This window comes from Schistocerca americana, chromosome 8 (genome assembly GCF_021461395.2).
Source record: "Schistocerca americana isolate TAMUIC-IGC-003095 chromosome 8, iqSchAmer2.1, whole genome shotgun sequence".
NCBI lineage: Eukaryota > Metazoa > Arthropoda > Insecta > Orthoptera > Acrididae > Schistocerca > Schistocerca americana.
In genome coordinates, this window is record NC_060126.1 from 289,936,940 (window position 1) to 290,009,028 (window position 72,089).

The following is a 72,089-nucleotide window of genomic DNA, read 5'->3' on the forward strand; positions in this document are numbered from 1 at the left end:
TACCCAGCTGGGATAATAGCAGTCGGGACATGTCTTAGATACAAACATAATGAGAACAGCCTTTCTCCTTATTTTTCTCATCGGAGAATAAGATCATGTTTACACGCATTTTACGCTCATCGACGACTATATGCTTGTTCTGCTCATCTGATTGAGTTCCTACAGGCCATAATCATGAACCGATATTCTGATATTCTGCACCTCAAATTTATGTATGTCCTGGAGTTCAATGGGAACTCAATACCATCAAAGTTATAACACTTACGAGTTTCAAGGTATCTAGCAGATATATATATACATATTCGGTGGATATACGCTGAAACAACAAGACTACATGTATCCAATACTATGAAATTCCTAGTGAAAAATAGTTGCAGTTTCCTATTTGATTCTATATTTGTCAGGTAATTCTCTATCCTTCTCTAATGGTCTCAGTCACTTGCCGCCACTGGCACCGCTGCTGTTTGATGCTGCTGAACGCTTCATGTTAGATCGGTGACGAACCAAACTAACGATTAATGCACCTGAGCGAGAACAAGACAATCGACCTCACACAATGCGGCAGTGGATGAAGGCAGAATGAGATTTGGAATGGAGGGGTTAGGGTTTATGTACCTTCACTGAGTCAACCTCAGCCAATTGGAACACGGCATTCTGGAACACAGCCAATAGGAGTGCAGTATTCGAGGATACCTTCGTCGACAGGTTTGGACAGTTTGGTTCACGCACACAAGAACAGGAAATAGTCAGGAATAATTTCCTAGAACTGAGGAGAATGGGGACATCCAGCTAGTGTGGAGATACCATAAGTTTTTCAGGTGCTACACACATATAAATGAAAATTGGAATGCTTGTCTGAACCGTGTATATGAGCAGTGTAAAGTTACTGTGGTCGATATTCTGATACGTGCAAACAAAATGACTATGTCCAGTCGTATGGGAAGTACGGATTTGACATGGAAAATTGCGATTTCAGTGCATCTATAGCCCTAAGGAGGATGAATCATTTTACGTGAGAAATTATGTCCAGTCATAAGAATGGTATAGATATTGATATTTTCAGAGTCACAGTCGTCAGAAGGAGGTATTGTCGATACATTGTTCACCGTCAAATGTCACCAGATTGGTGCTGTGATCGTAACATGTCGCCCTCTGGTCAGGTAATTAGCGAATTAGTACTTAGTATGTGGTGGGCAGCTTTCTGATCGCGTGTGTTGCGAGTATTCTCTGATTTTTATCTGGGGTTTTAAGAAGATTCAATATGGTGATAGCTGGCGCTGAATGTATTTATAATATCTGAATTTCAACCACTCTGATCATCGTGGACACTCTCTATGGCAGGGCAGTTAATTTGCAGCAGGCCAAGTCCAGCTGCAGATGGGCTGCAATTACTGAGACATGAGTCCCACTGTGGCGGCTGGCAGTGCACAACATGTGGCCTGGAGTGCTGTGTGTGGACATTTGGACATGAGTGTGCGGGATGTGTGAGTGTTTCAGTGATGTCCGACATCTATACATGACAACAACTACTACCACGGGATGGATCGTAGTTTAATTGTGCTGTGTTCAGTTCTTCTCAATACATCGAAGTAGACTCTGTCTTGCAGTGGCATTTACTGTAGTTTTCTCCATCCCACTCCTTCGAAATGTAGTGTAGAGAACAAGCTTAGGAATTCTATAGTACTTTGAAAACCCAACTGCAAAGTCAAATACCCAATTGTACAATGTATTGTCTCCAATGGTGGTATAGCAAGCAAGTACACCAACCCAATCCCTGCACGGATTGTTTAAGGACATAGCATGCGATTGAGCTGAAAGTTTCCAGCTTAACGTACTTCCTACCACCGATCTAACTGTGCCAATGTACACCAATAGGAACCAAGGGGAAAAACTCTAGAACAGTATGGAAACTAGGCGGTTCTTGGATCGAATCCCACCAAATATACCAATCTCAGCATCCACCAGGAAGAAGTAAAAGTTATCGATTTAATTAATTAATCAATCAATTGGATAGAGTGAGGGAGTATTTCCAAGACATCCACAGCTGGGGGCTATCCTGGTCTCCACTACTTTGTTCAGAACAAATGTGGGGATTAGACACTACCTTGAATGCCTTTGTTCCAACAGTTACAGGTTTCCATAACAAAGAAAGTGTGAGAACAAAGGGATGCACTGACTAGCAACGCCAAGTGTGCATGAGTGGCGAGAGGGATGGAGCAGGGGAGGAGGATTGAAGGGAAGGGGGTGGGGGACATCTTGGTCAATGTGTGTTTGCACACATTTATTCACACAAACAGGAAGCAACCACTGAGAGAGAAATAGAGGGAGAGAGAGAGAGGGAGAGCATCAGTTGCGATAGAAATTTCTCAAGTCCCTGATGTGTCAAGTACGCAATACGGTGCGATTGAGCTGGAAGCCAGCAACATGACAGGTGTTTTTTTCCACATATGTTTAACGCGATCTCTGACAGTATAATTACATATAGTGAGTGTTTCATGACAGTATCTCTTGCGCAGTCGGAATAAAAAGCGCCACAATTCTTTAAATATTCCATACTGCCTTGCCTCCCATTAATTGCTTAAATAAACAATTTCCATTCACTGCAGTCAATTTCCCGAAAAATACTTTAAATAAATATATAAACTATATTCCAAACACTGCCTAGTATCCCATAAGTTGCTTAAATAAACGATAGTCTATAAATTGCATTGACTGCCAGAAATTGTTTAAACAATATTCCACACACTTCAATCGATTTCCCACGAAATTCTTTAAATAAATAAATAAGCCACATTCCATATATCGCCTTACATCCCCCAAATCGTTTAAATAAATAATATTCCACACATTGCCTTGTCTAGCAGAAATTGATTCCCGACATGCTTCTTTCTTCTTTGAGTGAGGAATCCATTTGGGAATATGCCAAAGTGTCTATACACACACCAAGATGAGTGACAGGTTCAACACATCCCTTGATTCGAGTTCGATCATGATCCTTGAAGTGAATAACTCAGCTAGACACACCATGCAACAATCACTGCTGACTGGCGAGTTTTCATGGGTGCCTGAAAATGAAAGTGGGGGATTAGGTGGAATAATCAAGGGTATAGCGGATAATTCTGATGTGAGGTATGTGGTGGAGGCAGAACGCACATACTCTATTAGTTTGCATGATGCATATGAGAATTTGCTGCTGTGCCCAGAGCAGCAAATTCCGTGAGGAGGCTCCAACCCAAACGTGATGACAATAGTGTGGAATAAGTGGAGATACATTATTCATTATCATAATCTTCACTAGTGACTCAGCTTGGGAATGGACCTGGTTAGTATCAACTGGGCTATATCCTTCAATCAGTCCTTCTGGTTGAAGGAGTGTACTGATTTGAATATAATGTTGAGGGCTTCCGCAACATGTGACTTCGAAAAAGATTATTTTAAATTAATGAATAATTCATTTTTCAGTGAAATATTGGAGAATTTGGGGGAATGTCATGAAATTTTGATTAGAACGGAATGGGATGGGCAATGGGGCTTAAGGAAATGCATCACCAGACCAAATTTTAAGCAGATCACCATACTCAGTAAGAACTTCGTTGCCATGAAGATGGCAAAGACTACAGTAGATTTCAAGAAACCTATTTATGTGGGGATGTGCATACTAGATCTATCTGATCTCCAAATATACCTTTTCCACCATGAGTTTGTGAAAACTCATTTTGCAGGTCCTAAATTGCTTTGTATGGATAGAAATACCTTCATCTATTGGGTGAGGAACTGTGATCCATATGAAGCAATGAGGTACCACAGTTATGAATTCGACATATCCTCATGAATGGCCAATAATCCTTACGGTATTGTTCCACAGAACAAGAAAGCTAGCAGCCTTATGAAAAATGAGGTGAATGGATTGCCAATTGTGGAGTTTTTAGGTCTGTGTTCAAAAATTTATGTGGATCACACATTTGAAGATGTCACCCAGAGGTGCTCTAAGGGTAGGTGTCATACGTCATCGAGAGCCCTCTCTATCCAAGACTGTATGCAGTGCCTGTACAATGGTGTTCATCGTGCTGCACCGTAGCCACCACATGTGGTATAGCAGACTAGTATTCAATCGAGAGGACACGATGTGTACACTACGCTGCAGGGTAAAATCGTTCTGTTACATTATGACAATAAAAGGGACATTTATGATGACCAGATTAAAACTCTCCCATACGCACACTACTCGCTTGTAGCAGGAGAAGGGGTGCAGGACTCTGACTGAGAGGAGGAGAATGAGTGCGATTGTGTGTGTCTATATATATATAATGATAAATATATCTGCACACCACGAGTGCAAAAAAAAAAAAAAAAAAAAAACAATTTTATAAATACACTTACACCGAGCAACGAAAAAGAAAGTATAAAATTGCACATTATATGACAAAAAAGTGTAAATATCATATCTAGAATGCCGTGTGCCATGTACATTTGTAAATAGAATAATTAGCCACCCAAGTCAGATTAGTTTTTAAGTGTATGTAGTTCACTGCCCATCAACATCATTGTTGTTCATCCATGTAAATGCTACTATTGTGATTGGTATAGTGTTACAATAAAAGTATATCTACATTGGTTTATATATTTATATATACATCTGCAAATTGTCAATATTTCAACCAGTAAATTTTTGTTTGTTATTGTTAAAAACAGTATTTAGTGAAAAACACGCAAATTGTGGTGTCAGGAATCGAATTGGAATCTCGAGAACTGAATTGTATGTCAACAACTGAATCGTAATCTCTAGAATGAAATTGTACCTGTGTGAACTGAATAAATGAAAAATCTCTTTGTCATTGTTATTTACAAAAAAAAACCTATCCCAGTTCGCACTGAACATGAAAGTAAAGTTTAACATGTAAAATAACAAAATATATAGAATGGTTGCATGTGATTTTGCATATTGTGCAGCACAAATTGGCTTAAGGGGGCACGAGGAATATGACCATGTCCACTTCCAAAGACATATGGCAAACATGTCGAAAATTATTTCTCCTGTGCTTGAAAAAAAAGCAGGGATAATATCTGCACAAAGTTGCATACTATATAGATATGAAAGTGTGAGAAGGTTTAAATAAGTTTAAAAAACTGTACACATGTTGTGAGATAAAAAGTCAGTTATTGCTCATCCAACTTAAAAGTAATTTTACGTTTTCATAATCCAACACAGCACTATTTTGACACTTTTTTTTCTATGTCTTGAGCCGATGGAGAGCAGGCTACCCATAGAATACCAGCAGTTGAATAGCAGCAAACTTGAAAATTCGTTGCATGCTTGCGATATTCTTCTTCCATTTCAAGTAGATGATGGTATCTTTGTGGTCGAATAATCGAAGCAAGGTCACATTATCTTTATAGGATAAGCTAGGATCATCCCAGAGAATTCCCGGGTAGTTACATGTTAACTAGTTTCCACTCCTGCGTGTTTTAGCACACTTCGAATCCTTGAAAGACCTCGTTGATGCAATGTTTGCTGATAATGTCTCTATTATTCCGGCATCTTCTGTTTATGCTATGATGCAACATCTTAAACTATGAACTGCCCATGCTCGTCACCATAGAATGTCTGCAATGATGTACACATCTTGAGATACATTTGGACTGATGACCTCAGAAGTTGAGTCCCATAGTGCTCAGACCTCAAATGCATTGTGGAATGCTCTGGATACGACACAGCACCTCTTCGTTTATGCCAGTCATTGCACAACACCAGTGAGAGGGCATTAGTTGATCACACAGTCATGTAGAACTAGAGCATGCGCTGCAGTGTGTTCTGGGAAATCTGCCGAAGATTCAAATTCAATTCGCACATCTGGGCCCAGATTTTACTGTCTCGTTCTGTTTTGGGCAATCTTTTATGATGTCTGGCGCTAGCTCCTTGACTTTCCGTGGACTGAGTAGGCATCCTTTCTCTTCATAGTATGAAGTATGGAACCTTGCATGGCTGTCGTATGATGGACTGTATACATTTTCATCCACTCCAGATCTAAATAACCACATGGGTAGAATTCAGAATTAGGGTAGACTCTGGCATTAGTCAACCTACAATTATCAAATTTGGTGGAATCATTTGCTATATTCCCTCGTCTATTTGTCTGAAATGCAAGTATAGTGAAATGAGTGACTCCAGTTGAGTAGCGGTTTTAACAGACCACGTTTGTCTGCTTACTGTCAGTAGTACTGGGTATTCGAAAGCCTTTCATGAACAGAATGATAATGGCAGAAATACCCCAGCATTCAGAACTATAAGAGCTTCAAACGCTGCTCATCAGATACAGCGGTGTGTGGCATTTTTCACATTATTTTATTCATGGTGATCTCGTTCTCCTCTTGAACTGCTTGAAGGTATGAGTTGTCATCCATTGCACTCCATACCAGAATATGTTCCTGTTTAGCATTCAGACCAATTCCCCGCATGTCCTCGAAGTATCTCATAAGCTATTTTAAAGGTACAAATGCACTAAATCTCTTGTACTCTTCCACTGTTCCATACACTGGCTTGTCTATAAACCATCCAGCGTTTTCTAAATCGTGCAGATCCGAGGGAGAAACAGAGATGAACGTTTTAATAGTTGACGTTATGCCTAAATTGCATGTACTATCAATCTTGACCCAGTTAAGTTCATATCATATGTTATGATAAAGTAACGCTAAAGCGTTACGTGTATGGTTCGATGCCACTGTAGCCGTACCATACCCACAGGTCCCACATGGTTGAAGGCCAACGCAGCTTCTGGGTCTCTTCACGTTCTATATCTCTACTGGTTCTGCTTTAGATATAGCTGTACAATGATTTCCCCGTCACGAATTTTGACAAGTTGATTGTGCTGGTCGACAATACGCAGCTCCAGGTAGTCCTAAGCCTGAGCTCTTACTGGGAGGTAAATAGCTTTGGTAAGGATCTCAATGATCTTATGCCCTCTTCCACTGATGAGAAGAATTCATAAACTGTATGGATCAGTCTGTTGTTGAAGCAAGAGTCTGTTACAGTGTTGCACTCGACGCGGATAGTACCGACAGTAAGACTATCCTAAGTCTGGTCAGATCTGTGGAATTTATTAGGATACTTCAACAAAACCTGTCCTTTTGTGAAACTCAGTAGCTATCCTACTGAACCTTTAAGGTTAACGCCAGTCATTGCACCCGTTGTCTTTATTTCAGATATAAGTGTACTGATTTTTGCACGTAGTGCAATCCCTTTTCCAGACCGTTTTAAAACATCGTTTCAATCATCACTGTCTTATTCACCAGATTCTATTTCCATAGTTTCTTTCTCACCACTATTTTCCAGATGAAGTTTGTTGTTATCCTCTGTGATATTCAGAATGCTATTGTAAGTCTCCAGTCTCATCAGTGCAATTCTCTGCTCCCCACTTGTTAAATCAATCATTGGGAAGTAATTCAGGTGTAATATTAGCGATCGATCTTTTAAAGTTAGAGTACACGATATTACATCTGAACTTCATCTGAAGGTTGCATACTTAATGTATCTCCTTAAATATATGCTTCTTCGTAAATGTTAGGAGAAATATGATGCACAGATGCCCACGTAAGTGGGTATTAAAGTCTTGATAGCGTTGAAAACTATAGAACACACGACTTCTGTGGGTGAATTATCGTTGTAACTCTTCTGGCGGCTGCAAGTCTCCAAATGAGTAGAAATAGTAGACGTTACTTGTATTTTTCTTAACATACGCCACCAAATGGGCTTCTGGTCTCCCAGTAACATTTAAATTCACAATTCCACCAGATTTCCACATAGTCTTCGGTAATGTATCCCACATAAACACACTACAGAATCCTGGAATGTTGAATTTTTTTCCTAACAACCTTCCAACCTTAGCAGATCAGTGTTTGTAAGCGGTCTGTCTGGTAAAATAGCTAATAGGCATTTTTTTTTATTTATGAAGAGACCTAGTCCTTCCTTGTATGGTCTCCTTTTCCAATGGCTGCTGCTTCCATCATGTGGTTATGTCTTCTTGCTTCCTCTAGCTGCTCCTGGGAGTTCTGTGTATTCTTCACTATTCTTGAGACAGCCATAGCACCACCAGCCATTGAACCCATCACTGAGTGACCTGAGAGGGCAGGAATAACGAAGGAGATAATACCACCCGATGTCTTGGGTATTGACAGAACCCTGGGTGCTTTAACGGGTCCTTTATGGTTCAGAACGCTTGTAGCTGCATCCATCGCTGTCAGGATACAGTTTTTTAAACACGCCTTCTTCTTCTTCATCGTTGCCTTCTTCTTCTTCTTCTTCTTCTTCTGTGCACGACATGCAGCGTTCATAACTTGCTTGAAATTCACACCCAAACCATGCATGGTTTTATCAACTATAAATACTGCAATGCGCTGTCCTATACCAATATCCTTTCTCGCATATATTGGCTTTGCTTCATCAGCTAAAGTTCGATCTACAGTGCGACATCCTTGGAGATCCCTTCATTTTGTGTATGCAATGTCATGTTCCCAACACGCCTCGTCAAGCAGGTTAGTCGTCTTGTCGCCACAAGCCAAACGTTGTTGAAGTTTTATACCAGTTCCACAGTAATTATACCCCAGAACGTGCAGTTCGAGGGGAAGTTTGCCAAGAAAGCACAGCCTCCTATGATGCATCTACTATAACGCATGTTATGCTATGTGCTGGTTGCGCTTTGTGCATCCCATTACACAGAAAATCGTCAGCGTCAGTCCAGCTTTTCTGTGTTGCAGACAAGCCAAGCCATTTAACTAGTGCTCCGTCCTCGACTGTTTATGTTCTATGAGAAACAAGTGGGATTCTGAGCTCTTCTGCATTTCCTCGGTGTAAAATTATCCTGATAATTCAGTGCCATTGCTATTCGTTAAGATTTCGGTTCTGGGATTTGTTCTCTGCACTTTGGAAACTGTGAATATCTCACCCGACCAGTTTGGGATGTATAAGTTTTCAAATGTTGTCCTGTGTTTTGAGATACGTACCAAATCATCCATATTAAATTTATGTTTACCTTGATCGAGCGTTTTAATAAGGTAGTACACCATATCCATGAGTCCATTGTCATGAACATCGAATGGTGTCAATTTTGATTCGGTTACACTGTGCAATTATTTCTGTGAGAGTATCTGCCCATTTGTATGATCCGCAAAAATTAAAATGTATCCACATTTTGTTCTGTTCAGACGTTTCATGATACACACCTTCCAGAGGGCGAATGTGCAGGAGTGATATACTCCATATCACTAATTGTGTCTTGAAATACCTGTTGTAACAGTCTCCACCCCTTGGTTTGGAGGTTGTCAGGGCATTAATTCATCCCTGTCTGCAACAACCACTCAAACATGTCTGTGGCCTTTCTCCCCATTCTTGTTTTAACAGGTAATGCCGAAATTTGGAATATCTATCAATAACCATTAAAGTATATTTGAACCCGTTATTCTCATCTGAATATTCCCTCATATCTACAAGATCAGCCTGCCGTAAGTCACCCAAAAATTTAATCATAACATGCCTATGGGGATATGTTTAGCATGCTGGTTTGTGCAGTTCTCAAGCTACTGTTTCCCTACTCATTCGATTATACCTCTCTCACTAAGCTCTTGAATTATTGAGACAACCTCATTCGAATGAGCAGTGAGTAGCCATAGTCGATCTGTAATCTCATTGGGGTCATCCTAGTATGTATACTGAGAGGGCTGATTACTGCCCCTTTTATGATGAATGTCAATACCATCACCAATGCTATACTGACAATCTAATAATAACGGTTTTATAATGTCTCTTTACTTCGCACTGTATTGTTTTCCTGCTTTCATGTGTACACAGTCGATTGTAGTATCCAGATCTTTGGGTGAAAATTTTACTGTTTTTGAGGGTTTTGGGAAAATGAGGTTCAGTAGACCTGGGGTGTTCTTTGAAATTACGTATCCTCTATCTGTTCTGATATTCTTTTAAAATAATAGGCTGTGTGCCCAACATGTATGGTTTTTCACCACTGACACTAAATGTATTGTCTACCCAAGCATCTCTGTAACGATTAGTGAAACAGGCAATAGCTCCATCGTTGTTGTTGTGTAATTTCGCTGAGAGTTCATCGAGAGATTCACTAACTGGTATAAAAATTTCTCTGTGTCTGCTCTCAATCCAAATGTCATAAACTTAACAGCTGTAACTGCTCTCAAAGAGCTTTCCATGCAGCAATGACTTAGTCGACATCTTTCAATGTATTAAGTAGGCTACTTCACAGGCTGCATCTTATGTACATTTTGCTCAATCTTTACAGTTAAGTCAAGAACTTCCATGCCTTCTCTGTTCATGTACACATCTATTCACTCGGGCTGAGCACCTGATGTGTGAAATTGTCCATGGTGTGATGTACACTAACATACTCACCACTTCCAATAGCTATGTAGATAGAAACTCCTGGAAGTTCCCTCCATACCTACCATTATTCAGTTTTCTTGATTTATCAATAACAAGAAACCTGTAGTGTGTGTGACACTAGCAATCCGTGCATGTCTTTACCAAATCACGTCAGTACCTGCATGCACCTGCTGATGTGTCTTAGATTCCAACTATCTTGTCTGAAAGGCATAATGAGATTTGCATAATACCTCACCAACTGTTTTGGGATTCTGGAATATGACTGACTCAAATAAAATACATATCACGACCAAAATGAAAATATTATAGAATTTGATCTTGGTCTTCCACAGCAACAGCATTGACTGCTTTCACTGAATGTTGTGTATGTTACACATCTACACTATGCAGTATCTTTTACAGTAGCTGATATTTGGGTTGATATAGCGTTTTGGAAGTACATATACATGCCCAAAGTAGTCTCCATCCAGGTGTGTTAGTAGTGACATGAGAACATCTGTATTGTCGCTGTTGGATGGACCTACAATAATCACTTTTGTACTATCAGGTAGAGTTTCCAATTCTTCTTCTTCATCCCATCTTCTTCTGCACCATCACAGAACCTGTCACTTATGACATAACCCTGATGCTTCACCCACCTTGCGATGATTCCGATTACATCAAGTTTTCATGTGCAATGGGCTCTCACAGAAAAATGAACACATGTAACAATAATATGTGTAGCCACTTTAGCACAATCATCTTACCAAAAGAGCTACTGTTGCTACATTATAATAAGAGGGTTATGAAGGAAAAAATCACACACACCTCAACAATGATACATGGGCTGCCTTACATCAACAAGAAAAAACACTGATTCATTTTTTACTGTATCTCCTGAATACTGTTTCTTGTATACACTAAATTCAGTGTATATTTCTCTCAATTGATGAGTGTTCCTTCAGTTTCTTCTTTTGACAAGATGATTGTGCTAAAGTGGCTACACATATTATTGTTACATGTGTTCATTTTTCTGTAAGAGCCCATTGCACATGAAAACTTGATGTAATCGGAATCATCGCAAGGTGGGTGAAGCATCAGGGGTATGTCATAAGTGACAGGTTCTGTGATGGTGCAGAAGAAGACGGGATGAAGAAGAAGAATTGGAAACTTTCTAAATCATCTGCATACACACTGTACATACGGAGATAGTTGGAAAATGTGGAAATTTGTGGTAAGGTCTTATGGGACCAAACTGCTGAGGTCATCGGTCCCTAAGCCTATACACTACTTAATCTAACTTAAACTAACCTTCGCTATGGACAACACACACACCCATGCCCAAGGGAGGGATCGGACCTCCGATAGGGGAGTTACATGGACCATGACAAGGCACCTCAGACGACATGGCGGAGATAGTTCATGATGTCTTTATACACAGCTTGAACACACAGCAACCCATGGTTCAGTCTTCCCAGCACAAGAGATAGCACCGTACATAAGCTGGACACGTTTGTGATGAAGTGTTGCAGAGAAACGGATCAACGTCCTGATCTCACCTTGAGTGTCACACTATTGTGCAATAATGCTATATATAGCGTCATGCCCAAACAGTAAATGTCCAGAAATGGAGAATACTCGGCTGGTTGATGTGGTGATCTGCTTGACACATTTCATCCCATTCCAAATCCGTAAACAGTACTTTAACACTTCCCGATGCATTTTCAATCTCCAACACAACATGCCAGCCACTGTCCACTGATGCTTCTAAGGGAATATTTAAGCGCTTTGAACCACTAGCTGTTAAATTATAGGCTGAAATGAAAAGCAGAAGTGCACTAGGAGGATTCAGCAGCTTCTCAGCCACCACATCAATACTCTGCCATTGCAGTAACACCAGTGTTATGAGATGGTGCATGTGTTGGGGTCCAGCACAGTCCTCCAGAGGCGACATCCGTATTTGTCGGTTTTAACGTGCTGACCATTTCCACTAGAGGATCACATGCCCCTGCATGTCCTTGAGAGCTGGACGTCATCTCCAGAGACCAAAAGAGGAAGAAAAGTTACATGTGTAATAAAGCAACTACAGGCAGAGAGAGGGATGAAAATGTATTATTAAGCAAGAAGTATTTATCCTTCTGCTTCTCCCTAATCTGCTGGGAATCACTGCATCCTCTCCGATGTTGAAACTTCATGCTTCTTCTTCTTCCAAAAACTGACTGCAACTGAGACCGGTGAGCTACCGTGTCTGCCTTATATCCCCTATATCACGATCATGAGTACCACAATTAATTTGTCAACCAATTTATTGACTTCAATAGTATACCTGGATCCACTTCCAGTCAGTCATTTGCATTGGAAGATGTTCTCAAATGCACCAGGATCCTGCAAGGGAAAAGATGGAGCGGTTTCCTAGATAAACACTGCTTTTTTCACAGTCTGAACCAGACACGGCCAGTGGCACATGCATATGTAGCAGTGCCATGCGTCAGGAAGTAGCCACATGAGGAGGGCTAATACTGCGGGACAGCTGATCGTCCTTCATGTGGCAGCACAGAAGCCGAGAGAGATCGTGAACCACTTCTCCCAGCAGTGCGTGGTGCAGCCCAGTGATGGCCAGATATATTTAGCACAATCCATGTGAGTGTAACTATGTGTGGTGAGTGTTTCATGACGATATTCTTTACACTATTGGAGTAAGAAAAAGCGTCACAATTGTTTAAATATTTCACAGACTATCCAATAAAATGTTTAAATAAACAATATTCCACACACTGCAATCGATTTACCAGCAATCAATCAATATTTTCTAAAGGAGCAATATTAACCACAGAAAACTGTCCCACACAAAAGGATATCGATTTTATTAACCACTCAATCAGTTTGATTGAGGGGAATGGCGTTATTGAAATAACTCAGACCTCATCTGAAGCCACATGTTTTCAACGACAGAATATGCAAGTGGCACAACAGGTTAAGAGGAGGTACCTCAATTGAGCTATTTCATTTTTTCATATGTTTAATTAATTAGTCAGTTAATTTGATATGAAAAGTGGGGCAGAGTTCCGGGAGGAAGGGAGGCTGTGGATTTCCCAGAGAGGAGGGTGATAAGGAAAAGCACACCAGAAACTGCATTCAAAACCGCGTGAAATTCAAGTAGTGCGTTCGTATCGGCAGGGAGGGAGGGGAGGGGGCAGGGGTGGGGATTTCCCAGAATCGGTGGCCTCATGCCAACTAGTGAAAACCCATGACGTTTTCAGTGGGAGGGAGGAGGGGATTAGTTGATCATTTAATTAATTTGATATCAATTTGTCCTCATACGAGCTTTATCCCACTACTCACAGGGAGGTCACGTTACAATAAGTTTTGTGCAAGGTGCATACTAAAATGTCTAAATGATTTTCACAAAACTGAAATGGTGACTGCAGTCTTGACATTCCTCCAGCGCAACTATGTAGAGAGGAAGGAATTTCTGAAGACAATCTTGAATGGGGACATGGGTGGGGTAGGTGTACTCTGAAACTAAGGAACAGCCCCATTCTTCCTATAAACCCAAAGAATTCAAGCAGACGCTGTCGGAGTTCAAAATAATGGTTACAATTTCTTGCAATACCAAAGGAATTTTGACAATATATTTCGTGAGAGTAACACATAAAAATATTGTGATATCACATGATTATTATGAGACTCTTACGATAGTCCAAAACAAGTAGTGAGGAATGATTACCAAAGACATCAATCTCCTTCAACGACAGTGCACGACGTCGTACTGTGAACTCGACGCCGCGTGGGATTAGCCGAGCTGTCTTAGGCGCTGCAGTCATGGATTGTGTGGCTGGTCCCGGTGGAGGTTCGAGTCCACCCTCGGGCATGGGCGTGTGTGTTTGTCCTTAGGATAATTTAGGTTAAGTAGGGACTGATAACCTTAGCAGTTAAGTCCCATAAGATTTCACACACATTTGAACGTTTTTTTGTGAACTCGACGAATAAAATATCAGACTTATTGGCTGGAAGATTTTTGAAGATAATCTCTATAGTCTGCACTCGACACCAGTCGAGCTTTATCCCGTTTCCAAGATGAAAATGTGACTGGCTACTCAGCACTTCACATACAGCGATGAGCTGAAGGACGCTGTCAATGACTGGCTAAAGCATCAGGTGGCAGCATTCTTTGGTGAAGAAATGGTGTTATAATATGACAAATGTCTGCATTTGTATGTTTATTGTGCGGAGAAGTTATGTCACTGTATGCGTACAGACTGTGAATAAACCTTTTTATCTATTTTGAATAAGTAATAAGATCTTAATCTAAGAACATCCTTCATACACAAGAAATAATAGGTTTTCACTTTAGCTGTTCCACTGAAATTAAGAGAAATTAGAAGTAGGGAGGAAATTGTGGTGCACCACACGAAACCAATCATAATACTGACGAATTAGAAAGAATTCTAGGGTGTTCACAGTTGCTTGCTTTTCTCTGTTTGAAAGATCAACCAATACTTTGATGGAAAATGCTGTTAGAGACACGTCCAAGTATGGACACTTTCATTATCCAAAGGCACTTATTCAGAACCATCAGTATGGAGGGTCTCTCATCAATCTTTGTATCACTCAGTATCAAGTTCCATGTAGTGGAATATGTTACAACACCAACTCTTATATCTTGGTGCGAGGTACACGATTGTGAGTAGAATAAAGCAGTAAATGTGCTAAAAACATTTATTTATACAAAAACATTAACAAACATACAAGAGGAATCTGTTTACAGAATGGTGTGGTCCAGGTACAGTGTCGATCAGTAGTGACCCCCATGGCCGCCGCCGCCGCCGCCTCCGTGACCTCCGTGACCACCACCACCGCCGCCGCCCCCGTGTCCGCCGCCTCCGTAACCTCCGTGGCCACCGCCGCCGCCGCCGCCGCCTCCGTGATGGGATCCGCAGCCGTGGCAGCCGCTGTGGTAGCCGGAGTGGTCGTTGTGTCCTCCGCCGGCGGCGCCGCCGCTCACGTGAGCCTGGAAGCCGTGCTTGTTGTCCGCCTTGTACTTGACGACGCGCACGTCGCCGCCCGGCTCCTTGATGTGGTACTCTCCTGCAGGAGTCACACAGAATGTACAGATTAGTGTGTGAACAATGTGGCTGACGATATACAGGATTATTCGTAAGAACCTCTGAGGCTTTAGAAGACAGTGCGAAAACTACAGAACCTACACAAAAATTGCACCATTCAGTGGACAGATCATCTCTTCAATTTTGGATTATTAATGCGCGCCATGGTGTAATCGTACTGGGTGGTAGGCGTGTTAGACCATGCAGAAAGTCATCCGCTCCATATTGTCGGATTGCCTTTTAGGCAGTTCGCTTAAGCAGATTCAGTGAACTACATACGCATATCGACATTTACCACGTCACAAACAGTGCCCATACTGAGCAACTGTATTGTGAGGTAAGAGTTTGGAAAGGTGATCCATCCACTAATAAGTGTCTATTTTCTGTATGTCTTGTAGTTTTGACACAGTGACCTCCTGAAACCCTTGAGGTACTTAAGACTGACCCTGTACATAATTTACTCTGCAAGCGATAGCTGGTCTCTGACATGAAGAGGATGGATACAGTTCGTCCCACAAGTCTTCAGCACTGTTCTCAACAGTTTGACTGTTTCACACGTATGCTTCAAGAAGAGACATAGCCCATTTGAATATACGGAGCCTTCGGCATCGTCGCAATATAAAAACATTAAATTTAGCTCCACTTTCTAATTATTCACTGTCCAATATAATCACTGACGTAATAATTCTATAATGAAACTGAGTATCTCGAAACCGATTATGCGAATAAATAAAGAAAAAAGGTCCTACCATGGGCTGCGAAAGCGTTATAAATTTTCTTTGTAAATTATTTAAGCTGTGGACCCTTGCAGTCGTCGCTAACATGAACAAAACTTTATAGCGGTATCTGTAGCTTACCGATCACACTGTGTCCCTTTCTGTCCTCCTTATGTCCGTGGTGGTCTCCAGTGTGCTTGTCAGACACGTCATAACCGTAGGTGTACAGTGGGTAGGCCTGTAAGGCAAACAACAGATCATGGTAAGCAAAAGATGTGGCAAGAAGCAATAACAACTTAGGCAGCAGAAGAATGTACAAGGTTATCTAAATGACCAATCAACTGAGAAAATTTTCAGCTCATACAAAATTTTGCTTTATTACAATGTAACTCGTTCCAATCATGCTAGAAGAAAGACGAAATAAACTGCAGGTAGTCTGACAAAAGCTTACAAACAACACAGTACAGAAAAGATCACAAGTAGGCAAATCACCCCAAAATCTACTAGCTATTGAACAGAAATAAGCTAAATTGTCTCACACAATGGAGATTTGTTCTAGAAGATTGTTATATACTCATTTCCATAACAGAAAATGATTCAAGTGATGGAGACCAACGCTTCACAGCTAGGTTTAAGTGACACATGTTAGTTCTATATTTTCAGTATCATTTCTGGATATCTTACATGAATTCTACATCACTAAAAATGTTGATAGATATTCCCATATCAGTTTAGTGCTTTATATTGAAATCTGCTACTCCTGTCTTACATACGAATCCTTATGAAACTGGGCCCACAAATTTTCATAGTAGAAAAATTATTTCACTCATCACTTACTGCTAGTCACGTCATTGTATTGGCATCTATTTACAGTTGCAGTGTCTATGAGAAGCCAATGGCAAACTAAACCAGATTTGTTGAATATAGCAGATTTGGATGGTATTACATCTTTTTTAGATGTACTTACAACAAAGTCGGTGTAGTGTCCACCACCGCCGCCTCCGTGGCCGCCACCTCCGTGACCGCCGCCACCTCCGCCGTGACCGCCACCGTGGCCTCCGTGTCCGCCGCCACCGTAGCCTCCGTGACCACCTCCGTGTCCGCCGCCACCACTACCGTGTCCTCCATGTCCGCCACCGCCGCCGCCGCCCCCGTGACCTCCGTGTCCACCACCGCCTCCGCCGCCCCCGTGGCCACCGCCGCCGTGGACAGCCTCATGGGCTCCAGCTACCGGTCCGTGGAAGTAGGCGTGGGAGTGGGCGTAGCCGCCAGATCCTCCGAGATGTTTTCCGTGACCACCTCCGCCGCCTCCGCCTCCGCCGTGGCCGCCACCTCCGCCGCCTCCGCCGTGGCCGCCGCCTCCGCCGCCTCCGTGGCCCCAAGGCCGTGCCATACCATCCTGGCTCAGCACTGCCAATAGCAGGCCTGCTGCCACCAGTACCTGCACACCAAACAACAAGCTAGAGAGTCCGCAGCTCGTGGTCGTGTGGTAGCGTTCTCACTTCCCACGCCCGGGTTCCTGGGTTCGATTCCCGGCGGGGTCAGGGATTTTCTCTGCCTCGTGATGAGTGGGTGTTGTGTGATGTCCTTAAGTTAGTTAGGTTTAAGTAGGTCTAAGTAGTTCTAGGGGACTGATGACCATAGATGTTAAGTCCCATAGTGCTCAGAGCCATTTGAACCATTTTTTGAACAAGCTAGAGTTCAGCTCTACTCCTCTGTGGTTCTCAGCTGAAAATCATTGCTGGCTGATTAAGTGGTCAGAAGCCTCGACTTTTATCTTTACCAGTAAATGCTCTATCCAGCGAAGAAATAATAAGAACATTCACGGTTTAACTCATTTCTTTAATCTGCAGTGTGAAACACTTCCAAAGTCCGCAGTTGGCAACCACATCCGCAAGAAAAGATTTGGTAGATGACGGCTTAAGGATAGAATATAGTTTATTACGACCTTCAGAGGACGTTATTTTCGTATGAATTGTCTAGTGTTGTCCATCACATAATTACGTTTCGGGAAGTTTCGTAACAGCGTATACTACTCTGGAGACTGAAAGAGACTTTCTTTTTGTGCAAAGCTATCATTTTCGCTTTTGTAATAACAACGCTAAACATAACTCACTGTTAATAAAGCTTACGTGTTTACCATTGCATTCCTATTAAGATCTAGAAAATCCAGTTAAATGACAGAAAGTTAAGAAAGGCAAGATTTCCTTGCAGAATTATACAACTAAACGCTAAAGCAACAATTCTTTGTTGACACTTCTGAACTACCATCGAATCGTGTAATGATGTTTGCCATCCTTCCCTGCTAAGAAGTTTTCATAGCTTCTGAATGTCTCAAAATGTGTGTCGTTACTGATCATCCGCCGACTAATCTGTGGCTTCTACTCTGTCTGAAACAACTGCCTGACCACTGCTACAGAGATGTTAATGTTTACTCAGCTCTCAATAAAGAGCGGGTAAGGATATACGAAAACAGATAAGTAGGTGACTCTGCGAAAAGATTTCTATTTGATTACAAAAATAGTACCTACGCTGAAATTTAATATTTATTCACTTAATTTCATTTGTGGGTAGTCCATCGGAGTTTCGACTGTTGTAATATCTGCAGCATGTTCATACTTCTATAAAACCAAAAGGTCAGCGAATCCTACAGATCTCTCAACAAGATGTGTAGATTAACCTTTATTGGAATAAAGCTACCTGTAGAGGTCTGATCTGATGAATAATGTCCTCATAGTATGCTCAAATAAAAATATAGAAACTGTACACATACGAATATCTGATCATAGCCTGTCATTACGTTATGCAGTACAAGTTATGAGATGCACCTTGACATGAAACTACTGAAAAGCTGAATCTGAGAAGCTGCCAGACACACTTAGAGACCTTTGGCAAGTGCTGGTATCAAGTGTGACTGTTGCAGTTTTGGTGGGCATGATAAGTGCATGTTGTGTTTGTATTAACGATGTTGACGAAGGACTGCTCTTGAATTGCACCAAAGAGGACACCGAGCATAACGTCCCTATCTGACGGATGCCAAACATCCATATCAGCTGGCAATAAGCTGTCTCTGGTCTCAGAAACACTAATGATTTAGGTGACATGTACAGAGGATGCAGAATGATCTTCTCTCTGAACTGTAGATTAAAACTGATTGCTTCCATCCAGCAATGGACTGCAGTGGTCTGTGAGCCCACAGGCCCTGACAAGAGGTCACTGAACTGAAGCAGATCCCCCATTAAGGGAACTTGTCATGTTTCCAACCTTGTGGAGAAGAAGGTAGAGAGCAGACCGAATGTCTCAAGGGGCAGCAATTAGAGACAGTGATGACCTGATTATTGGGCGCAAGTCTCTGTATTCTGCACTTCACGGTTCGGGAAAAGCTGTACATTGTACCTAAGTTAATGTTGCACCGTGCCTCTGATGAAGAAACTGTCTTGTTACAGTGTGGGTTTATCGTCTTCACGTTATGGAGCAGCTAGGGCATTTCTAGAAAAATATGGTATCCCTAGCATATTTTACAGGCTAGTAGCTGTGCTGCCTGGATCTCCAACCCCACGCTTTTCTTCGATGTTGACCCAACAGAAAGAGATGTCAACTATCAAATTCTCTTTCACTAGTAGTTAGGACCGCGCCGTTCCCAGAGACAGGGGGAGGGGGGGGGGTGTTTGGCATCGTGAGGAAACAACGAAATGATGGGACAGTATCATCTCCAAGGGTTCAAACCCAGAGAAAAATGGCAATCGGAACTCAATTCCCAGCCCAGTGCCAATATCTTCAAAATTTCAAGTTCAGTTAGAATAAGAAATGAAGGTCAAATGACTTTAAACGAAGATTGCTTTGTGAACTAAAATAACATTACTAGAGTAAGAAAGCTTACTAGATACATACTAGATACAGTCTTTCTGCAAGCAGCGACTTCGACATCAGACAGCCAAAAGTAACCCAAATCTGTTCCAGACAGTAGCGAGTAGACATGTTTAATATTGATTTGGAACCGCACCACAGTCTTTCGTTATTTACTCGGCGGTACTGCAGGTGAAGAGGGTATGGCTGTGGCTGTTAAAGAGTTGTTAGCCTCAGTGCGAACTGAACCCACGCCTTAGCCATTCCAAGCAAGCCTCAGTTCAACCAACCACCGAATTTCTCATATGTTATCATCATGTTTTTGTCGTAATGGGGTATGCAGCACACGGTGCGAGAAGTGTTAGCTTCCACCTCAGCTGTTGCTGTGAATAACCTATTCGTGGTCTAGCAGAGCTTGTGCCTGACAGAAGGTCAGACAGTTTCATTCATTTTCTGACCAGTCAGTAATAAGAAAAATCTTGCAACAACATGATTGTGAAAGGACTAGTGAGTGTCTCTCGTGGCAAGACGAATTTCAGTGCGTCAGCCAGCGGCCACTTGATGCAGACCGGCGTACATCCAAGTGATCGCGACGCATTGGGCAGAGAGCCCATGATCTCCAGCGGTCTATTCTGTGCTCGAATTAGCAAGTAGAACATTATGGAACGTTGTGTATGGTATAATATTATGTTTCATTATGCTCTAAGGCGACTTTGTATATGGTCTTGCTAAAAGTGTATTTAACTATGGTCTTATTTTATTCAAGTTCGGAGTGTAGCTCGTGCCATGACGACTTGAATATTTCTCATTTTTGACATTATGAGGAGCGTCGATTATGCATTAGAAAACGGAGTCTAGAACGGAATAAAGTCTAACATTTGTGACATTGTGTTCTGTCTGTGTTCAATAAAAGAGTGAAAGCAGTCAAGGTAATTTCAAACACCTATCACTTGCATGGAGTGAGTATTATCGAGAAAGTCATGTTGTATTGTTTCACGTGCTGTCGTTTTGAAATAAATTAATCACCACGTTCAGGAAGACAAACAAGCCTTGATGAAGGACGTTTCTGCGATTTACTACTATGGTCAATGACAGTGTCCCCAAAAATTGGTACGTGTGACGACCATTTATGCTTCCTGCGACACTTGCCTTCAGTAGTCATAATGAAGTTAAAAGAAAGGAAGGAGGATTACGATACATCTCGTCGAAGGCGTGATAAGACGCGAAGCAGAATCTAGAACTGGGAAGGATGGGGAGGGAATCCGTGTGTGCGCTTTCAAAGGACTGATCCTGGCATTTGCCATAGCAGATTTATGGAAGTCACCGTAAACCGAAATCAGCGCCGCCTGATGGCGATTTAATGTAGCATATGGTAACTTCGTAAGGAGAAAATAGTGGATAAGCCACAACAAACATTATTTCAAACAATAGCCTGTATACGTCCACCAAATGCAATGTGATTGATATACATCTGGTGGGACAAAGAAGGTGTTTTGTGTTACGAGCTGCTTCACAGTAATGTGTCCTTCGCAGCGGACATTAGTTGCCAAAAAATGAGATGCTTTGCAGTTCCAGAGTAGTAAATGCGACCCTGGAAGACAGCACCAAGGAGCTTGGATGGCAACACGTTTTCGATAATGAGATCGAATATATTGTTGACAATTTCTCTAATATTTGTGTCTATTTTGTTCAATAACGTAACGGGTAACTATGTTAATATGGACTACCCTAATAGTACTGGTGTACATACAACGAATGGCTATCTTAATCAAACACGAAATCTTTTTTCATACTCAAGTAGCTTTACCGGACTGCAGCGTGAATACAACAATGTGGCTGTGAGAGTAGTTGCTGAACATATTTGACTGAGCTTTCCGTGATAGAGTTTCATTAACTGATTTGTGTATTTTCAGTAGCAGTTACACAGTATGTTCTGTTTTTTACTCCTAGATCTACTGGTTACTGAAAGCATCGAGGCGTCTTATGACGATAAAATTTCTAAAGATGTCGTTCCCAGTTCGACATAGCTGTTTGTAGTTCTGTCACAGAGGAGATGAACTGTTACGCTCGTGCCAATTTGGAACCGAGTTCTACTGCTTCTTACTCTTGACAATGTTTCGACATTTTCATGGAGCAATACAAATAATTCGCAATGTAACAACGAGATCAGTGGTTGCGTAAAAGTAATCTCACCTATCGGTAAATAGATATTTGATAAGACCATCACACGCCAAAGTGGAATCCATTCAAAATTATTTATTGGTATACAATGATTATATTAAGTGAATCTTCCAAGATAATTCTCCGTCGTTCCAGGAAGTAACAGAACTATCACAGCGTCACCAGTCATGTTCCACTACGTTGTCACGATCCTCTCATAGTCGATTATGTTCCTGCACGCAAAGTCTTTGTTGAGTGGACTAACAGTTTGGGAGTGCGTCTTGTGCATCAGCGATGCATCGGCTTACTTAATTTTTCTACGAAGTCATGGGGAATATTCTAGTATTTATGGTGAGGGAGGAGAATGGAAAGTTGCACAGACCACGGCAATACATACAAAAGAAAATAAGCGTAACTGAGTTACAGATATATTTCATTGACATCAACATGCAGCAGGATGTGTGAACAGATAAATACTTTGTTCTAAGTTATGAAATAGCCAGAAATATTGGAAACCATTACTGTTGTGAGACACAGCTGGCACTTTATTCTCACGACGTACTGCGTACAGGGGCTCTCAAATTGATTCAGTATTTATGGAGTTCCAAAAAGGCTTTTGATATCATTCCTTACGAGCGGCTTCCAACCATACTGCTTTCCTATGGACTGTCGTCTCAGTTGTGCGACTGGATTCGCGATTTTCTGTCTGGGAGGTCACAGTTTGCAGTAACTGCAGGGGCGTCACCTAGTGAAACGGAAGTGATGAATCTGATTCCGCAAGTAAAGTGATGTAGACCTTCTGGAATTTCTAAAGTATATTTAAACTATTTAGCAAACAACCAGAACATTTATCTTAGATTTGTGGCACGTAATGCCACATGAAAACCAAAACAATTCCTTTAAAGTTCGCTTGCACGATGAATCAGTCATAATTAAAGGTTGTCGATTCAACTAAATATCTAGGAGCTACAATCACAAACAACTGGGATTGGAACCATCGTATGGAAAATATTGTGGGGAAGGAAACCCGTTATTGGTAGAATACGTAGAAGTTGCGACAAATAAATTAAAGTGAGTGCCTACAAACACTTGTCCGTCCTCTTCGTGAGTGTTTCTGCGTGTTATGGGATCACTACGAGGTGGAAGTTAAGGAAGACATCGAAAAAGTTCGAAGAAGGGCAGATCGTTTTCTATTATCACGAAATAGGGGAGATTGTGTCACAGATATGGTAAACGAGTTAGGATGGAGATCATTGAAACGTAGGCATTTGACAACGCGGCGAGGTGTTTTCGCTAAATTCCAATCGCCAACCCTCTCCGCTGAATGCTACGATATTTTGTTTGCCCTGGCAGACATAGGAGACATGAACATTGTGATAATACATCACTGCTTGCAAGGTAAGGTTTAGTTATTCAGTATTTCCGCAAGCTTTTTGAGAGTGAAAAAGTAGAGAAATTATGTGACAGTGGTTCAAGAAACCCCGTGCCGAGCACCTAATTGTTCAGAGTATTCATGTAGATGTGGATGCAGATGTCAAAGGCGGTGCAGCAGGAAGCAGGGAGGGATCTACGAATGGACAGCCTGCAAAGTGAAAAGCCTGCAAAGTATTCCTTACTGAGGCGTATGTCACAATTCGTTTTATCTTAGGACAGGGAGTAATGGAAGGAATGTTTTCATAACGAAAGCTGGATTATAGACAAGGAGGTATAAAAGAATATGGACTCAGAGGTTTTCAGAGGAATGATAGAGGACAGTAAATAAAGTATGAATTAAACGAGAACGTATAGTTTCAATGAGAACCGCAAGATTTGTTTATAACTTTTTGGGAGAATGGAGCAAAAGGGCAATTGAGTTGATAATGTAAGACAGGCGAGAGAGAATGGACGAGAAACCAATAATGAATAAATGTAAGAGAAAATCGTTTGCATAACTTTTGTAGTACAGAGGATGTATTACTGGATGGAGGGGAAGAGAGAATACTTTGAAAGCGTCCATCGAAACTGATTACTTTGTATCTAGACATGGTATAAATGAAATAAAAATAGTATATCTAACAAAGAGTACATCTAAAAGAAACTCAATTAAAAAGGTAAATCAAAGGAAAACTAACTCAAATTTTATTTATCTGTTGCCAAGCGATCTTCCACTGAGTAAAAATGAAGAAAAAGAAGACATAACAAAAACTTGTAAGGATTCTGATATTGTATCCAAAATCCGACTATTTAGCACTTCTGGCATGCGCCTTGGCATAGAATCTATAAGCGATTGGACATAACAGCCTGAAGAAGCAACTTCCTTCCTGACTTCAAGAGCGCAGTCCCAATGAGCGTCAGCTGTAGTTGGTCGGTTTCGTGGCCCGTTCTCTGTTAATGTTCTGTCGACCACAGCCCCATGTTTTCCGCAGGGTTCATATTAGCCGCCCGCGGTATCCAGTCCATGACGTTGACGCCAATCGTGGAGAGCTGCTGCTGAACGAATGCAGACATGTGAATGGGAGATGGTCCTCTTGCAATGTGAAGTTCCCTTCTCCGTACAGCATTCGCACTGACAGAAGCATCACATTTTCCAATATGTGGGCATATTGCACGCTCTCGAGAGTTTCTTCTATCCTGTGAAGAGCTCCTGCTCCTCTCGCAGAAATTCATCCCCAGCAGGAAACAGATAAACGCCCACTTCTTCTCGACATGGTTACACATTCGCGTCGATGACGAGTCCCTTGCTGCCCTTGGACCGTCGTTACTGGTGGAAAACATTTCCTCGTCAGTGAAAATGACGTTTTCCCACGACGCACTCGTAAGGACATCCGCAAACGCAAGCTGGTGTAAAACATTGTCTTCGCCGCGTTCTTGTTCCACAGCGGCTCATCGTGCGTGCAGTCCAGTGTCCCTCAGCCTTCGGCGAATTGTGTCACTGGAGCCAGGGAAATTGGACTCCGGCCGCAACTTCTTTGCATACAGAAATGGATTTTCTCTGCTGTTAGTCACTAGTTCCTGGTCTTTCTGCTATGAGCTCACTCTCTTCTTGTCTAAGCCAGGAGGTCTGTTGATAGTGCCTCTTTCAAGGTAGTTCCTCCACCATCTCGTTGCAGTGGTATGAGGCACCCCATACCTTCTGCCAGTTTCTCTGATGGAACATCCGCCTTCTTCAACAAGAGCGACGACTCATCTCGAGTTTGTCTCTCCCAATGAGCAATTGCAGCAAACAGCGTGATGTGTATTTCTGCTTGCCGCTCTTATACTGATGCCAGGAGAGGACATAAACATACTTATGTAAAAGTAGTGGCAGAGGCAGAGCCATGCCCTGCAGCCGCTGCTGACCCGCCACCGCTGGCTCACTCGCTTCGGTCTCGCCTCCGCACCGGCTGTAGGTGGTCGGCCATCCCATCAACCGCCCAACCTGGCTGGCCGGTAGCTCGCAAGCTACGGCCAGTACGGGCCCAGGGCACAAAGTCACGCTCACCCTTTGAAGGATCAAACATTTCATCTACCCTATGCAAGTCTGTAGTATATACTAAAGCAGCTAGAGCTACTTTGCTATAACAGAAGCAGGCACATCTACTTTTGATGTTTTATTCAAATATTCAGTTAAAGAATACACTCATGGCAACCGTAGCTACCACAAAATATTTCAACTATAAGAGCTCTGGATTAGATCTCGGCTTAAGAAAATATGTATTCTAGCAAGATAAGCTAGGGCATTGTAAAACTAAAATGTTTTGGTGGCAACCTTGCCAAATGATTGTGTATACTAGCATATAATTAACATTTTGAGCATTTCTTTACTTCTTTCCACGTTCAGACATTTGGCTTCGTAAACTGGTGCTGGTGCACACTTCGATAATTTACGTCTCTTTACGACTGTTCGAGTCTCGATCACACGCACAAACTTTGTTTGGTTAACATCATTGGGTTCAAATTCGGATAACAAACAACAACTTGTCATGTCATTTAATGAGTGCGATAAGATTTCTCCAGTGTCTCTTATTATAATGTAGTTTAATTTACAAGCGTTAGTGGCAGTCTCATATGTAATAACGTGTTTTCTAATATTTGTTGTATGACGGTATTACTTTATATCTGGACTGACTGCCATACCGGTGTGGCCGTGCGGTCTAGGCGCTTCAGTCTGGAACCGCGTGACCGCTCCGGTCGCAGGTTCGAATCCTGCCTCGGGCATGGATGTGTGTGATGTCCTTAGGTTAGTTAGGTTTAAGTAGTTCTAAGTTCTAGGGGACTGATGACCTCAGAAGTTTAGTCCCATAGTGCTCAGAGCCATTTGAACCAATTTTTGGCTGCCATAATGTGCAGTGTTCTCTTGTGGTAACCAATGTGTATAGTCAGACGACTGCATCGCATAGGGGTTTCAACGATTAGAGAAACATACAGCTACGTTATGTTGCCTGCATTCAGCATAATCCCCCTTTTTTGCTGGGAAGTGTACATATTTACGCAATTCTATGGGGCGTGATATCTACATGTCTCGACTGTAAATCGCTCTTTAGCTCTTAATATTGGAGGAGTGAAAAAGTGAATGTTGGCAAACATGAGAAAGATATATCTGACCATGCATTCAAGTAGGAACGGAAAGAAATTCAGTATTCAAAACTGCAGAAATAATATCTGTGAGAGGTTTACTGATCAAAAACAATTTAGCTGAAAAGAGTCGTATAGAAAAATAAAGATTGCTAAATAATTGTCAGATATGCGACTGTATCTCTGTACATCAATGCACCTGATGATGGCAAAGTAGTCCTTTGCTGAACCACTGCGCCCGTCGGGCATCGAGATCCGAATGTACATCCCTGAATTATTTTGTCATCTAAAGATCGCTGTCAGAGACTGCAGAAAACTGTGTTGCCATGGTTGGCTGTTAATAGAATTCTAAAACCTGGAATCCGTCTTATTCGCCTTTTAGCATCCCATAAAGAGAGAAGGACAGCGACAGAGTTATTCGAAATGACTACCGTTTATACAACGAGAGATTTTTTTTCAGTGGAGGAGAACTAGGGAGGGTTACGAACTGGGGGAGAAAATATTTATCACCATATTAAATGTGTTGAAAACAGGAGGTATGAAGTGTTTTTGTTGTTGCGAAACTTGAGACTTGCTGCGCTGCTTACCCTCGTCGTGCGGCCCATGTCACTCGCTACTCCTGCGGTGCTCGGCTTGCTGCTGGCAGCGGACACTTGGAGACTGGTGGCGACTCGGTGTCCAGCCGAGCGTTTTATACGGGCGGCCACCGTCTGGTCCTCTTCGGGAGACGGGGCGACGAATGCGGAATTCCGGCGATCGTGACGTCAGCTGGCGTCCAGCACGTCGCCACACGGGGCAGCGACAGCTGCGCCGCGCCCAGCTCCGCCTGGGAAACGTCGGTTGGGCCCTTGCGACACGGCTCAGCCCTCTGCACAGCTGCCATACTTTGCTGTCCCATCACCCCACAACGTCAGAAGCACCTTGAAGCACTTTGAACATAATGACTTCGTACGTATTAGCCGGAAGAGATTCCGAACACACAGATCCTGTGAACCCAATTTCTACTTTTCTCATATGACATACTGAAAGCCTTGATCAAGTCAGTCAGGTAGATGCACTCTTTCTCGTTTTCAAAAATCATTTCACTCAGTACCACATCTATGCTTCAAAAGACCGATCATATGAGGTATGGAGCGAAATTTGTGACTGGATTGAGGATCGTTTGGTAGGAAGGACGCAGCAAGTTATCTAGAATGGAGAGTCATGAGCAGATTTACAGAGTGATTGTGTGATGACGTTACAAATTTTCAGGTATTATAGAGAAGGGTACATACATCAATCTGAGGGAACGGACCCTGGTCTCTAAACGACAGAGTCGATAGTTATAAGCGAAAACCGTGTGATACTTCTGGCAGTGGGCCACTTCTACTGTAAGCTCTTTGCTTTCCATACTTTGTCAGGAGGTAAAATGAAATAAAATTAGGAAAAAACTATTCAATATATATGGGCTATAAAAGGCATACCGTTGGAACTATGAGCATTTGTTCAGTAGAAGAGATATTTTTCACAACAGCAAAGATGACAAGTGCTCACAGCTCTTATGGTACACAGTTTGGAGTCCATGTTTACTGGACACTTTTCCTTGTTTTAGTCCATACTACCGCCTCTCAAAATGTGGATGGCAAAGAGCTTGCAATAGAAGAGGTCCACTGTCAGAGGCATCAGAATGATAAGTTTCCTGTCGACTGTTTCCGTACCAGGGTTTCCTACCTCAAATTGATAACTGTACCCTATCCATCATACTTGAAAGTTTGTAACATCATCGTCAAATTACCCCGTAGAAGTAATTTCTTGTCTGACCCAGAGAAATGTCTTAGAACCCTTGCTGTTCATGTTGCATATTAATGGCCTTATGGACAATATTAATAGTGACCTCAGGCTTTTCGCAGACGATGCAGCTGTCTGTAATGAAGCACTGCCTGTAAGAAGCTGTACAAATATTCAGTCTGACTTAGACAAGATTTCAAAGTAGCGCAAAGATTGGCTACTTGTGTTAAACATTCAGAAATGTCGAACTGTGCTCTTCAGAAATCGAAAAAAAGTAGTATCCTATGAATATAATGGCAGTAAGTCACAGCTGGAATCAGACAACTGATACAAATACCTGGCTGTAGCACTTTGTAGGATAGATGGCAGACTTCGGTTTACTGGTAGAATGCTAGGGAAGTGCAATCAATCTACAAATGAAATGGCTTACAAATGACTCGTGTGACCCATCCTAGAATAATACTCAAATGTGTGGGACATTTCAAATAAGACTATAAGGGGATATTAGACAAGTACAGAGAAGGGCAGGACAAATGGTCACAGGTTTACAGATGCTGAAGAAAAATATTTGGCAGGCTCTTGACAACTGACATAAACTCTTGCGAGAAAGCCTGCTTACAAGTTTCAAGAACCAGCTTCATATGATGACTCTACGATTGTACTACATCCCCCTATATATTGCTCCCGTAGGTATTGAGAGAGCGAGCTGAGCCATTTAAACTGTCCATCCCACACCTCATACATCAATGGAATGGGAAAAAGTGTTAATAACTGGTAACGCTCTGCTGGTTATTTCACTGTGGTTGACAGAGTACAGACGTAGATAGAGATGAAGCTGGACTACATAAATTCTCGTAGAATTTTAAAATGGTAAGACCACTTTATTTTTAAAACAACTATATAGGGTGTTTCACAATTCATGTTACACACTTCTAGAAGTTGTAGAGAGGACTTGGTAGGTCAAGTTTTACACAGGAACCCTTGTCGGGAAACGCCATCCAATGACGCTACAGAGCCTCAAAGTTATAGGCGCCGGTGCCTGAAAATGTATGTGTATACAAAGTGATCCAATGATGATTTTACAAACTTACTAGGATGATGGAGAAGGATAAATGCATAAATTTGAGATAAGGATCCCTGTACCGGAAAGGAACGAGTCGAAAGTTATAAGACAAATCCGTTGTGATACCTCTGACGGTGGGATACATGTACTGGTGCTGTTGTTGCTAAGACTATAGGACAGGCAGCTTACAGAGGTGATAGTATCATCCAAAACAAGGAAAAAATGCCCAGTGCACATGGGATCTAAAATGTATACGTAAGGAGCTATGACGACTTATGTAAAACTTGATCTATTAAGTCCGCTCTACAAGTTCTATAAGTGTGTAACATGCCTTGTGAAACACCTTGTATAGTAGCTGTTATTAGAAAAGGATAAGACGCATATTGTAATTAACGAAACTGAAAACGGGAAGATAACGGGGGGGTATCACAGCCGTACATTTGTTAAAAGACATTTTGCAGTTTTGCACCTCTGCTGTTTCTGATAAGCAATCATTTCAGTATACCTTGTACAACTGGCCAGTTTCGGCCTTAGAAGCCATTTTCAAGCTCAGTAGGTGTCGATATGTGTACAGTAAATTATCCTGTTATTCAACGGCGGATATAGCTGATCAGGAAGCGAGCACATAACGTGCAAGTGGCAGAATTAAAACCAGAAAGTTTCCTACGTGCAGCGATAGTCATCTTGATAACTAATGCCATATTATAGGGCGCTATATGTGCTCGCTTTCGTTGTTGGACACCAGCAATCGGTTTTATCCTTCAAGAATTGCGTTGATTTCTCAGTACTATTCTTAATAGACATTAGTTAACTACAAGGGAATTTCCTGTATCAGCTTTATCTATTGCATCATTATCGACGAGTTTTCCTCTTTAACTTATTTTATTTGTAGCACTCGTGTTTTCTTCTTCCCTACTTTACACATATCCGTAAGAACGTTTATTACCTTAGTCAATATTGTAACTTTCTGGGCTTTTGATCCTACTAATTGATCAACAGCGATTTTTGTATGAGCCGTCATCCACTTTATGCATTTTGCATATAATTCACAATACAAATTATATTTTAAACTATTTTCTAATAACGTTATATCTCGTGGAGAAAATACAATGTCGGTGATATTAATTACCTCATCATAGAATGGAAAGAAACTATTACCATCCTGTGGATGATTTTGTTCCTTGTCAAGTCTCTCAATTTTCTTATTATGTCTGTGCACTACTGCCTTCATTTCACAAGTGATGTAGTTATTTCGAGACTAATTACATCATTAAGAGTGTATAATCAATCAAGCCAGTTAACAGGGTATGTGGCAATTATATTTTCCTACTCAAAGATGCTTTACACTGATGTTTCCGTTTTAACTCATCTTTGAACCATTTTCTTTCACTACATTCCTTCCGTTTTTTCGACGCCACACTACTAACTTCTGCAAAAGTTAGAATGATACTAAAATGCCTTTCTCGATGAAGAAAACTGCCTGTATACATATCATTAATTCAGATTCCAGCACTGGTATTGGATGTAAGACATGGGGTATTTACAGTGTTACAGTACATGTAACAAGTCCTGTATATTACCCTTCTTATGACGCACAGTATCAGAAGTGTAAATCATCTGCTGGCTGAGTCCTTGGTTAATCAGACTATGTGATTCACAATGACTATTTCCCAAGAACTATATTTGATAATTATTGGCTACCGCAAATGATTTACATAGTTTTACGACACAAATTTTTAATATGAAAGTTGTCAGTAGTATGGCTCATTACGTGTCAACTGACATACCGAGCGAGGTGGCGCAGTGGCTAGCACAATGGACTCGCATTCGGGAGGACGACGGTTCAATCCCGCGTCCGGCCATCCTGATTTAGGTTTTCCGTGATTTCCCTAAATCGCTCCAGGCAAATGCCGGGATGGTTCCTTTGAAAGGGCACGGCCGACTTCCTTCCCCGTCCTTCCATAATCCGATGAGACCGATGACCCCGCTGTCTGGTCTCCTCCCCCAAAGAACCCATCCCCTCAACTGACATATATTTATGTGTATTCGTACATGATAGCATATACAATGAAAGATTTCATGATTTTGCACTTAAAAATGTATGGAGCCTATTTCCATTATTTCTGACATTTTGTAGTTGATGTATTTTTGGGATGTATAGCTAGGTTACTAAGTTTTAATGTTGACAATTTAGCATTCACGCTACATTTGGTTTCGCTTTCTTTACTTGTATGTATCACCCGTTGAGTAACGATCTCAGCTTATTTCATCTGTAAGGGCATGCTGAAAAGTAATGCCCCGAATTTTTTATTCTGTTCTAGATATTGACTGAGGTGTTACATGCCATGCATAATAGTCGGTCGACTTCCCCACTTCGCTGGCGCAATTTGCAGCCCTCTGCCATTAGAGCTCTTCAAATTGTAGTGTGTAGCATAGCGGTGTGTAAGGTAATTACGTATGTGCGTGGGAAACAGTGTGCTGTAATCGAGTTTCGAATTCGAAGAGTTTGTCCACACTTGGAGCACCCTATCTTTAAGCATGCCAGTGCCAGACCACAAATGAGCACTGCGACATTTGAAACAATCTGATATCTTAGGTTCAGTGTCATCGATCACCCTCCACACAGTCCTGAGTTGGCCCTATCCGATTTTCATCTGTTTCCAAAACTTAAAGAATATCTTCGAGGACTTCACTTTGATAGTGATGATTTGGTGCAAGCAAAAGTAAGGCTGTGCTCCATCAACAATGTGAAACATTCTACAGTGACAGTATTACCAAACTGTTCTCTCATTAGCAGACTGATGTAAGGTGGCTGTCCATTTCTACCATCTTCTAAGGGCAACACATAAAGTGACAAGTCATTATACCACCTTCCATGGGCATCTCCTCGATAAGGCGATTCGAATAAAATGTCACATACCATACATTGGACGTAAAAGACCTAATTTGCTTACCAAATAATAATGAATGTGTACTTGGCTGACCGGAATAATATACTAAGTTATCCCTTTACTCACTTGCATGTTATACATTTCAGTAGCAATTCAGACCTGGAACACAGAGGAGACGATGAGCTACAATGCAACATTTTTTCTTTAAAAGCCATTCTACACGCCCATGTCAAATGATACGATGTGTCATAAATATTACAGCCAGAAGGGACACTGTGCAGGTCTCAACAGAGTCACGTAGCTTGTTTCGCCACAAGAGGCCAAAGGCGCCTTTACTGCCTCAGGTGTCCAGAGGGAGAAGTAGGTGGGGTCTGGGCCATTTCGTTAGTGCAGGTTCCGTACATTCAAGAGCAGACATGATTGTTTTTGATCCCCTACCCTTAACATATTGTTAAGCTAGTTGATTTATGATCTGCTGGAATAATCAGTCCTTCAGAGGAACCCCCATCTCACCACCCCTCTAGAAACCTCCAACCCTTCCCTCCCCTCTCCGATAAAAGCACACTTTTAGGCCTGAGTCATTCGAATAGCCCCCTCCCCATTACATTAATCTGATTGACAAATTAATTAACTTGATCAATTAATTAATCTCTCCCCTCCCCGTCTGGAAATTGATGGGGAAAAGAGTCATTTGAGTGGCTCTTTGGCGGGAATACAACTGCATCCCTCCGCCACACACCGTTAGGTGGCTTGCGGAGTATGGATGTAGATGTAGATTGTATGGAATATTGTTTAAACAATTTCTGATAGACAAGGTATTGTGTGGAATATTGTTTATTTTAATTATCTTTCTGTCTACAAGGCAGTCCATGAAATGTAGGTTTCTTTGTTTATTTAAAGAGTTTGGAGGAAATCGATTTCAGTGTGTGGAATAATGTTTAAACAAGTTCTGGTAGACAAGGCAATGAGTGGAATAATGTTTATTTAATCAATTTAAGGGATACAAAACAGTGTTTCGAATATAGTTAATTTATCTATTTAAGGAATCTGTCAGGAAACTGACTGAAGTGTACAGAATACTGTTTATTTAAACATTTTAGGGTGACAAGGCAGTATGGAATATTTAAACAATAGCGGTGTTTTTTTCATTCCACTCACGCAAGGAATTCAATCACGAAATCGACGTCAACATAATTCACTGAACATAATTATACTGTTAAAAATCGTTCATATCGAACACAGGGCATTGTGCACCCATACCCTGACCACTTCACTGGCCTGCACCATGCGCCAGTGTCCAAGAGACAGTGCAAAGCCCCCTCAGGCCCCACAACAGATGTTGGCTGCAACACCACCAGCCGGTTTGTGTGGCACACAGACTGGAAGTCACTCTAATTCCCAAACAAGGCATCAGGTGGCGGCAACTCTTTGCTATCGATACCTGAATAACTTTTGTTGAAACACATGCTCTCCCTGTCTGTTTCTTTCTCCCTCTCCTCTCTCAAGTGGTTGCTTCCTGTTTTTGTAAACTATTGTATGCAAACACACAGAGACCAAGCTGTGCCCCCCCCCCCTCCCGAACCCTCCTCCCTTGAAAAATGGTTCAAATGGCTCTGAGCACTATGGGACTCAACTGCTGAGGTCATTAGTCCCCTAGAACTTAGAACTAGTTAAACCTAACTAACCTAAGGACATCACAAACATCCATGCCCGAGGCAGGATTCGAACCTGCGACCGTAGCGGTCTTGCGGTTCCAGACTGCAGCGCCTTTAACCGCACGGCCACTTCGGCCGGCCCTCCTCCCTTCCATCCCCCTCCCCTGCCCCCTCACAACTCACGCAGACATGCCATTGGTAGCTGGACATCCCTATTTTCTCACACTTCCACTGCTACAGAAACCTGTGACAGATGGAACAAAGACATTCAAGAAGAAGCAGGTAGCGTCTGTTGTGTACCACACTAACAGCACATTTGTCCTGAACAAAATAGTGGACACGTGGTAAACTCTCAGCTACAGATGTCTTGGAAATATTACCTCATTCTATCAAATTGACTGACTACTTAACTAAATTGATACCCTTTGTGTACAGTTAGTTTTCCCTTGCAGCCTGTTGGTGGATACTAGGACTGGTATGTTTGGCAGGATTCAATCTCGCAGCTGCCCAGTTTCCAAATCCTACTCTTCCCCCTTCCAGACTTTCGCCCCTGCCTCTTATTGGTCGACATTGGCACCATCAGATCATTTCGTGGGAAGTCCATTACATAGGTGGTAGCTGAAAATTTCAAATTTCAGCTCAGTTGCGTGCTATGTCCTTAAACAATCTGTGGGGGAGTTGGATTGGTGTGTGTGATCGCAGTACCAATATGGCAAACAATAAATTGATCAGTCAGTCATCTGGCATTGCAATTGGGTTTTTCAAGCACTACAGAAATCCTAAATTGGTTCTCTGCATCACAGTTGGAAGGAGAGGAGCATAGAGGCAACAACGAACCCCACTGCAAGAGAGAGTCCACTGTAATGCTTTGAGAAGCACTAAACATGATACACTTAAACCATGATCCATTCCATAGTAGTAGTAGTTGTCATGGCTAGATGCCAGAGATCATTGAAACACTCGCACATCCCATGCACTCATGTCCCAATGTCCAAGCGCACGCCCCTGGCCCAAAGTTGTACACTGCTAGTTGCTACCATGAGATGTGCGTCTCAGTGACCACCATCCCCCCCCCCTCCCCTGTTTGCAACCAGACTCGGCCCGATGGGGCGGACCGCCTGGTCATGGAAGATGTCAAGGGTGACCATAGTGGTGGGAATTCAGATGCTGTCAATATGTCCAGCGGCAACACTCGCTATATTGAATCTTCTCAAATTTCCACAGAGAATACTCGCACCACACGTGATCACAAAGGCTGCCTAAAAAATATCGAGTATTAGTTCACTATTCACCCGACCAGACGACAATACAGCTAGGTCAACTGCAGCCCCATTCCCTGCCTGGGGCTCAGCGGTGGCTCCAGAGTTAAGCTGGAAATATCAATTTGTTCCAGTCGCCAGCTATCTCTGCCACACACTCTCACGCCAGTCAGAATCGTCCTAGGAAACCAGCCACATTTTTATCGGTGTAATTACAATTAAATATTACGATCATAGTGCCAATCTGGTGACAATCTGACAATGAGCGAAGTATCAGAAATAATGCCTCCTGATAGCTGTGTCCAGGAAATATCAGTATCTATACCATTTTTACGAATGAACATAATTTTTCACGTAAAATCTTTCATACCCCTTGCAGCTATGTATGTGCTGAAATCACAGTTTTTCACGTCAAATCTATACCTCCCTTACGAGTGGACATAGCCCTTTTCTGTGGACACTCACCACAGTAACTTTATACAACGACACATACACATTTCAGACAAGCAGTGCAGTTATCATTTATATGTGTAGAGCACCCACAAAAATTATTATATGTCCACACTCACACTGGCCAGGTGTCTCGATTACTCTCAGTTCAAGTCTTCCAGTCAATGCTTTCGGAAGGTGCTGCATCTCTCCAAGACCCTCTCAAAGATGGGTTGTAAAGCACAGGTATCGGGCGCTATGTGAAAATCAATAGCCTCCCTGCGGACGAAAGGGAGGGAAACACGACATCGATATGGATTGGTGGACTGTAATAAACATCGCAGTAGATAGTACAACAAAGAATACAAGAGTATCTGCTTAGTGGAGCTGAGGTATATCCATATTGTTACAGCCATATTGCCCATGCTGTTTGTTCACCATCGAAGATCCAGTTGAACCCCGGCACTGCTATATTATGCAAGTGCTTACGATGTGACTGTACCACCCCTTATGGTCAAATACACTCCTCAATCCGTTGAAATCACAATTCACCACCTTAAATCTGTCCTCCCCTTAGGACTACACATACGTAATTTTTTTATATGAACAGTAGTCGCCGGACGCGGTGGCCGTGCGGTTCTAGGCGCTTCAGTCCGGAACCGCGAAACTGCTACGGTCGCAGGTTCGAATCCTGCCTCGGGCATGGATGTGTGTAATGTCCTTAGGTTAGTTAGGTTTAAGTAGTTCTACGTTCTAGGGGACTGATGAAATGGTTCAAATGGCTCTGAGCACTATGGGACTTAACATCTATGGTCATCAGTCCCCTAGAACTTAGAACTACTTAAACCTAACTAACCTAAGGACATCACACAACACCCAGCCATCACGAGGCAGAGAAAATCCCTGACCCCGCCGGGAATCGAACCCGGGAACCCGGGCGTGGGAAGCGAGAACGCTACCGCACGACCACGAGATGCGGGCGGCGACTGATGACCTCAGATGTTAATTCCCATAGTGCTCAGAGCCATTTTTTTTTTAACAGTAGTCTGATCACTTCCCACAAACATCTGGTGATAGTCGGAATATAAGCCACAGTACATTACATTTAAGCAGCGTGAGATTTCTATCATTTATACTTGTATAGTGTCTGAAAAAATTGTAATGTGCCCACACTCGTCGTTTCGCACTGCCCAGTAGCAAAACGCCCCCACCAACTCGTCATTATCACATATTTGTCGAGGAATAAAGGGTGTAATTACAACTGAATGCGCCTTTTTTATTTTTTCTATTTCCCCACTTTCACGAAATCCTGCCATATTTTTAATACTCGTAAATCCAGCCAAGACAGTGGCGTTGTATATATTCAGGCCGACAAGTCGGAGTTTATGTTCGTGCGCTTGAACCTTATGCCGTGTTTAAACGCGTAACTATCACAGACCTAACACCCAGTCATACAATTTTCGCGAGTAAGACATCAGTGCGAGTGCAGTATGTTAGAGCACGTCCACTCGGGTTAATTTTCAAGCAAATGGGTAGACAAACGTTTGCACACTATAACGTTATCGCAAAGTTGTTCTGTATCGAGTCGAAGCACATTTTAAGTTCCTCTTGCTAACCACCATACCTGTTTAACATTTTGGAGAAGGAACGTCTCGAGAAGGATTTTATGCAGCCGGCAGAAGTGAGTTTGTTACGAAAAGTAGAAGGAACGTGTTAGAACATCATGCAAAGATTTTGTTTCTTACGTGTGCGAGAATACGATGACTTCAGTCAATACTGAAATTGGACAATGCATATTGGGCGCCAAGGCTCATAATGGCTGACGCACATTTTGTGTAACCGTCTGGCAGACAGATCACTATGCAGCCACCGAGTGAGATGGCATAGTGGTTAGCACACTGGACCACATTTGGGAGGTCTACGGTTCAAACCCGCATCTGGCAATCCTGATTTAGGTTTTCCGTGATTCCCCTAAATCGCTTCAGGCAATGACAGGATGGTTCCTTTGAAAGGGCACGGCCAATTTCCTTGCCCATCGTTCCCTAGTCCGATGGGACCAGTGACCCCATTGTTTGGTCCCCTCCCCCAAACCAACCAACTACCTATCATCATGCAGCCGCCGTCCCCTTTGTTTATGGCGACGTCCTGTGCCATCTGTAATGGCTGTTTCCTGTTTGTGTTTGCGTGGACCAACCTGCCCAAACCTGCCGACCAATGTATCCCCAAATACTGCACTCATATTGGCTAAGTGTTCCAGAATACTGTGTCGCTATAAGTTGGCGCTAAATCAGTGAAAGTATACAAACCATCCCCCTCCACTTCCAGTCTCGTTTTGTCTTCATCCGTCGCCTTTGTGTGAGGTCAATTGTCATGTTCTCGCTCGTGTGCGTTAATCGTTAGTTTGGTTCGCACCTGATCTAACATGAAATGTTCAGCAACATCAAGCTGCAGCAGTGCCATTAGAGCAGGACAGAGAATTACCTGGTAAGTACAAATTCAAACCGAAAATTGCAACTTCTTTTTCACTAAGAATTTTGTTGTATTGAATGCATGTCGTCTCATTGTTCCAGCGAATATCCACCGAATAGCTTAAGAGCAAAGTTCTGAGATGCATCAGCCGCAGGTAGCAGTTATATCATCGGAGGTATATATTTTTTCTTCATCTTCGTAGTATACGTAATACGTTGCGACCAAAGTGTCTGGGGCTGTTGTAGATGATTTCGAGGGACCAAAATCGATAAATGTAACTTTTTCTTCCTCTAAGAATTTCGTAGTAGTGACATTAAATATATTTCGTCTTATTGTTTCAGTATTTGTCCATAGGATAATTGACCAACTGGATGTTGAGAAGCACCAACAGCAACAGCGTCAGCTCTGCAAGTAGTATATATATATTTCTTCTTCGTAGTTCAGTGTATAAGTAATATGCTGCTGTTTGACAAAAATTGCGTCATACACGTAATATGGTGCATTTCCTTTGTCATTGTTGTATATGATTCCCAGCTAGCAAGAGGTGAACAGTGTGGGGTATGTGTAGAGGGTCGAGGATAAACAGGAGCCACTGCAGATCTCCTGTAAGTGCATATTCTAAAAAAATATTTTTTACTCATAGTTTTTCACATGTGTATATGCTTTTATTATTTAAAAAAATTAATGTGTGTGAGATGTGGGACTTAGTGAAAGGCAGATTTCGGTGGTTGCTCATTTTTTTAATCACCTACACTTCATTTGGAACCAATTTCATATAAGGTTGACAGTAAGCAACAATTATCAAATTTGACTGTTCAGACAATATCTAATTAAAAATTCTTTAGACAAATTGCATTCATGGTTCAAGGCCTTCATAGCAAATTCTTACTAAAATATTATAAAAAAGGGACAATTATATTAAGAGACACTAGCTAATTAAAAATTCTTTAGACAAATTGCATTCATGGCTGAAGGCATTATTGACAAGAAGTTCAAATTATTTGCTGGTTGAAGGCTCCAATAGTAATTACTCAAAAACAATGTGACGGCTGAAGGCCTAGATAGAACATTTTTACTAAAATACACTCCTGGAAATTGAAATAAGAACACCGTGAATTCATTGTCCCAGGAAGGGGAAACTTTATTGACACATTCCTGGGGTCAGATACATCACATGATCACACTGACAGAACCACAGGCACATAGACACAGGCAACAGAGCATGCACAATGTCGGCACTAGTACAGTGTATATCCACCTTTCGCAGCAATGCAGGCTGCTATTCTCCCATGGAGACGATCGTAGAGATGCTGGATGTAGTCCTGTGGAACGGCTTGCCATGCCATTTCCACCTGGCGCCTCAGTTGGACCAGCGTTCGTGCTGGACGTGCAGACCGCGTGAGACGACGCTTCATCCAGTCCCAAACATGCTCAATGGGGGACAGATCCGGAGATCTTGCTGGCCAGGGTAGTTGACTTACACCTTCTAGAGCACGTTGGGTGGCACGGGATACATGCGGACGTGCATTGTCCTGTTGGAACAGCAAGTTCCCTTGCCGGTCTAGGAATGGTAGAACGATGGGTTCGATGACGGTTTGGATGTACCGTGCACTATTCAGTGTCCCCTCGACGATCACCAGTGGTGTACGGCCAGTGTAGGAGATCGCTCCCCACACCATGATGCCGGGTGTTGGCCCTGTGTGCCTCGGTCGTATGCAGTCCTGATTGTGGCGCTCACCTGCACGGCGCCAAACACGCATACGACCATCATTGGCACCAAGGCAGAAGCGACTCTCATCGCTGAAGACGACACGTCGCCATTCGTCCCTCCATTCACGCCTGTCGCGACACCACTGGAGGCGAGCTGCACGATGTTGGGGCGTGAGCGGAAGACGGCCTAACGGTGTGCGGGACCGTAGCCCAGCTTCATGGAGACGGTTGCGAATGGTCCTCGCCGATACCCCAGGAGCAACAGTGTCCCTAATTTTCTGGGAAGTGGCGGTGCGGCCCCCTACGGCACTGCGTAGGATCCTACGGTCTTGGCGTGCATCCGTGCGTCGCTGCGGTCCGGTCCCAGGTCGACGGGCACGTGCACCTTCCGCCGACCACTGGCGACAACATCGATGTACTGTGGAGACCTCACGCCCCACGTGTTGAGCAATTCGGCGGTACGTCCACCCGGCCTCCCGCATGCCCACTATACGCCGTCGCTCAAAGTCCGTCAACTGCACATACGGTTCACGTCCACGCTGTCGCGGCATGCTACCAGTGTTAAAGACTGCGATGGAGCTCCGTATGCCACGGCAAACTGGCTGACAATGACGGCGGCTGTGCACAAATGCTGCGCAGCTAGCGCCATTCGACGGCCAACACCGCGGTTCCTGGTGTGTCCGCTGTGCCGTGCGTGTGATCATTGCTTGTACAGCCCTCTCGCAGTGTCCGGAGCAAGTATGGTGGGTCTGACACACCGGTGTCAATGTGTTCTTTTTTCCATTTCCAGGAGTGTATTATAAGAAAGTACAATCATATTAAGAGACAATACCTAAAAAAAATTCTTAAGATAAACTGTATTCACGGCTGAAGGCCTTATTAACAATCATCACAGTCTGATCACATCAAGAAAGAAGTGGGCCTCACAGAATGCTCCAAGGATCGACCTGAGAAAGTCGCTCAACTTCGTAAACGATGACACTGGCAGCCAAGAGTTGTATTCACTTAACCGGATGGCAACTCAAACTAGTGACAGCTTAAACACCGGCCAACACTCTTGCAACATCTACCTAATGTCTGATAACCAACACAATGATGGAATAACCCCGCAAGGCAAAACCGACGGACAGCACTGTGTCTTCTGAATCCAGTATTTAGAACACCCAGAAGCAGAAGGACCCACTATGACCAAAGTAGTCCAAAAAAAACACGTATCCGAACCACAATCAAAGAGGCTGTCGAACTACATGCGTTACCGGACAGCAGCGGCTAAGTGAGGAAAGATACACTGCCGCGAAAATACGCTAACCTCCAGGGCAGGTAACTGGGGCGTTAGCGGCCACTAGGCAGAAAAATACCGCTGGTTGAACTTCATCAATAAACACAGGGAATACAGTAATTAATAATAAAAGGTGGAGGACAGGTAATTAATTTCGCCAATTCCACTCGTTGCTCTTTGTCTCAGCGACCCTACAAGCAGCAACGCGCGAACCAACGGAATCATCTCAAAGTAGTGGAGGTTTCACTACTGGGTTAATGTTCACTCAACTCAGAGTCCTGGGTCTGGTGAAGAACGAGGTTTTGGCCCTCGCAACTACAGCCCCTTGATCCGGCAGTGCCTGCATGCCGCCACGGGTCCTGGCATGGCCTCGCACTGTCGGACCTCACTCCTACTCCATCATAACTGAACTATCCAACACACTCCGACCCGAAAAACACTTGACGCTCTTCCAAAGATAGTATTAGCGTACTAGATATCGATCACCGCTGCTTCTGCCACTCGCAGACAGACAACGCTAGCAAACGTAGTGGCGCCAGTTAACACGAGAAGAAAACGAGACGCCACTATCTTTATTACATGACGTCAACCTACCAACGGCACCAACGCGAGCCGCAACACGGCTCAACCTCGTCTCCCTCGAACACCAACTCGGGGTAACCCAACAAGTGGCCTAACCAAACTTAATTTGATTAAGATGGATCTGGTATTGCTTACCGGTGTGATTGTCCTTAACCAGAAGATTAACTGGGCCTAAAATACGCATAATAGTACAGGGACCTAGGAAATGGGGAGTGAACTTTCCAAGGTTTCCAACATGCACCTCCCTCGTAGGAAAATGACGGACATACTCCTGGTCTCCTGGTTTATCCCTAAAGACTCGTAGATTACGGTTGTAACGGTCAGCTTGTTTATTATGCGCCCTGAGAATATTGGGCCTGGCACGATTCCAGTTTTCTTTGACGATCTGAGGGGTAAGATCTTGAATTCCCCATAAGTTCGAAAGAGGGGAATTAACAGGATAAGCAAAGATCAAGGAAACTGGAGTAGCCTTCAAATCCTCATGGCTGGCTGTATTGAAGGCAAAACTAAGCCAAGGGAGACTAGTATCCCACTTACTGGGCATCTTCTGATGGATCTTCAGTGCGGATATGAGATTACGATTGAGTCTCTCCACTAAGGAGCCTTGCGGTTAATACGTAGTGGTGGTTCACGTGCTTCACATCACTCTGAAAACAGAAAGCCTTGAAGGGAGCCGAAAGTAAGGCTGGCGCTTTATCACCAACGATTTGCTTAGGGGGTCCAATAACACTAAATACGTTAGTTAAATGTGCAATAGTAGTAGCAGCAGTCACGTTACGACTCAGAAGAAGTTAGGTAAACCTCGAAAATGCGTCAGTAATAACCAATACGTACCGACGGCCTCTTTTGGTGTGAGGTAAGGGCCCACATAATCGATATAGAGTTTGTCCATGAGGCAGGATTCGCACTCGGAACTCAAGAAGCCCTGTTGAAGAGCGTTCTTAGGCTTGGCCACACGACTCAACCAACACTGAGAAACCATCTCTCTAACGTCTTGGTCCATAGATGGCCAAGTCAAATGCTCCTTAATTTTCTGCAAGGTCTTATAGGTTCCTAAATGACCGCCAATCAACGAGTTGTGAAAGTAATGAAAAACGGGGCGTACCAGGGTGGCTGGTAGGCAGAACTTCAACTCTTGGCACGTCCCATCCCTTTACTCCTGATGACGTATCCATCCAAAGGTTCCCCCGCCGACAGCCGTTCCTTAAACGGTCCCCAAGTGGGGTCTTGATCCTGATGGTCGGCAATGTCACTAAACAAATCAGGAATGCCGCCTAACACGACACAACTAAAATTGCCTTTCTCCGTTTCTTGGGCGCGCTCACTAGATGGATGTTCAGTGAACATACGGCTGAGGACGTCCGCGAGCACATTCCCAGTCCCCTGAACTGAAACGCTGAAATGCGTACCGCCCGCCTGGCGATACGGCCAGTTTTACGCGGCCTGGCTAGCACCCAGCTTAATGCTTGATCGTCGGTTTCTAGCTGCAATACTCTATGCTCGAGATAAAAGCGACACTTCTCCAGCGCCGACAAGACCGCCAATGCCTCACATTTGTGTACGGAATATTTAAGTTCGGCACTGGTTAACCGACGAGACGCGTACGCTAATGATTACCTTTGACCTTCTAACTCCTGTAGGAAGATGGCCGAAATCCCCGCTTTAGATGCGTCGGTTTGTACAATAAATTTTTTACTAAAATCAGTCACTCCGAGAACTGGAGGGTTGGCCTTAGCTGCCTTAATGTGCTCAAACGCGGCCTCTTGGGTAGGTCCCCATTCAAAACGCACCCCTTTTCGACGCAATTCATTTAAACGAGATACCAACTGAGCAAAATTAGGAACAAAACGCCTAAAATAATTCGCCATGACTATGAACCTGGCAATCCCGTGTTAATCAGCAGGCAGCGGGAGAGCTCTCAATGCCTTAGTCCTGGTCAATGCAAATGCTCTCGCCTGATACTAAGTGAGCTAATAAGGACACCTGCTGCCTGGCTAATGTCACCTTACTGAGTTTAACAGTCAAACCGGCCCCCTGCAACCCAGCAAAAACTTGCTGGATATGTTCCAAATGCTCCTGAAACGAACGGCTATAAATCACCAAGTCGTCCAAATAATTATAAACACAGACTAATTTCAAGTCTTCAAGAATATTATCCAGCAAACGAGTAAGAATGGCTGCGAAAGGTAACCCTGTTAAACTCAAATAGATTCCAATCAGTAGAGAATGCTGTAACGTGTTTACATTCTTCGGCTAAGGGAACCCGATAATTGGCTCGATTCAGATCGAGCACGGTGAACCAGTTAGCACCGGCAAACCAAGTAAAAGAGTTATGAAGATTAGGTAAAGAAACTGCTTCGAGGACAACCTTGGTGTTCAAGCGCCGGTAGTCAACAACAGGCCGAAAATCACGCCCCTGATCATTAGGAAAAAGGAATATGGGGAAAGCATAAGCAGATGTTGAAGGCCTAATAGCACCTTGCTTGAGCATTTTAGAGATCTTTCCTCTTAGTATCTTCATCTTAGTGAGAGACGATATGGGCATTGCCTGACGGAAATATGGTCAGATAGACGAATATGGTAGTCAAGAACATTAGTAACCCCCAGTCTATCACAGAGAAGCTCTGGGAACCTCTGCAACAAATCCTCTAGTTCAGAGGCCTGCTTTGAAGACAGATGGGCGCGATCAAACTCATTAATCTTAGCATCGACAGCCAGCATTTCGATGCACCTTATGCTTAGCACATTTACAGAATCCAAACTTCTGAGCAGGAGCGAACTTAAAGAAGGTCTGTCCAAAATAATCCAAGACCAGTTTTTCTGATAAAATCACATCCCAAAATCAAATCGACTGGCAGCTTCTTAAGCAAGACCAAAGACAAGGGTCAGGAGAAATCCCCAACCGAGATACTTCCTCGGACCCAACCATGCAGAGGCAACACCTGCCCATTGGCAACGCAACATCTCTGCATCAAAGAAGGAACCGACCTAAGTCTCGTAAGATGACCAAATTCAAGAAACCATCCCAAGCTCAAAACGGAAAGGAGCTACCGGAATCCAAAAGGGCACAAATAGGCTCGCCACCTAATCGATAACAAATATAAGGCAGAGGAGGTGATGATCGAGCAGCGACACGGGCACACCAAGGTTTAATGGCTTGATCCCGAGGTCGCTGTCCAGCCCGGCGTCATTTATTGGCTCTGAGTCAGTCTATAACTAATTCTGTGATGTCCCAGAAAAGATGCACCAGAGGATTAGGCAACCGAGCAAACGCTGCATCTAGCCTCTCGGGAGACATAAGTGCATTATTCCCGGGCTGGCTCGCACGCCCCCTGAAGACAGCAAGTCCTGCTCCCCAGTCCTCTTCCCATCAAGCTCTAAACATGTAATCTTAAACTGCAACTCATTAATTTAGGACCCCAAATCAGCAGCTGAGTCCTTATAACGATCCTCTAACTTTAACTGACTGCCACTAGGTTGAGTGCCCACCAAAAAGCCTATGGTGTACTGAAGACCCCTAACAGCCTTAAACAAAAACCCAGTGGCTGCTCCTGTCTCACCCATAACATCCGGCATGATGTAAACCGGCTGAAGAACGGTAGCACGCAAACGGGCGGCTAAGTCCGGAACACTACCATCAATAGGCTGGCGCCTTATCGCCAGCTCATAAATGAGGTGGTCCTTCCTCAACAGGCCGAGCCCAGGGCACTGCCTGACCACCAGTAGAATTGGTCACCTGAAACAACAAAAGAGTAAAGACAAATATCGTGTAACACTGACAGAGTTACAGTTCGAACCAACGGTAACTGTAATGGCAATACTACAATTGTAACCACACTCTGTTACCACTGAGACGTGGGACTTAGGGAAAGGCAGATTTCGGTGTGGACGGGGCCTTACTCAGTTACCGTTGGTTGCTCAGTTTCTTTTTAAATCACGTACACTTTATTTGGAACCAATTGAATAGAAGGTTGACAGTAAGGAAGGTTAGTAAACACGAGAAAAATCGAGACGCCACTATCCCTTTTACACGATACCAACCTACCAACGGCACCAACGCGAGCCGCAACAAGGCTCAACGTGGTTTTAGGTGACATCAGTGAGATGGACAGATGCCTCTTCCGCAATTCAGGCGAAGACAAAATACCACAGTGGGTAGAGCACATGGAGGAAGACTTTCTTTGGCGTGAGGAGATGCCAGATGACCTAAGGGAGATCCTAAGGAGCCAGAGCGAAATAGGTAATTTATATACAACACTCATTCTTTCTTTGCAGCACTTGGCGATATCTGGAACGTTGTACATAATTGTCTTTGTCACTCTTTCTCTACAGCACCACCGTCCATGTAGTACACTGTGATGCGGGTACCGGGGATGGTGAAATATGCTTCTTCAAACTGGGGCTCGTTGAAACATGCCTCCCCGGCAAGAGCGCCGCTGGTCGTCTCGCGAGAAGCCGCTGCCGCCGCCGACGCTGCTGCCCCGCCTTCGCTCCCACATCAGCTACGCTCTGGCATCCATGGGCCACCCTTCGTCTGGCAATTGGGTCAGCCCTGCAGCCGCAGCAGCAACCAATGGTATAATGGCCAGTTTTCTGAGATTTAGCTGACCCTATAACTTCCATCACGGAAAACTGGCCGTCATAGCACTCAAATAGGTACGAATGGGAGGTTAGTATACTTACAGCTACCTAGTTTCAACTACTTTTCCAGGTCTCCCGACTACCCATTGTTTTGCAGAACACCTTGTCCTGCCAAAAGTCGACAAATAGTGTCCTACGCCTTAGACACACTGTCCAGCGAGTGCAGCAAGTTGGAGGTTCCTTGATGCTTGGGAGGGGGGGGGGGGCCTTATGTGGGGCCGACGTACCCCGCTGGTGGTCATGGAAGGTGCCGTAACGACTTTACGATAGGTGAATGCCATCCTCCGATCGATAGTGCAACCATATCTTCTACCTACGATAATCCATAAGCGTCTTTTGCATGGTTATTGTGCAAAACAGCGAAAATTGGATAGTCGGATGACCTGGAAAAGTAGATGGAAGAAGTACTTGAAACTATAGTAACCCCCCTTTTGTACCTACACACATCAAAAAAAGTTTTGCATCACCCCGGTTCCAAGAACTCCTGAAGGTAGACGTTGACTGTGGATATCGTACCACAGACACACTCCTCTGACTGTTCAGAGATGTCACTAAACCCGCCAAAAGATGTAAACAAACATGCATGAGCAGCGCCTATTAGAAGGAGGGGGTCCGACCGCCGATCAGTTCCAGTCATTCCACCAGGAAAGAGGCACACGGTTCGTGTTGTCTGTAGTTCATCCATGCCTAGACGGTCAACACCGCGGTTGGATCGCGTCCGCATTGTTACTTTGTGCCAGGAAGGGCTCTCAACAAGAGGAGTGTAAAGGCGTCTCGGAGTGAACCAAAAAGATGTTGTTCGGACATGGAGGAGATACAGAGAGACAGGAACTGTCGATGGCATGCCTCGCTCAGGCCGCCCAAGGGCTACTACTGCAGTGGATGACCGCTACCTACAGATTATGGCTCGGAGCAACCCTGACAGCAACGCCACCGTGTTGATAATGCTTTTCGTGTGGTTACAGGACGTCGTTTTAACGACTCAAACTGTGCGCAATAGGCTGCATGATGTACAACTTCACTCCCATCGTCCATGGCGAGGTCCATCTTTCCAACCACGACACCATGCAGCGCGGTACAGATGGGCCCAACAACATGCCGAATGGACCGTTCAGGATTGGCAACACGTTCTCTTCATGAATGAGTGTCGCATATGCTTTCAACTAGACAATTATCGGAGACGTGTTTGGACGCAACCTGGACAGGCTGAACGCCTTAGACACACTGTCCAGCGAGTGCAGCAAGTTGGAGGTTCCCTGCTGTTCTGGGGTGGCATTATATGGGGCCGACTACGCCGCTGGTGGTCACGGAAGGCGCCGTAACGGCTGTACGGTACGTGAATGCCATCCTCCGACCGATACTGCAACCATATCGGCAGCATATTGGCGAGGAATTCGTCTTCATGGACGACTATTGGTGCCCCCATCGTGCACATCTTGTGAATGAATTCCTTCAGGATAACGACATCGCTCGAGTAGAGTGGCCAGCATGTTCTCCAGACATGAACCCTATGCCTCGGATGGACTGAAAAGAGCTGTTCATGTGCGAGTGACCCCATGACCCACTAACCACTCTGGGGGATCTACGCCGAATCGGCTTTGGGGAGTGGGACAATCTGGACCAACAGTGCCTTGATGAACTTGTGGATAGTATGCCACGACGAATACAGGCATGCATCAATACAAGAGGACGTGCTAATGGGTATCAGAAGTACCAGTGTTCACAGCAATCTGGACCACAGCCTCTGGAGGTCTCGTTGTATGGTGACACAACATGTAATATGTGGTTTTCGTGAGCAGTAAAGAGGGTGGAAACGATGTTTATGTTGTTCTCTGCTCCAATTTTCTGTACAGATTCCATAACTCACGGAACCGAGGTGACGCAAAACTTTTTTTGATGTGTGTATATGAGCTTTTATCTGTTGCACTCCACACCAGAATATGTTCCTGTTTAGCATTCAGAACAATTCCCCGCATGTCCTCAAAGTATCTCATAAGCTGTTTTAAAGGTACAGATGCAGTAAATCTATTGTACTCTTCCACTGTTCCATACACTGGCTCGTCTATAAACTATCCAGCGTTTTCTAAATCGTGCAGATCCGAGGGAGAAACAGAGATGAACGATTTAATAGTTGACATTATTCCCACATTGCATGTACTATCAATCTTGACCCAGTTAAGTTCATATCATATGTTATGAAAAAGTAACGCTAAAGCGTTACGTGTATGGTTTGATGCCACTGTAGCAGTACATAAACAGACCATAGAATCTTCTAATGCTCAATTTTTTTTCCTAAAAACTTAGCAGATCTATGTTTGTAAGCTGTCTCCGGCAGAATAGCCTATGGGCGTTTTTATATGTATAAAGAGACCTAGTCTTTTCTTATATGGTCTCCTTTCCGGTGGCTGCTGCTTCCATCATGCGGTTATGTCTTCTTGCTTCCTCTAACTGCTCCTGGGAGTTCTGAGTATTCCTCACTATTCTGGTAATACTCATAGCACCACCAGCCAGTGAACCCATCACTGAGAGACCTGCGAGGCAGGAATGAGGAAGGGAATAAGTCCACCTGATGTCTTGAATACTGGCAGAACCCTAGGTGCTTCAACGGGTCCTTTGTGATTCAGGTCACTTTTAGCTGCATCCATCGCTGTCAGGATACAATTTTTTAAACACCCCTTCTGCATCATTGTTGTCTTCTTCATATTCTGTGCACGACATGCAGCGTTCATAGCTTGGTTGAAATTTATCACACCTATGCCCTATTTAATTTTACCATGCATGGTTTTATGAACTACAAATGCTGCAATGGGCTGTCCTGTACCAATATCCTTTCTCGCACATACTGCATTCGCTTCGTCAACTAAAATTCCTTCTGCAGCACGACGTCCTGGGAAATCTGTATGTTTTGCATTTGCAATGTCGTGTTCCAAACGTGATTTGTCAAGAAGGTTAATCCCCTTATGACTATGAACCAAATGTTTTTGAAGTTTTGTGCCAGGTCCACAGTAATTATATCCCAGAATGTGCGATTCCACAGGAAATTTGTCAAGAATACCTCCGCCTCTTACAATGCATCTCCTATCATGCATGATATGCTACTGTGCTGGTTGCGCTCTGTACATCCCATTACACAGCAAATCGTCAGCGTCAGTCCAGTTGTTTTGCGTTGCAGGAAAACCAAGCCATTTAACTAGCGCTCCAATCTCGAAATCTTATATGTTCTATAAGAAACAAGTGTGTTTCTGAGCTCTTCTGCATTTTCTTGGTGTAAAAGCACCCTGAAATTTTAGTGCCATTGCAATTCTTTAAGATGTCAGTTCTAGGATTTGTTCTCTGCACTTTGGAAACAGTGAACATCTCACTCGACCAGTTTGGGAGATATGACTTCTCAAATTTTGTCTCGTGTATTGAGATACATACCAAATCACCTACAATAAATTTCTATCTGCCTGGATAAAGCATTTTAATACAATAGTACACCATATCAATGAGTCCATTATCACAAACATCATTTGGTCTCATTTTTATTGTGCTTCGTTTGGTTCGATTATACTGTGCAATTATTTCTGGGAGGATATCTGTCCATTTGCATAAGCCACAAAGATTAAAACACATCCACATCTGACCTTCTGTTGTTCTGTTCAGATGATCTACTACACTCGCCTTCAGGTGGGTGAAAGTTGAGTAGTGACGTATTCCATACCACTGCATCACAGTCTTGAAATACATACTGTAAATCTCTCCACTGTGATTGGTTTGGAGGTTGTCCATCCACAATACATCACCATCTGCAACAAAAACACACCTGCAACATTTCTCTCCATTTTTGTTTTAACAGGTAATACCCAAACAAGTTTGGAATATGTATCAACAATCATTGAAATGTGTCTGAATCGAATATTCTCATATCTAAAAGATCAGCCTGCCATACGTCATCCAAACCTTTAATCATTACATGCCTGTGAGGCTCTGTGAGGCTGATTGCTGACTCTTACTCTGAATGTTAATATCATCACCACTGCTATACTGACTGTCTAATAGTAACGGTTTTCTAATGTATCCATATTTTCAACTGCATTGGTTTCCTGCTTTCCTGTGTCCATCAGTCAATTGTAGTATTTTACCGTACATTTGGGTGAAAATTTTACTGTTTTTGAGGTTTTTAGGAAAACTAGGTACAGCAGACTTGGTGTTCTTTGAAATGCCCTATTCCCTATCTGTACTGTTTTTTACATTTAAAGTTACAGGCTGTGGACTAACCTGTATGGTTTTTCAACACAAACATCAAGTTTTTTGTCCATCTTAGCGTCACTGTGACATTTAATGAAACCAGCAATGGCATCATTGTCGGTATTGCAAAATTGCGGTGAGTATTCATCAAGATATTCATTAACTGGTTTAAACATTTCTCACTGTATCCGCTCTCAATCCAAATGTCCTAATCTCAGCAACCATGACGTCTCTCAAATGGCCATTCATGCAGCAATGACCTTATGCTTAATCAACATCTTGCTATATACTATGCAAGGTGCGTCACAGGCTGCATCTTATATACATTTTGCTCAACATTTACAGTCAAGTCATGCACTTTCTTTTCAATTCCGTCAACCTTTACAGCTAAGTCATCTACTTTCTTTCTCAGAATGATGCGCTTGTACGTCTTTAGTTCCTTAACCCTAGCGTCTAATGCATTGATCAGTCTCAGAAGGGTCTGGGCATACATCTCTAGCTCCTTAACTTTACGTTCAAGAGACTGAAATTTTCCGTCTATGTGGAGATGCGTTCTGTGTCTATGCACACCTATCCTCTCGGGCTGAGTCCTTACAAACTTGTCTAGGGTGTGATTTACACTAACATACTCATCATTTTTTCATAGCTATATATGTAGAAACTCCTTGAAGTTCCATCTGTATCTAGCATCATTCAATTTCCTTGATTTAGCAGTAACAATAAACCCATACTGTGTGTGATTCCAGCAATCCGCACCTATCTTTACTAAACGATCGTATGACTTCAGTTCCTACATGTGCATGGTAAATGTGTTTTTGATTCAAACTGTCGTGTCTGAGAGCTATAATGAGATTTTCGTCATCCCTCACAAACTGTTTTGGGATTCTGGAATATGTCTGACTCAAATAAAATACATCAATACCTGTATGGCGCCCAAAACAGAAATATGGAAGATTTGATCTTGGTTTTCCATAGTAACATCGTCAAAGACGAACACTTTTCTGGCAGGGGAATTTGACTGCTTTGAATGAGTGTCGTGTATGTTACACTATCAATTCCCTGCAATATCTTTTGCAGTAATTGGTATGGTATTTTTGAAAATACACATACATGCTCAAATCAGACTCCATCCGGGTGTATTAGCAATGACATGAGAACATTTGTCTTGCAACAGTTGAATGGATCTATAATTATCACTCTTATATTATCGGCTAGGAGTAACCCATTCTCCTTCTTCTTCCAGTCGTCTTCCACACCATCACAGGACCGGTCACTTACAACATTCTCTCAAGCTGATGGGTATTCCATTAACCTCTTCTTTCGACTCCGGATTAACACACTGTTCTAAATCATCTGCATGCACACTATACACGTGGAGATTGTTCTAAATGTCTTTATACACAGATTGAACACATGGGAGCCCACAGTTCAGTCTTTCCAACACAAGGGATAGCACCATTCATAGGCTGAACAAGTTTGCAGTGGTGGCATGTTGCAGACAAATGGATCGACCTCCATATCTCACCATGAGGGTCATGCTATTGTGCAGTGATGTTATAGACAGTGTCAAGCCAGCACAGTAAATGTTTGCAGATGGAGAATACTCGGAGGTCATCTGTTGCTTGATGTACTGTTCTGCACAACACAGTTCATCGCATTCCAAATTCATAAGCTGCTTTTTAACGTTCTTGATACATGTTCAGTCTCTAACATAACATGCCAGTCACTGTTCATTGATGCTTCTACACCAATATTTAAGCACTTTGAACATCTCCCTGTTAAATCATAAGTTGAAGTGAAAAGCACAGTATCACTAAGAGGATTTGGCAGCTTCCCATCCACCACATCAATTGGCAGTCCTTGTAGTCACAGTCAAATGCTCTGGGATGCTCCATATGTCAGAGATGTGGACTTGCTGGGTGTCTTTACCACACAAATCAGTAAGCCAATTGGATAATATCAACTCGCTGTCCTGCTCCAACATGCTGGTCAAGTGCATGAACAGGATCACACACTGCTGCTACTGCTGCTGGTCTTGACAAGCCAGAGTTCGCTACAGGTCCTGATGAACCAATGGTAGCTGCTGCTGGTCCATACAAGCTGGATATCACTCCCAGTCCAGACACACCAGAAGCTGCTGAACAAAGAGGAAGAAGAAACAATAAGCATCCCAGACAACGACACAGAGTGGAACAAGGAAAGGGAACTTGACAAAGAAGAGGAGGATTCACCGCTACATGTGGTAATAGTAGTAATGTCATGTTATGAGTACTTGCTTTTACACTTCGTCTGCTATCAAGAGGCAGATGAGGATCTCAGCTGCTTTTGATGCTTCATGGTTCTTCTTCCACTAGAGACTGATGTGACTGAGGCTGGAGAGATATCGTGTCCACCTTATATCCCTGACATCACAATCACATGACCAGAAATTAATTAGTCAATCAATTTATTGACTTCAGCGGTATTTATGGATCGATTCCCAGTCGGGCATTTGCCTTGGAAGGAGTTCTCACATGCGCCGGTATCCCACAGAGCAAGGCTTAGAAGTTTCCCAGGTAAGTACTGCTTTGTTTGCGGTTCGGTATGACCATGGTAAATGGTGCATGCAAGTCCAGCAGTGGCATGCAATGGGATGTTGTCACTTGAGAGAAAGAGAGAGGGAGAGAGAGGGGGAAGGCATGGAGGGAGAGCATGTGTTTCGAGAGGAATTTCTCAGGTGTCATTATCAAAGGGTTGCCACCACTCAACACTTTGCTGTGGGATTAGCGAGACATCTGGTCTGCATGCTGCATGAGCCAGCTCTGTGTGAAGGCCTGTCTCCTGGCGTGTGCATGTGGGAATACACAAGGCAGCTGGTGCATGGTGTGACCCAGCAAATGGCAGACATGTTTGTTTTGCAATTGGAAGCTTTTTTACAGTGTAAGTATTTCTTTTTGATGTATTTTACAAAATCTGCATCTCTCAAAACAGCAGAGAATGCTGAGATTTTCCCACCAAATAAAAAAGAGATCCAACCTCTATGAACTGAGTTTTATAAATAAACAGTACATTCTTTACTATATAATTGAATTTCCTGTTGTGAGATCTTTCCTCCCCAGCACAGATAGGCCAGTTTCCAGATGGCAGTAATAAGGAGGCTGGAGTATCTACCAAAGGGGGAGGGGTTAGTTAATTTATTGATTTAATTAATTAATCAATCCAACTGACATAGTTCCAGGAGAGCTGTTTGAATAACTCAGGCTGAAAGTACACTTGTATTGGCAAGGGGGATGGGGGAGGGTTGGAAGTTTCCAGTGGATTGAAGGAGGGGGAAGGATCATAAATCAATTAACAGAGCGATGGAGGTGGGTGTCACAAATCAATCAAGTGTGCCTCTGAATGTATGCAACCTGCTCTAACAAAATGTGCTGATACTGCTATTACCCTACCAGTGGGAGAGGCGACTGCCCGTTTCACACTAACTGGATAGGTCGCATTTCCAGAGGTGAAGGAGGTACTACGGAGTCAAAACAGCATGCAGCACTCATGTGAATAGAGAATGAGCTCTATATGAATGCAAGTAAAGACTGGGTATCTCGTAGAATGCTCTCTCATTGGCATAAGAGTCTGAAAACTTTCAGAGAAGGGAGACTGACCTTTTACATTATTTCATGGGATGACTGAATCTAATGTTTTGAGGGTGGGAGAAATAATTCCTGCACATATCAGTTTGTTTGGCCGACTCCAATTTTGGATGGAGCCAGTGTTCTTCACAGAGAGGGAAGAGGTAGCAATATGCAATTTGCAGACAAGAAAGAGGTCTCTCTCACTCTGTCTCTCTCTCTAAAACATTCTTTTGATACACAGAATGCTTAATGCTCCATGTGGTATGGAGAGAGATTTATTCTGTAGTTACTTTGATCACAATGGACTCTAAATAGATCCGCATTAAATAAGCTGAGAGTCTTAAATATTCTCCAAGTGGAGAGATGAAGAGTTGTGTTACTTAATATATTCTTGGAAGAACTGCGAAGGCATCACTGTGCACATTACCCCACCAACCAGGCGAGTGTACACAGCCATTGTATACAATGTTGAGAAATGTATATGTAGACATGAAGAATGTAGATGTAGTGTGTTAATAATGTTGGTTTTACTTAAAATCCTATAAGAGTTTTCGCATATAACATTTGTAAGCATTACTTTTCAGCACGTCCTCGTAGATAACACTTGTTCACAAAGTTTACAATATAGACACACTGTAAAGCATTTTTTTGATTGCTCCTACTCCTCTGAGTGCTGGCAGTCTATTTCTTTGTAGGTAACCTATATTGAATATTTTAGGACATACTTTGCATTGTATTTTTTGGAGTTCTTAGCGAACATATGATCTGCACTATTCTATAGTCACCTGGGATCATTCTTCATGAGTGTTTCTTTACGTTTAGTTGTGTATTGTTGTATGACTAATTTCATTGCTCTTGAATGCTATTGATGATATATGGTAGAGGGTCACATATGCTTGTTGTAACATTGAGGATTTACGAAATATCTAAGCAAAAGATGAACTGCTTTCCTTCTGTTGTTTTTGCCTTTGTAAATACTTTTATACTTCTCTTTAACTTTAGTGTTAATGCTATTTGCTAGGCGTAATGTGAGCATTGCATTTTTCACTTTTCTGTTGATAGTCTTCCTACGTTGGTCTGAGAGACTGCAACCGATAGAGAATAAAGGTTTATTTGCACAGCTGATGGTTAAAAATGTAATTGTTTAAGTATCTGACATCTGTTTCTACAACCGCCTGGAGCTCTGGCCCTTTCCCAACAACGCTAGGACAATTTACAACTGCAGTACTGATTGTTGCTCTGTCTACCCTCGTCATGCGTGTATCCTGCACCCTTTGAGACTGTAATCCTTTCTGTAGCTTCCTGAGAGTCTCTAGTCTGAAAAACCGCGCAGTCCATTCTACTCACCCCTACCCCCTTTACCCATTCAGCCACCTCCTATGTGTAGTGAACCCCTGACCTTCTAAACGGGATCCGAAACCCCACCACTTCATGGTGCAAGTTGATGATTCTGCAGCCTATACTGTCACAGAACTGCCGAACCCTATAATTCAGAGGCTCGACGCGGCTCTATACCAAAGGTCTACAACCGGCCTTATCGACGATGCTACAGATGGTAAACTCTGTCTTCATCTCACAAGCAAATCTTGAAGTCTTTACCGTTTCAGATACTCTCCTGAAACCATAGAGAATCTCTTCTAATCCAAAGTGACACACATCATTAATTTCAACAGAAGCCATCACCTGCAGCTAGCTGCACCCCGTACTCTACAATATCTGGAAGCATTGGTTCCACATCTGGAATGACTGCTCCCAGTAGACACAAGAAGTGCACACTGGATTTCTTCCCTTCCTTGACAGTGATACCAGAAAGGAGCCCCATTAAGCGCCTAACATTGGAGCTCTCAACTGCAAGTAATCTCACCCTCCGTAAATATCCAGATCTTAGGGGCCCAGAGGCTTCCTCTGAAACAGGGCAAGTGACTAGATCGGGCTCAGAATACTTAGCAGTCACAGATAGTGCCTTAAACCTGCTTGTCAGACGAACAGCGGGGGCCTTTCTGTCAGCACCACCAGAAGATCTTTCACTGCCAGACATTGAAGCGACCTCCCACTCACCTACAGTAGAGGGGTCTGCCAAGATGGGAACAGTAACCAGGACAGTCATGATAGTTTGGGGGTATATGTGGGATGTGCTGGACATTCCTCGGATCTTCATTTTCGGCCTCCCGCAGTGATGTCAGTGGCTTCAGTTGTAAGGCGCCAGGACATAGGCACTTACACATTAGCTTACCAACATTAGTATCAATACTAAAGGGTTACAAGTGGCATCAGATCATGACTCTATTGAATTATGATAAATATGAGGCATTTTGACAATGTTGACTGGAATACTCTCTTTCAAATTCTAAAGGTGGCAGGGGTAAAGCACAGGGAGCGAAAGGCAATTTACAATTTGTACAGAAACCGGATGGTAGTTATAAAGGTCGAGGGGCATGAAAGGGAAGCAGTGGTTGGGAAGGGAGTGAGACAGAGTTGTAGCCTGTCCCCGATGGCATTCAATCTGTATATTGAGCAAGCAGTAAAGGAAGCAAAAGAAAAATTCGGAGTAGGTATTCAATTCCATGGAGAAGAAATAAAAACTTTGAGGTTCGCCGATGACATTGTAATTATATCAGAGACAGCAAAGGACTTGGAAGAGCAGTTGAACGGAACAGACAATGTCTTGAAAGGAGGATATAAGATGAACATCAACAAAAGCAAAACGAGGATAATGGAATGTAGTCGAATTAAGTCGGGTGATGCTGAGGGAATCAGATTAGGAAATGAGGCACTTAAAGTAGTAGAGGAGTTTTGCTATTTGGGGAGCAAAATAACTGATGATGGTCGAAGTAGAGAAGATATAAAATGTAGACTGGCAATGGCAAGGAAAGCGTTTCTGAAGAAGAGAAATCTGTTAACGTCGAGTGTAGATTTAAGTGTCAGGAAGTCGTTTCTGAAAGTATTTGTATGGAGTGTAGCCATGTATGGAAGTGAAACATGGACGATAAATAGTTTGGACAAGAAGAGAATAGAAGCTTTCGAATGTGGTGCTACTGAAGAATACTGAAGATTAGATGGGTAGACCACATAACTAATGATGAAGTATTCATAAAATGTTTCAAATGGCTCTGAGCACTATGGGACGTAACACCTGTGGTCATCAGTCCCCTAGAACTTAGAACTACTTAAACCTACCTAACCTAAGGACATCACACACATACATGCCCGAGGCAGGATTCGAACCTGCGACCGTAGCGGTCACACGGTTCCACACTGAAGCGCCTAGAACCGCACGGCCACACTGGCCGGCGATGAAGTATTGAATAGAATTGGGGAGAAGAGGAGTATGTGGCACAACTTGACAAAAAGAAGGGACTGGTTAGTAGGATATGTTCTGAGGCATCAAGGGATCACCAATTTAGTATTGGAGGGCGGCGTGGAGGGTAAAAGTCGTAGAGGGAGACCAAGAGATGAATACACTAAGCAGATTCAGAAGGATGTGGGTTGCAGTAAGTACTGGGAGATGAAGAAGCTTGCACAGGATAGGGTAGCATGGAGAGCTGCATCAAACCAGTCTCAGGACTGAAGACCACAACAACAACATGAGGCATTCTCGGGCAGTATTCCCTGCATGTCTGCATGATTGAGCCACTAACTTAAAGCGTTGGTGAAAAGCGTCGGAAGTTGAGAATTGTGGAATGTAAAGTCTGCAGATGGCCGTATCTCGCCGGGCCGCCGTGGGCGGCAGGTAACGGTCACAGGAAACGCGGAACAATACGGCGCTTTTGGGGGTAGCCCGGCATCCGGAGCCACCTGTGCTGGACAACACGTGGCGAAGACGGGAACTTCGTTTGCCTAGAGGCGTTATGACCTACTCGATGATTGGGTGGATCTCAGAAATGCCGTTGGAGGGATTTCGGCGATGATAGAGCGTTCGACATTGGCCGAAACAGAGTATTCTTCCGCCGCGTTTTCGTACGCGTGGGAGACGGGAGAATCGTGGAGAGAGTGGGACTACGCCCTCGGCCAGCGAGCAGTACGGAACTGGAGACGGCGCCTTGGCCATCGCCTTCGACGGGAGATATACGGTCTGTATCGCAGCACTGCACCAACGCGTGTTCCGTACAGAGTTTTGCGGCTAGAACTCTTTGTGTGCCCAGAAGCGAGATTTTCACCAAAGCTCAACCACTTCCAACAACTATCCTAATATTCTTGATCTGGTAAATATCCTTGCGAGGTACCGAATATTTATCAACGTAGCTGCCGGTAATAGGGGCTCGTAATTGCAAATTGTTAACGTGCCATTCTCAGGAGTGTGTGGGTGGACAAAGAAATTCACATTTTTTTGTAAATTTTGTCAGTTGTGGGGAATATCAAATTAAATATCAAATTAAAATGTCAGTATTACAATCGAATTGGCGACTTCATTTACCCTGTCCCAGTAAGCTTTACATGTACACTAGTCACTGCACAGCTTGCCCAGACGGGAAGGAAGGTTCGCGTTCTTCTGTCAGTGACGGACAAATAAGCTTACACATGGCGACCGCTGCCAGGATTGTTCATAAATAGGCTTTTTTTGTGACGTACTCGGATTTTCTAAACTTTTGTTAAAGGCGACTCTAATTTCAGATATTGGTTGTGGTGTTGGAAACTCTCGCAACTGAATAAGGCAGAAGGTTTGACGCAGCAATTGTGCGATGTAAGATAAATGATTTCTTGTGTTGTTGCTGAATCCATGTGATTTTTTTGTTTATTTTTTTGTTTTTCAGGATATTTGATATATCACGTAGTTTTATTCTTGTATATATATTGACGCAAGAGAGTAACCTAGGACTACGTTGAAATATTGGTGGGACAGTAACAGAAATCGCGCATGTTATGGGCTTCCTATATCGTGCGTAAGTGTAGTTTTCGCTAAATCGTCAAAAAAAAATTTCTAGTCTTATTGTCTTTTGCAGTAAGTTTTATTTGAATTCTTTTTGTGATTTGATTCGTGTTTTATGTGCTGCATTTTGTGCAGTTAATTTTTATTTTGGGGGTAATAATCGATAGTACATGAGGGCGCGTAGCCAGGCCAAGGCGGAAGAGCGAACGCAGGCTCGTGAGATAAGTGTGGAAGGGTATAGTGAGAAAAATAGAATGTTGGTAGCCGCAGAAGTTCACGAGGTTCCGTTTGAGCATGAGCAAATGCAAGCAGTACGATCCAACACTGGCAACTTGGGTAGCAGAGGTTATTGTTATACTAGTAGTGAAGGAGACAACTCCGAATCTGAAGTTGAATTCGAGTACCGTGGTAGTAAAATTAATTTGAACCGACAGGAGAATTATAGTCCGATACCAACCAGACGTTGCGACAGTGGGCCTCCGGCGTTTTGGACAAGTCGGGCTAGCACCGTAAGAAGACCAATCGGACACGAATCTAACCATAACGATCACCGGGTAGAGAACGCTAGGCACTCGCGGAGACCGCGAAGTCCTGGAGGAACTGCGGCGATAAATGAGTGGTCGCTCGCGCAATTGATAAGGAAGATGGATGAAATCAAGAGCCGGCCGTTGTGGCCGTGCGGTTAAAGGCGCTTCAGTCTGGAACCGCGTGACCGCTACGGTCGCAGGTTCGAATCCTGCTTCGGGCATGGATGTGTGTGATGTCCTTAGGTTAGTTAAGTTTAAGTAGTTCTAAGTTCTAGGGGACTGATGACCACAGAAGTTAAGTCCCATAGTGCTCAGAGCCATTTGAACCATTTTTTGAAATCAAGAATGATATCAAGGAAAATTTAGATGCACAAAGTAGAAAGACCGATGAGAAATTAGATAGGATGCGTACAGGTTTGGAAACGAAAATGCTTTCCTTCGCGCAAGAAATTAAGAATGTGTTAGGCGGTGCGAAACGTATTGCCCAAGAGGCTCGCGAGCAAACTAAGACGGCGACCTCCGTCGGAAAAAAGGAACTGACCAAACTGAAACATCGCCTGGACAAACTGGCGAAGGTTGCGGGAAGGTCATTACAGATTAATGTTGAAGAAGTAGTTGAAGAGAGAATGGCGCAGACGGAAAAATCCATCGACGAAAGGGTCGCGCAGATCGTGCAGCAAGAACGCGAAAATCTTCGCACGCAGATAACTGGGGACGCGGTGCAATCACAAGAGAGCGCAGGAAATGTAACACCGCTAACTGGGGACACACAGTTTCTGAACGGTGGCAGTGCAAGTAGCACGGGACAGAAGCAGTCAGCTCCTACAACTCCCACTTACGAACCAAGTCCCATTCAAGCAACTAGACAGGTCGTGTTGGGGAAAGATACGGTGGTCCTCATGGTTGCCGAGCCGAGGTCGGTACGAAGCAGCCATGAAAACTGTTTATCTCTGCAACGGTGCAACTCTCAGAGCGGAGATTCCGGTAGTACGGAAACACAAATCAGTACGAACGGAGGAGACAGTACACCGCCGACACGCTACAATATACAGCAGGGTCATGGAAATGAATGTACTCCAAGATACGAGGAGCAGTTCGACCATGAAAAGTACTGAAGCCTACAAAGATTCTAACACTATCGAGAGGACAATAATGTTATGCACCCACGGACTTTTATCTCCCAATTCACAGAAGCATTGCCACCGCATTGGCCAGCGCGGAAACAGATCGACTTTGTATGTGCACATTTAGAAGGGTTCGTGCTTAAATGTGGGAAGTCTTGCGAGTCGTTCGAAGAATTTCGCTCAATATTTCTCCATCGATGCTGGTCACAAAGTACTCAGACCAGAATAAAACACAAAAAGATGACGGTTAAAGACATCGAAACTGCAAGCTTCAAAAGCGCAGTGAAATTCCTTGACCAGATGGTCAAGAAAAATGAATTCCTAGACAACCCGTATACGAATAACGAGATTATCTGTATTTGCTACATGAAGCTGCCGACACGTTACCAACAAAATCTGATAGGTAAATGCGGAGACGGTGTGGAGGGCTTCAGAAATATACTGAAAGAAGTCGAATTCGTGCTGAACGAGGAGCTGGCGCGTAACCGTAAAAGAGATAGAGAAACGAAAGTCGTGTCACAAAATTTCAACGCACAAGCAGATCAAAAACGGGTGAACCAATGGCATAGTAGTCACAGCTGGCAAACGCATAACAGTCAACAGGAAGCAAAAACGAATGTCGGTAATAAATGGAGGAAAGAAAAGTGGGGCAACAACCAGCCGTGGTCGCAAGGACACCCACAACCGAACTTTGCATCTTACAAAAGACGAGAAAACAATCCGCAGACAACAGATATTATGGGGCCAAATCCTGGGCGTGCACAGATAGAAGACGTGCACGAACAGCCATGACTAGCCAAAGTTGCAGGGACGGTGGCACAAAAACTCGCACCACGTATCGGAAACCGCCACAGCTACATGCTCATTTATGAGGATATTAGGGAATCGCTCTTAGAAGACAGGGAGGAAGGTGACTGACAGAAATCCATGAGGCAATACAAGAAAAAGTGGCGGTACTGGAAGACATAACCGGTGCAGAGAAAATAGAATTAGAGACAGTGCTCAGAAGAAATGCGGAGGTGTTTCTTCCGAGGAGGAGGAGGAGGAGGAGATTGGTGTATTTCTTCCGAAACCGGGAGCCATAAAAGGGTTTCAATATAGGTTTAGAGTAAGGACGCATGTTCCCTTCCGTGTACCTACCTATCCAATTCCGCTGGTATATCGGAAACAGGTGGTGCTCGAACTTCAGGAAATGCTAAGAGACGGAGTAATAGAAGAGACTACGTCCACGTACAACAGCCCTTTGTGTGTAGTAGAGAAAAAGAATGGAAAAATCCGCCTGATCCTAGACTTCCGTCAAATTAATACCATAATCATTCCAGAAACAGATAGACCAGAGACGCTAGAAGAGCTGTTGCAGAAGTTTGACGGCGTATCGATCTTTTCTTCGATCGACTTGCGAAGTAGTTTTTGGCAAATAGTGTTGGCACCAGAGTGTCGCAAATATACAGCCTTTCTAGCATTCGGCCGATGTTACCAGTTCAGACGTTTACCTTTCGGGCTAAATGTATCTTTAGCTGCATTCATTCGCGGTCTGGGAAAGATACTGAATGACACGTTGAAGGAGCGCCTCACGTGCTATGTAGATAACATTTTGATAGGGAAAAGTTCGTGGGAACGGCACAACGAGGTGTTAAGGATGTTGCTGGACAAACTGCGCGAGCACGGCGTCACGGCAAACATCGAGAAATCGTGTGTCGGAACCAAGGAAGTGGACTTCCTAGGGCACGTTATTTCGTCAGAAGGGATCACCCCAAATCCTGAGAAATTGGAAGCAATAGCCCAATTGGCTGCTCCAAACTCTCGGAAGAGTTTACGTAGGTTCCTCGGAGTAATTAGCTTTTTAAAACGATTCGTACACATAGAGAAGTTAGCCACACACCGGCTCTGTGCACTGACAGGGAAGAACACGCCTTTTGTCGGGGACGAGGCAGCCGATGGGGAATTTAGGAGTCTGAAGCAGGCACTCCTTGAGGCTCCTATTCTCGCCAATCCCAATCTTGAACAGGACTTCTGCATGGCCACCGGCCGTTGTGGCCAAGCGGTTCTAGGCGCTTCAGTCTGGAACCGCGTGACCGCTACGGTCGCAGGTTCGAATCCTGCCTCGGGCATGGATGTGTGTGATGTCCTTAGGTTAGGTAGGTTTAAGTAGTTCTAAGTTCTAGGGGACTGATGACCTCAGATGTTAAGTCCCATAGTGCTCAGAGCCATTTGATTTTGCATGGCCACTGACTCCGCGAAGACGGGTCTTGGAGTCACGATCTTTCAAGACTATGAGCAGGATGGTCAAAGGATACACAAAACCATAGCTTTCGGAAGTCGTGTGCTCATCAAGAGCGAGCAGAACTATTCCGTAACGGAACTGGAAGCTTTGGCGATAGTTTGGGGATTCCAAAAATTTCGGTACTTCTTGTTTGGCCGTAGAACCCGCGTGTATACGGACCATCGAGCGCTCGAATTCTTCCAAACAGCAAAGCTCGCGCATGTTCGACTGGCCCGGTGGATTTTGTTGTTACAAGAATTTAACTTTACAACCATTTATGTACCGGAGCCATCAAACGTCATCGCTGACATGTTGTCACGATCGCCAATTGGTGGAAATGACACCCAGCTACGGTAGAGAGATGACGAACCGCTTTCTCTCTACTACATGAAGAAGGCGGCGTTTGAGAACTACGTGGCTGTTTCGATGAAAGATATTCAGAAAGAGCAGGACAAAGATCCGCACCTGTTGACAATCAAATAAAAATACCGAGATAAGACGCAAGTAAAGATTAGGCACCACTACTTGATGCGCAAGAGTGTGCTTTTCTATCGGAGGAACGTCGACAGCTCCCTATGGGTAGTACGTGTGCCGGAAGAGCTGATCAACAAGGTCATCTGGTACACGCATTTTCGCTATGCCCACTTCGGCGCTCGGAAGTGTTTCTTGAAGTTGCGGAGCTTATGCCACTTCCGTAACATGGAGAGGAGAAGACGGGCGGTGTTGCGTTACTGTAAGGTTTGCCAGAAAGGGAAAACTAACACAGTCACCATGCAGGCACCAATGTATCCAATTGCCCTACAAAGCTACGAGAGACTGCGGCGTCGGATTTAATGGGCCCCCTAAACAGGACAAGGAGAGGCTATTGCTACATACTGGTAGTAATTGAGCTGACGTCGAAGTATGTAACGCTGACACCTTTGAAAAGGACTACTGGTCTCAATGTCAGTCAAGGTTTGCGCTGAGATTATTTAAACCAAGTTGAGCACGTCGACCGTATTATATCTGACAACGGTCCTCAGCACAGGTCAGAACAGTGGCAGGCAACCCTTCGGGAATACAATATGAAGCCTATTTACATCTCTACGTACAAACCAAGTTGTAACCCCACCGAACGAACGATGAAGGATTTGGGAGCGATGTGCCGCATGTACTGTTCGAGACGACATGAAACATGGGACGTCTTTCATAAAGACTTTGAGGAGGTTATCAATGAAATGCCCCATAGCACCACACTTCTTCCCCCTGTGACAGAGCTTAAGAACACCTATCCGCCGGACAGATTTCGGGAGCTTGTAGATTTTCCCCCACGCCCAAGATTAAGACACGGGGAGATTGTACGCCAGGCGTTGCAAAACATTCGGGTGGCTGCACATTCGCGTAAGGTGAGATCGGGCAAGTCGGCAGTAGTGAGGACATTTTCAGTCAATGACAAAGTGTTGATGAAATCTCACTGCTTGTCTAATAAACAGAAGGAAGTGTGCAAAAAGTTCTTCGCTCCGTATCATGGCCCTGTCCTTGGGAGTGCACCATATAACACATGTGAAGCCCTATGTGGGATGTATGAGGCCATGTTGTTCTGTTTTTGTAAATAATGTTAATGTTAGTTATATGTTAGAAATATAATTGTTATGGTATGTTTTTGTGTGTATGTTGTTGTTTAGTAACTAAGGGGTACATTTGGGCAAACATGGCCTACAGTTCTGTCCATAAGAAGTCAGTAATTTGTGGTTCAAGCGATGTTATAGTGGTCAGTAAATGTGCTGAATGTTGGGTAAACAATGGAGAAATTTGCGGTTACAGTAAAGCAGAAAAATGACTAGGTAGCTGAGTCCGTGGCGGACATCTTGACCAGCGAGCTCGTTGAAACAGACGAGGAAAACGCAACGAGCGTTGGTTCAAGGAGTTACCGAACAGATTTTTCTTGAAGCTATAGAGAGTTTTTTTTATGCATTTGGTACTTACCAGCAGAGTCGGGGTGACCTGCAAAATTATGTGAAGAAGTTCATCGTCAGGGTGACGTGAACTGGGGAAGTATGTGTTGAGAGGGCTCTGCGCAGTTGCGAGAGTGGTGTTTTATTTGTGGTTGATGGGATAAGACTGTGTGCGGTTGCGAGAGCGGATATCAACCCTAAAGAAGGGTACAGGACGCTAAGGAAGATAGAATAGTCTTATGAAAAAATCGCAAGGGACCCATGACATGACGCGGTGTTGCATAGGAAGAAAGTTCCGAACATTTGGGCTTTCGAAAATAAACTATGTATGCCAGAAGAGAAAAGTAGTTTAAATAAAGTAAATATTGTACGGTTAATCGCTCTTTATGTTCATCGGGTCCAACCAGGCACAATTACACAAACAAAGTTATGTGAAACCACATTGGCTTCCAGTTGAAGAGGAAATTTGGAAGGAGAACTAAATCACAAAAAAAGGGTTTTGAAGTAAGAGCAAGGAAAAATGGGTTACAATCACGACCGGCAAGAAATCAGAATAACTAAAATACTAATCAAGGAATCAGGCACAAGCGAGAGCTGGTGACTGTGCTTGATTTTTTTTTTTTTTTTTTTCACAGGAGGACATTGGCGACATATCTTCATGTGCACTAAGATCCTATATATCCTCATTCCTCTTCGTGCATAATAATAATAACTTTAAATGTTTTTTTAAATATATGTATATATGAAATATATTTTTAACTGTTCAGATGCTGAACAACATACAAACAACATTCTGACAACATACTACAGACATGAGACACCTGACAAAAAAAAGGTTTTTTATTTACAATTTTGTAAAAAAAATGCTTGTTCATTCAATTACATCTGTAAATTGATTAATTATGATGTCTGTTAAGTTAGAAGAATCACTTAAGTATAGCTTTATGCCACTCCATTAGACTTAGTTCACCCACATTGTGAAGTCAAAAGGGTGCCATTTAAGTTAAGACAAGGAAAAATAAATCTATGTTGTATGTACCGATTGCAGATGAGGTGTGACTACCAAAGGGAGCACGGTATGCAGAGAAGCACTAGTGGCGAGACAGCTATGAGTAAGCACGGCCTTTGACCTAATGGAAAGCTGAACGGCAAACAGAGTAAGGGCAGTGTCACACCGCAGTCAGCAGCTGTGTGTCACCGAGACCGGTTCTGCTGAACGACACTGGGCGCTCCATGGAGATGGGGCCGACAGGTTCCTATTGTTCGGCTGAGGCAGCGGCGTCCGATATTGGCTAACAAGCGGTCAACAACTTGTAATCTGGTTAGAAGGACACGCGCGGATCACCCGAGGTGGGGCCAACTTCAGGGAAAGTTACACGGCTACACTTGGTGGGAACAGTTGCATACATCCACCTCTCGTCCCCAACTATTATCGGATCAGGCTGACTCCGTAATTATAGCGGTACCGTGAAGACGGGACTTAAGAAGAGGAGGTCTCTGCAGGAGCGGAGGCTTCCAGAAGAGTTGGAGATAGGGAATAAAGAAGGCGAGGTGCCGCTATAGAGTCAGTCAAGAAGACGACGAGTACTTTATCGTTACCGTAAGACGAGGATGCAAGATGTACGAGTGCGCCAACAGAGAAACGATAACCGTACCTTTCCGCCTATGACCCCTGCCGTGTGTCCCAGCTAAGCCAGAGCGCACAAGTTAGCCGATAAACGCCACTGACGCCACGACCGACAAAAACAGTACGCCGCGCCGACGAGCGCGACACGCCGCCGAACGTCTACAGCGGAGTTGAATGCCACTTACGTGCATTACAGCGGCCGTAGACAACACGAATGACGCTCCAGAACCTCGCCAACGCCTCTAAAGGCAGTATCTCACTGCTAGATAGAGCGACTCCCACATCAGTAAAATGCAGCGTCCCATAAACAAATCATTGCCACTCACTTTCCATAAATGAACTAGTGCCATTGCTTCTCCTGTGCAAAACCCCAAGAACAGTCAGTGTCACTCCCCCGAAGAATTCTCTCAACAGATACAATCTTTTTTTGTGTTGAAAAAACAATTGTAAACCAAAGTTCAGAACAATCATAAAGGGCTTGCGTTGAATTTTGATTGATCTTAAATTTGCTTAATCATTCACTGTTGAATCTTGGCTGTTGAAGTAACGATGAGTCTGTTCATTTAGATTCTTTTTAGATGAATCCGTGTTCTATTATACAGTTCTGGTGCAAATTAATATGTTTGACTTTGTTTTGTGTATTATATATTCGTGTGTTCATATTTAATGTTTTGTGAAGATGATATATGTTCACGATTTTTGTACAACTAGGTTAAGGCACACCCTTATACATTGTTGCCATACTATTGCTTGCAAATTAACAAGACGTAGAGTAAATGCAGTGACCACAATAAGCATAAGTTGTCTTGTTTAAGCCAACTGTGTAGGGACAGTGACCATTGATAAAGTTTTTCATAACTACATAATTAAACTAATGAGAAATAAGGTCACATTTGTTTAGTTTCTTTTTGATATTAATATCAGACAACAAAGTAGTTTGTCAAGACAGGAAATTCACTTCCAGTTATAGTGGTACTGTCAATTTGCTTAAAATATTAATTTCATAACAGTTTCACATAATTTATTTTATTTTATTTTGTATTTTCAACTTCAATAATGGGCCTACAGCGGTATTTTTATAAGTAACATCGTTAATAAAAAGTATGGCAATGCGGTATGTATCTGTTGATTGTGGTAATTAGAGATTCTCTCAGGGGGTACATCGGCGTATCCCAGCAGTAGGTGAGACATGTTGCTAGCGTACAGATCGAAGTATTAGCTCCCTGAGACTGTATTGCTGTAATTCCGTACAGGCTAAGCATTAGTGAATTTGTAAGACGGCACGGGAACAAGCTCCCTTCAAGCAGTGTCGGTAAAATTGATGGCATTCAGTCCTGCTTTTCAGAGATTTCCAAGTAATTCATTTCTCACAAAGATTGTATGAGTGCGTGAATAAGAAGGATGGCACATGGGTAGTATCTTGTCTCGGGTCACATGAAAAAATTTTCCGTTTGATCACCATAACCACTGGTTATACTGATACTAACAAAATTTTTTTTACGAAGGTGGGGGCTGTGTAAAATGCCAGAACATGGGCACTTACACGTTAGCTTACCAACATTAGTATCAATAATAAAGTGACTGGCAAGTGGCATCAGATCATGACTCTATTGAATTATGATGAATATGAGGGATTCTCGATCAGTATTCCCTACATGTCTGCATGGTTGAGCCACTAACTTAAAGCGTTGGTGAAAAGCGTCGGAAGTTGAGAATTGTGGAACGTAAAGTCTGCAGATGGCCGTATCTCGCCGGGCCGCCGTGGGCGGCAGGTAGTGGTCACCGGAAACGCGGGACAATACGGCGCTTTTGGGGGTAGCCCGGCATCCGGAGCCACCTGTGCTGGGCAACACGTGGCGAAGACGGGAATTTCGTTTGCCTAGGGGCGTTATGACCTACTCTGACCACAATCTATTGGTTATGAACTGTAGATTAAAACTGAAGAAACTACAAAAAGGTGGGAATTTAAGGAGATGGGACCTGGATAAACTGAAAGAATCAGAGGTTGTACAGAGTTTCAGGGAGAGCATAAGGGAACAATTGACAGCAATGGGGGAAAGAAGTACGGTAGAAGAAGAATGGGTAGCTTTGAGGGATGAAGTAGTGAAGGCAGCAGAGGATCAAGTAGGTAAAAAGACGAGGGCTAGTAGAAATTCTTGGTTAACAGAAGAAATATTGAATTTAATTGATGAAAGGAGAAAACATAAATATGCAGTACATGAAGCAGGCAAAAAGGAATACAAACGTCTCAAAAATGAGATCGACAGGAAGTGCAAAATCGCTAAGCAGGGATGGCTAGAGGACAAATGTAAGGTTGTAGAGGCTTATCTCACTAGGGGTAAGATAGATACTGCCTACAGGAAAATTAAAGAGACCTTTGGAGAAAAGAGAAGCACTTGTACGAATATCAAGAGCTCAGATGGAAACCCAGTTCTAAGCAAAGAAGGGATAGCAGAAAGGTGGAAGGACTATATAAACGGTCTATACAAGGGCGATGTACTTGAGGACAATATTATGGAAATGGAAGAGGATGTAGAGGAAGATGAAATGGGAGATACGACACTGCGTGAAGAGTTTGACAGAGCACTGAAAGACCTGAGTCGAAACAAGGCCCCGGGAGTAGACAACATTCCATTAGAACTACTGACAGCCTTGGGAGAGCCAGTCCCGACAAAACTCTACCATCTGGTGAGCAAGATGTATGAGACAGGCGAAATACCCTCAGACTTCAAGAAGAATATAATAATTCCAATCCCAAAGAAATCAGGTGTTGACAGATGTGAAAATTACCGAACTATCAGTTTAATAAGTAACAGCTGCAAAATACTAACGCGAATTCTTTACAGACGAATGGAAAAACTGGTAGAAGGCGACCTCGGGGAAGATCAGTTTGGATTCCCTAGAAATATTGGAACACGTGAGGCAATACTGACCTTACGACTTATTTTAGAAGATAACTAATGATGAAGTATTGAATAGAATTGGGGAGGAGTTTGTGGCACAACTTGACAAAAAGAAGGGACCGGTTAGTAGGACATGTTCGGAGGCATCAAGGGATCACAAATTTAGCCTTGTAGGGCAGCGTGGTGGGTAAAAATCGTAGAGGGAGACCAAGAGATGAATACACTAAGCAGATTCAGAAGGATGTAGGTTGCAGTAAGTGCTGGGAGATGAAGAAGCTTGCACAGGATAGGGTAGCATGGAGAGCTGCATCAAACCAGTCTCAGGACTGAAGACCACAACAACAACAACATAGCTCCGCCACCTATTAGAACTTCGTGAAACTATAGATCTGAAGTGGGAATATTCAGCGATGTCCCAGAACAAGTTCCACCGTTTTTACAGCCGAAACTGGCGGAGAAAAAGATGTGTTGCATTACTTACTGAACGCCCCTCGTAGATAGATGATTGGAAAATGTCGGTTCCGATCAGTGTTTCGAGCTGCTACAGACGCCATCATTGTACCGCCAACGCTGTAGAAAGCCCGTACAACGGAATTACTAATTTGATCAGAAAACCGAATCGTAAAATTAAAGACGAGGACGGTGCTTTGTGTCGATGGAGCAGATTTCTATGCCGGGAGTGCCAAAGATGGCGGACTTTGTGAAACCTTAATGGCAGACATTTCACTGTTCGTATAGAAATTAATAGTAGCCAGAGGAATCATGATACCTTAAAAAGAAACATGTACATTAACATTATTTGCAGGACGGTTCTGATGGAGTAATCAGATTTTCAATATCTTCCTTAGTTTAAAGTTTAGTATCTGACTACAAATTAGACAAGTAACACCAAGCAACGAGTTTCCAAAATGAAAACGCTTCATCCGATTTCGTCGATCGACGTGTCTTCAGAAAGCTATTAGTGTAAACCTAAATTGGTGTAAATTACAGGCATGTAACTTGAATAGTACATGAGTTATAGGAGGTCAAAGTAGCCGATTACTATCGATCGCGTCAGGCCAGAAGTACTCCACAGTTACACGAAAAAACGGTAGCAGCATGCTTATAAATATATTTATTCATCTATGTCTTTGTTTATATCCGATATATACTATTCATGAAGAAATTGGTTAAATATTTACTGCGTTTTAGAAAGCACAGAGACATTAGGCTACTGGCCTACCTTTTGTTCTATTCCTTTGATATATGTTTATTTAATTTGTTTATGTATCTAATAATGTCTGTTAGAGCGTGTTCATGGTCCAGCCGTAGGAATATTTATTTGATTTCAAGTATTTAAATGTAAATCCAGTATTTGGTATGTGCTTAAATATGTGTACATTGGCATGGAGACATGGAGGGAGCGCTCTAGTCCATCACAGCGCTCGTTAATGGTGAGACTGTATGGAAGTGGGGGAGGAGCATCGTTTCCGGACAGGACAGGGAGCGCCCGCGACAGCACAGCGCGACGGACGCACAGTCGGCGGAAAGACTTGGACAGTGGCGCAGTTGGCTCGTGGTCGCGGAGAATAGAAATATTTCGGAGTGCCGAACTGTGCTCTTGTGTGATTCCCGTGGCTTCTGCAGTGAAGTCGGAGTATGCGTTCAGTAGTGAATATCTCGCGAACTGAGTTGTTCATATCTAATTACGTGCTGTAGGAATCTATTGTTCTCTGTTATTCAACTTATTTTATTTTATTTAATTGCTGGACCATCGACACCAATAAGAGTTTTGCAGAAATATACCACCTTCTGAAAAGTACTTGTACTATCGCACTCATCATTTAAAGTCGTTGAGAAAGTACCTGCAGATTTTATTTAATTTGCAATCTTTCATTTATAAACGTCTTTGTTACGTTCTAAACTCGCAATTGCCGAGTGATAGGAACCTTCCACCATTCGATTCATGTGTGCATTTTTATCGTATTCTGTAGAATCAGCAGTATTTTGCCTGTAATGCAGCAACTACGTATCCCAGCCCCTAGACAACGAAACCAGCCAAAACTTTTAATATTGCAACGTTCAGTCGGAGGGAGCCTTGTTGAGGGGGACATCACACCAGCATTCATTTATTGTTGGAAAGCCCGCAGAGTTAAGTATGGGAAGCAAACTAAAGATAACAACATACATGGATATTCATGCAAGGCTGGAAAAAACAGTAAAGAGCTACTTTGAAAGAATTTCTTACCTCCGAAAATGTGAGTAAATTCATAGACCTAGTGTTAGACGATATATATAAAAGGTGTACAAAATGTAAATAGTACCTAATATATAAATTAAAAAAATAAAATGTAGATATGCTTATAAGCCGATTTTAAACACGGCTAAATGACAATTTACGTTTGCCATTCAACCAGTCGAAAGCCTGGATAAAATGTGATCGGAAACGTTTTTTATGAAAACTCCGCAGACAGAACATGATCACTTCCTGGAAAAAAACATGCGGAGCGCTCCAACCGATTGATAATTTCTTTTATTTTTCTCTCA

General features: G+C 43.2%; 1 protein-coding gene across 1 annotated transcript; it reads right to left on the reverse strand.

Moving 5' to 3' along the window:
- Nucleotides 1-15,156: 15,156 nt before the first annotated feature.
- On the reverse strand, nt 15,157-27,400 carry LOC124545388 (cold and drought-regulated protein CORA-like). The gene is made up of 4 exons (XM_047124299.1): nt 27,326-27,400; nt 17,167-17,640; nt 16,341-16,437; nt 15,157-15,466 (listed from the first exon to the last, which is right to left on the reverse strand). Exons 1-4 carry the CDS (start codon nt 27,341-27,343, stop codon nt 15,174-15,176), a joined length of 882 nt encoding a protein of 293 aa, XP_046980255.1. The 5' UTR covers nt 27,344-27,400; the 3' UTR covers nt 15,157-15,173.
- Nucleotides 27,401-72,089: the final 44,689 nt, after the last annotated feature.

Coding starts and splice junctions, on each gene's coding strand:
- LOC124545388 (XM_047124299.1), bottom strand. Junction 16,438..17,166: donor GACACTACACCGACTTTGTT/GTAAGTACATCT, acceptor TTTGCCTTACAG/GCCTACCCACTGTACACCTA. Junction 15,467..16,340: donor AAAGGGACACAGTGTGATCG/GTAAGCTACAGA, acceptor TGACTCCTGCAG/GAGAGTACCACATCAAGGAG.